At 37.5% G+C, this 72,089-nt stretch overlaps 1 long non-coding RNA gene across 1 annotated transcript; it reads right to left on the bottom strand.

Moving 5' to 3' along the window:
• Positions 1-37,839: 37,839 nt before the first annotated feature.
• On the bottom strand, positions 37,840-63,245 carry LOC135451230 (uncharacterized). Its single transcript, XR_010441243.1, has 4 exons — positions 63,127-63,245; positions 62,719-62,773; positions 62,420-62,470; positions 37,840-37,968 (listed from the first exon to the last, which is right to left on the bottom strand). It is a non-coding gene; the product is annotated as an uncharacterized LOC135451230 (long non-coding RNA).
• Between the last annotated feature and the right edge of the window lie 8,844 nt (positions 63,246-72,089).

Below are 72,089 nucleotides of genomic sequence, written 5' to 3'. Positions count from 1 at the left end.
CTGCAGTGCTGGCCCTTGAGCAGGTGCAGCTGTGGCACTGGTCCCCCAGCCCCCAGAGGGAGGATGCTGGTGCTGGGCAGTGTGAGCAGAGCTCCTCTCTGGGCACCAGCATCGCCCGGAGCTCTGGCTGTGGAACTGCCAGTGCTGGGACAGGACAGTGGCACTGGGGACACTGCTGGGCTGCCTGCATTCCTGCAGCTTTCTCTGGTCTGCCTTTTACCCCCCTTGCAGTGTGAGGGGCTTCTGGTGATACTCAGCCAAACAGGTGGGTGCAGATGCTCTGGCTCCTGATGATGCTCAAGTCCTGCACAGCCCCAGGACACGCCAGCTCCTGCCAGCGCAGCGTGAAGGCAGCTTAGAGCTGCCAAGAGTTTCCAAGGTCCTCTGTCAGTCAGCCTAGATAAAATGGGCCTCTCCAGGAAGGATATAATCAGGCTTCTTATCCTCACTTTGAAAGTAGACAGTAATTTTAGAAATTCTCTAAAACATATCCCAAATTTTTGTATTGACTGCTACATTGCTTTGGAGAAAATAACTTCTCTCAGAGCCAAGAGGGTTTTAACTTTTACTTATGAATGACTTCATACCTGACTTGTGTATTTTTAAATGTATGTGCCTCTAAGGTTGAAGACGTAAAATCTAAAATAATTACAAAGCCTTGTAGCCAAAAGGAAAAAAATATATTAGAATTGGACTTCTGTGCTGGAACTTTAACCTATCAGAATTACATCAGGCTCAGGTTTTCACACTGGCCAGGGACATGCTATAGCATGCTGAATAGGATTCTTTATCTAACAGTGACACCTTAGAGTGTTAAATTACAAAATAATTTTCAAGTCCAACTCCTGGAAAAAATGCCTCCACTTGGGTTAGTCACAGTTCACAAGCAGGAGCAATTTTACCATTTTATACTTTCAGTGACATCTCCTTTTAATATTTTTTTAAAAAACCCCGTCTCCTAGAGTTTTTGTCCTATGCTGTTGCTTGAGGATTTAAACTTTAAATGTCAAAGTCTATCAGGAATGAAAATGTTCCTCTGGAAAGGTGAATCAACTCATGCATTAAGGAAACCATGACACGAATAAAACCTTCATGTTCAGAAAAAACTAAATCTGGGTCTATTGATAAAATAAATGCTTAGTTCCAGTGTTTGGTTTTCAGCCATAATCAACATGATGGGACTGATCATACAGGCAAAGATAAAAGCAAGAATAAATGCTTTTGAGAGGCAATTAGAGGCAAGAAACAATTTTTTGCAAAGTAGACTGATAATAATTAACAAATAATTAATAAATTGAATAAGTATTCTCATATGGGGTGAAATAAGGATTTATTTTAAATAAAGCATATTATTCTTATGACTCATACTGGGGGGGTTTAAAACAATTTAATATTTTAGAAGAGCCACTCAGGGTCTCTCAAGGATGTAGGAACATATGAAGAGAGATCCTGATGGGAAATAATTTAAGTTAAGCAGTACAGTGTCACCAGAGTGAACTTTTTTTCCCTAGAAGTGATGACAATTTTTTCACCTATTTTAATACAAAAATCTACCGTTCTTCATTTCTTCACAAACAGAACCAGAGATGTAACTCTAATCACAGAATTAAGTAATTTTATATTTATAATGGGTAGTTTCACTGCAGTAAATTTTGGAATGTAAATTACTGTCTGACTTCATTATTATATAATTACACTCTAATGGTCTAGATTGGATACAGTGTTTGATTGTACTGCTTACACTACACTTAATAAACATTATTTCATTTAAAAGATTAGATATTTCATATCTATTAAGAAATATTAATGAACGTAAAATAGTATCTCTAATACATAGTGGAGCATCATATTTCACATAACAATGTAATACAGAGAAATATCTTAGCTGATGAAAATTGAAAATTTGCCCAAACACTGACTACTGTTATTAAGTTCTAACTGGTGCTAGTTAGCAAGATGAATCTCACTAAGTTGATGCCAGTTTGCTGTGGCTGTGCCAAGGGGCAATGTCAGCAAGGAAGAGACACACAGTCTGCATTTGAGATGAGGATGCAAAGTGAGAAAGTCAGAGAGCCTCTGGAGCTCCCCTGCATCTCTGCCTCCCTGCTGAGAGGGCCAGGGGAGGATTGCTGCTTCCTGCCTTTGCTCAGCATCAGGCTCCTACCATCCCAAGCTCACAGATGATCAAATGAGCTGTATTCTGCTGCTTAGTGTGTGCAGGGGTTATATCTGTTTATATTTACTGGATGTACCCCTGAAGACTTGGGTCTGAAGTACTGCAAGCATAATAGACATAAAAATAAACATAAATCTAAGATGTTACATAACCATAAAATCTATGAGGCTGCTTACATCTCAGCAAGAACTTGGTGACCTAGTAAAAGTTACATCTGTGTCTGTGTTTGAACATTTCACTGAATGAAGATTGTTCCCCACATCGTGACCTATTAAAAATAATCCAGCCAATGGCTTCAGTCTTTTTTTCAGTTCTACCACTATATTTAGGTATGTATAGGATCCAAGGGGGTAAAAATATCTGGTAATTGCTGTAACTTTATCTACTCCAGCCAGATCTACCAGAGCTTGTTTGCTTAGAGCTTTTGGGCACCAGAGTGACCTCCCTGTCTTCAGTGTCATTCTGGGAACTTTGCCCTTCTGTCACATTCTTTCCATTTTTCATCCTTTGCCTGCACTTTGGACCCTTTCCAACAGGAGTGGACCAGCTGCTTGATGCGCCTTAGCACAGAACAAAGCATGGCCACTTTGCCTATTATTTCAGTTTGTTCTTGTTATTTTCTTTTAAAATTGCTACCTGGGGAGAAGGGAAGAAAAATGCTATTTGGGGACCTGGAATATGCTCTAGGTCACGACTCTAAAGCACAGTAATTCAGCTTTTGCAGTCAATCACAAGTGCATATTGTAACAGAGAAAATGAAGGCAGAAATCTCACTGCATCCCCCAGTGCCTGGGCAATCCCTCTGTGGAAAACCAGCCATAGTACACACTGACACTCGCCAGCTTGGATAAATGCTGTGTTTTGTGATCACATGGACAACCACAAGGATTTCCAGCCTCAGATGTGGGATGTATTAGCAACAGAGAAGTCATTTATGTATAAAATTTGCAGCATGCTGTAGGCTATTCATCTCCCTGCTTCCTTCTCTGACCCTGTGAGGTTTAAAAGGCTGATATACATTTTACATCCTTCTGTCATGCATGAGGTAAAGAGCATAGAAAACCTCAGTATTCTCAGGTCTAGGACTTGTATGACCCTGCAGACCCCAGCACCATTCCCTGGGTTCACAACAAGTTCAAGTCTCCAACTTTTAAAGAGGTTGGGCTCATTGTATTGTACAAAGATGGTTATTTTGATGTTTATGCTTGAGTAACAGAAACACACATTTAAGTGTTTGCCTTAAAACAAAAAAATGAAAACCAAGTTTTCTGACTGAATACTAAGTGTACCTGTGACCTTGACCTAAAAAACCCCTCCCAGGCTGATTAAACATCCAATAATTGGGTGTTTGACAAAATATTTTACTTAGGGTAGTTATGAAAGACCTAGACTAATCCCAACATTTATACCTTAGATAAACAGCACACAACTACGATTATAAATCTCCTCTAGATGCAACAGCTAAAGATCTTACTAGCCCTCTGTTATTTTGAGAAAAGAGAAGGAAGAAAGGAAATCTTAGTCAGTGAGCTTACCTGAAAAATTGCCTCATCCATTGCCTCTAATATGAGCTTACCAAGCAGAATTAATTTCTTTGCCACCATGATCTTTTTTCTAGCCCAGAGATCAAGGTCATGTTACACCCACAGAACATCAACCAGATGTGCATTACTCTTCATGAGACGCCCTAATTCTTATTCTTGAGGCAGTAGCCACTAGTGGCCTATTAGCTATTATATATTATAAAATCTTTCATGTATTTCTGTCATTTACAGCTCCCACAAACTGCCCTTGCACAATACAGTAATACATAAGGCTTAGGGAACTGACCCCTAAAGAATATTAAATAGCTGTGTGGCAGCTAAAAACCAATTATCTCTGCGACTATTTAGATATACCTAAGTAATTTTTAGCATTTAGAGTGTTGGTAATGATCCCTCTTGGTGCTTTGATATCCCAAATCATGGCTAATCTATGCCCACTGCTTTGTGTTACAAATGCAAATGTGTTTGCATTGATATAAATACTAGACAAAATTAAATTAATGCCTTATTATTTTCAAGCTTATACATGCAAAGCTACTTGGAGCTGTCATTTTCTTTTCTATGATCTAATTACAAAGCCTAGAGGGATACAGAGAGGAAACCAAGTATTTGAGGAAATGGGATATGCATGCTCCAAGGGTAGTCACGAGCTCAGCTGTGCAGGAGCAAAGCCCACCAAGCTTAAAACAGGTTAACAGCCAGCAGAATGTGTAGGAACCATAACAAATACCCAAGGATAAATGAAAAAAGCATCCCAGGAGAGCACTGTAACTGCTATGTGTAGGAACCTGTGTAGGAAACAGCTATTTTATGCAATGTTAATAGAATAAGTAAGAAAGCAAAGTTTGTGCACCAAGGCTGTGCTCCCTTGGCTGCACCCAGGCCCAGCAGGACCTAACTTTGCTGCCACACTGACAGAAGGGAGATGATGAGTCCTATTTCTAATGAAACCACCTGTCCTTCATGGTAACAGGTAATTTCTGAGATTTTTTACTCCAAGTTGGTGATTCTCCTGTTCTGTGCAGATTTTTAAGCATGCCTGGAGACAATTCCATCAGAGTAATAAAGATAATCTCAGGTGGTTTCAAGGAGATTGAGGGAAATAGGAATAATGATGTTTCATATGATCAAGCAGAGTAGCATTTTAAAAAAGGAGTATCATGGAAAAGGAAGTAGTTAACTTGTAAAATTTTACCTGGGGTAAAAATGATCCATTATGCAGTAGTTATGTAGCCTGATTCCTCCCAGCAAGGCCCACATCAAGGCCCAAAACTTCCCTACATTTAGATAAAAAGGGAATAAAATTATTCAGGGTTCTGCATTCCAGTACACAACAGAATCATTTTTACCAAAGTTGCCACACAAATATTTAAACTACCTGTGCAATATATAGAGCTCTGCATGATTTAAATGTCTTCCCAACTTCAGAAATTAGCATTGCAACTTTGCAGCTCCTAAGCAAGTTGCTTCTACAATAATAGAACTTTAAAACTCTGTGGAAGTATATGTTAGAAATTGCCTGTTCAAAGAAATTTATGATTTTATTATAGCTGCATATTGACTATTCCTACAATAACCTGAAGGCAGAACCAAACAGTTTATTTATTCAAACTGCAAATGAAATCGGGCAAGAAAAGTAATTAGCAAGCAACAAAAAATAATGGAAAAGCACCATAAAAGCGGTTTTGAATTTATGTGGGTTGTCAGATAGTTAGAAAAATCACAGCTTAAATTTAAAAAGATCAACATTTTTTTTTTACACCCAGCACACAGTATATAAAGATTAACCAGAAGCTGGTTTTGAAAAAGCCCAGAAATCACAGGGTACTCTGCACAGTGCCCAGCCACTGCTGCTTATGAGCAGAAATGCTAACTCAAGAATCAGAGGGGCTCCTACAGGAACCCTGGGGAATAGATTGAAGCAATGCAAATAATATAAACTAAAAGAAACTAATTTTCCACGGTACAGATCCTGTGGAGGGTTCTTCCCTCTGCAGTATTTAATTTTTACATTAATAGGCTACATTTCTTGCCTGTGAAAATGAAAACTTCTTGGAAGTAGGAAGTTTTCTGTGGGGCCAATGATCTGCTCCATTTTCCTGTTAGCTATACCCCCATAGAGCAAATTCTCAGCTGCAGCCCTGCCCCAGCTCAGACACCAGAATGCTCCATAACCAGGCAGGTCAGGCCGTCTGACTTTCTGGAACTTTGGGTTCCACACTGCTGCCTAACCTCCTCACCCTCTGAGGAAGGACTTCAGTTTCCTGAAAAGGCAATAGTTCCTCACATTTCTGAACTGAGTTTATGTCACCAGTTAGCTATTTTGGGGAGAAATCTGAGTGTCACTTCATGCAGCAATGTTGCTCAATCCCATTAAATCCATTTTCCTGTCTACTCTCAATCCTCTGCCTCACCTGTTCAGTCCCTTTCATTCTAGCTCCAAATCTGCCCATTGCAGTTTTGGTTTAATTCTCTCTGAGCTGGTTTCCATTCACATGTGATGCTCTTTCCCAGCTGGGGAGGCCAGGGGCAGGAGGACACAGGACACACAGAACAAGCCCCAGGAACCCAGAACAACACAAACCCAAACTGCCCAGGGCCCTGGCCAGGGCTGTGCCAGCACCAGCAAAACGCACCAGCAGTGCCAAAAAAAGATCATGGTGGTTTTTTCTTTTTTACCTATGCTAAAACCTGCTCAAAATACACTCTTCTTTAATAGGACTCTCTCATTTCCCCAGCCCTACAAATTAATTCATTTATGGTTTTACCCATGCTACCTTCTATTCCCCAATTGCAATGCTACTATTTTTATAAATATTTTCCTAGTGCTTAATGCAGCTATGAATTTCATAAAGCTCAAGGTAAAAGCAGCAACAGCTGGATTATCACTTTGGGGTTCTGTTTTTGCATGGCCACTTTGTTCTCAGTGTGGAACGAGAGTAAATAATGGCTATTACTATTTTGATGAATAAGCCCCCAGTGAGGACATAATCACAATTTCAAAAATAAAAGGGTGAGTTCTTATGCTTATTTTGGATATTTGTATTCCTTTTGACTGAATGGTCTCTTATACTATAGTTTACTGGCAAGGCATATAATTTGTTTCTTTTTTAAATCTGGAGCAGAATGTTCCTGAATAACATAAAATCCAAATTACAACCCCCACCATGTAGCTATGGCTTGTAAAGTCAGCCTCTGCAATAAGCATTAGGGTTTCATGAAAACCACTGTAGGCTTTTGTCTTTGATTTTTACAAAATATACTCTAGCAATCAGATGTGAATCAATGTTCAAAGTCTTGAAGATCTCTAATCATGAGAATTTGAAACAAGAGAATGGAAAGAAAGAATGAAAAAAGTATTACTTCTGATATTTTGTATTATATCAGTAGCTGCAGTTCAGTGACCAGTCATTTGTCTGAGACAAATATCTAAGACACTCCTGCCTGAAAAAAGAGGGGTAAGGAATCAAAATAAATATTTTGGATTTAAAGATGTTCCTAAAACAAATTGAGGAATTAAAAAAAAAAAGCCAAGCAAACAACACATGCAAACGAAAAAAACCAAACCAACAAACCACGAAATCGCAAAAGAAACACATAATGTACAGAAAATAGGAACATTTTGTCTGAACAGAAAAATATCAGTGGCTCTTTTAATATTTTATAGTCTCACAATTCCTTCTCCTTTGAAAAATAAAGACAGAAAAGGCACCCTAACTGGCAACAACAATAAGGTGCATAATCCTTCCACAGACAAACTCTACTTAAAGGCAGAGAAGATTACAGAAGTATTTTAGTACAGAGCAAGACTGCACTTTTGGAAAGGATTGCTTAGTTATCCTCACATCATAATGTTGCTTTTGCATCACAGACTGAGTCTGGAGGAAACAAATGAAATTTATTCTCCTTCCTCTTGAAGCTTAGCCAGATGTGGTCCAGGGAGCAATTCTCTCTGAACAGACAGCCCTGGGTGGAGCCTGAATAACTCCCATGCAGTTGGGATAGTGTGGCCATGGCTTCACCACACAGGTACTGGCCCAAATTACTTCCACATGCAGATGAATTCAGCAAAATTTTTGCTTTCAACCTGCACAAACTGGGAATTCCTTTCCCATGCTCTATTGAGATGATGGCATTATAGATAAAATTATACAGCATTTATATCTGATATATTCTATTTCTTTTCAAATACTTTCATGGGGACTTTCTCAATCTGGGTCAATGGCAGAATAAAAATTATGTACACTGGGTACTCATGTCTGCCAGGTAACTGATTGTTTATTTGAGTATTTAATCTAAAATAATCCTACTTTAATTTCCCAATGTACACATTTTAAGGCAAAAGAAGTAGCAAAGGAATTTAAAAACTCCCTAACATTTTGGATGCACTAATACAAGTTAGTTGCATTTAAGTCCACAATTAAGTTCTTTACTAGAGAGGAGTCCGAAAATATCTCCTGTGTATTATCTCCTAGTTTCTTTCATGAACTGCATTTTATCTCCATTAGCTTAAGGCTACAGCACCTCTGACAGATTACCATTATTTTAAATCTGTTGTACAGGAATAAATCTGTAGTACGAATACTATCAAGTTTCATATTGAAAGTTCTAGCAAAAACAAGTTTATCATACAAGAATCCAGCTCCAAAATCTCTATCCTCAAAGTGTTTCATGGGATATTAAAATCCATGGGTTCTAAATGTATTTCATAACATAGCAGTGTGCAGGCTTATGGCAGATGGTAACAGGTGACTGGGCTCAGACTCTGTATGTTTGTCTTTTTCCCAGCTCCTTAAAAGGCAAAACCCACTCGCTTATCTATGTCCTCTGCAGAAAAGCTCATGGGTCCTGGCCCTGAGAGTTTACCTACAAAGTGAAATCCAATTCCTGCTAAAATTCTTATTGACCCCAATACAGCCATGGCTTCACCCAGTGACTTCACCACAATATCTCCACAAGCAAGCCTGGAAAATGCCCTTACACTGATTCTGCAGCTCCTTGGATGCCAGCACCCAAAACTCTGCTGGTTTTCTCAGGAGCACTCCTGAAAAGAAGGCACAATTAGGTGCTGTATGTTGAGACATACCTGGATAGCTCTGAATGCACCAAGTCTCCAAACACCCACCACTCTAACATAGCAACTTTACACACAGGAATGATTCTAAATGACAGACCTTAATCAAGAATAATACCCAAACGCAGGCATGAATAGGAGACATGTACCAGGTTACTCTCTAATTAAATATGGAGTCGAATATTTAAAATTAATTAACATGTTAAACCCTTGGGGTTTATCTCCAGACAGAGATTCTATAAGAGAATCACTGGATACATAAATTATCTTTCAAGGGAACAACATTGTTTATCAGTTCATTTGTTTTGCAATATTACTCCCAGAAATTACCTCTATATATGTATTGGCCCACATCACATTGATCTGTAATTAAAAGATGATTATTAGAGTTACAGTGTCAAACTATCAGAAATTAGACATATACAGTCCCAGTTCCTCCTTTAGTGCTGACTCCCAGTCTTCCTTTCTTCTACCCATCCCCATTCCCAGTCCTGTTCTGTCTCTCCACCACCCTAACGCAATCAGTGATTGTGCAGATAAATCCCCATTTCACAGATCTGGATCTCAGACCCCACACAGTCCTCAACAAGCAGGAGATCTAATGGCACTAACAGCGTACTTAATGACAGCTCTTCTTAAATTATAATTTGTGGTCTCTGTTTTCCATTTCTACAGAACCTCAGCAAAAATCTCGCCAGTATGCAGTATTACCATCACAGAGTAACAGAAAGTCACTAACAGAAGTCATAATAGAGAGTAATCTCTGCCACAGAGAAACTCATGCAAACAATGAGATGGGATGCAGCAAAAGCACCCTCTTCAAAAGGTACAACACCTTTTCTGCTTAATTCTACCTCAGTTCACCAAAAATATGCATCAAAATAAATTTAAACACTTCTAGAATTTTTTTGTTATAAGCAGGGAGGAAATTGTCAGCAAAGCAATAAGATAATAATGCTGGGGATATCTTCTGGTGAGAACTGAACCTTAAAGGTCCTTTATGTATGTATTTTGATGTTGTTTAGCTATACCAGCAACTCATACTCAGTAAGGAATAAAGGATTCCCTTAACTTTCTTCTGATTGGATTAAGCTTGGATTCACTAAGATCAACTCAAGGTTTATCTGAGGTCACTGAGTATGTTTTTTATGAATGTATTATGGCTTTCTCTAAAACACTTCTGGAAGGTTTCAAAACCTTAGCATGACCAGAGAGGAACTACACCACTTTTCCAGTCAAAAGAAGCACAGTTAATAATCTATAACTGCTTGATAAATGTCATTCTGCAGTGTTATAAAGTAGCTGGTGTTTGTCAAGGATGCCTCAAGGCAAGGGTAAATGATTATTTATTTCAAAATTCAAAGGGTAAACAGAAATTTAACTGGCATTAAATACTCTGGCATTAACTGGCATAGAGATGCTCTGGCTGGAAGAATACCAGCAAATGTATCAGGCAGCTTTTCCCGGTCTATAGTAAAGGGTTAATTTTCATTGCCCCTTGCATGGCCACTGAGAGGTATTTACTGCCACTTTACTTTTCCCTACTAACCTTTAATTTACAGTTCTTCCAGTGAGGTTGTTACAAAGGCCTGAGAAGTCATTAGCCAATTCCTGAAGTGCTGAATCCAGAGATAGGCACTATCCCAGGGCATGCACAGCAGTAAAGCACCTCACAGTCAAATCACAATAAAATTATTTGAGAATGACAGTGATTTAAATAAACTGGTTTCAGATTGGTTTATTGTAATTCTACAAATAAGCTTGTATATTTTTGCTGACACACAGGTTTTCAAAACAAGTTTTGAAAACAAGACAGAAATTAAGTTCAGAAGTGTTTTAAATACACACAGAAAAAAAACCCAACAACAACAAAAAACCAACAAACAAGCAAACAAAAAGCCAAAAAAAACCACCAAAAAAACCCAACCAAAAAAACCTAATCAAACCAAGAAGAAACAAGACCCAGCAGGCTGATTTAGGAGCAAATTCTGACATCTGTACTCCAATTTTTGAATCAGGCTGATAAAAACATTAAGTCGTCTCTAACCGGTGATAATGAAGGCAATCAAGCCATCTCAAGAGAATTATGTTTCTGAATAAATGCCAGTTGCATGATTAGAAGTTACTTATCACTGTTATCACTTTATTCTGAACAAATGTAAGTTTTCTTTTTTCTTTTTTGCAACTTCTAGACATACTGTATATAAAATACACCATTAGAAAATTAAAAATCACACAATGGCCTCAGGATAAGATGCTTAAATTATAACTATTCATTTTGCTTCAAAAATCTCTCTCTGTTTGAGCAGTATTTTAAACATATTTGAATATGCAATCTTGGCAGAATATGGTGTGCAAATATAGCATTGTATGTTATTGTTAGAAAACTAGAAACCATTTCTAGAATGCTTCATTTTCTTGTAACTAAGCTTGTGTGACTTTTGAACCTGTGGAGTTGTCTGCACTCCCTCAATGCATCCCAGCACAGAGGCTGAAGAGTTTCTCTTGTTTTGTTGGCAGAGATCAGTGATATTTCTGACTACAGGAAGATACCACAGGTGTAACCCATAATGCTCCGGAATGAGCAGGTTTTGGAGTTTTCCTGCAGAAGCTTTTTCATGCATAACCCCAAAATAAACTGCAAAAGAGATTACTCCCCTAGAAAACAAAATGGTGAAAGTTCTACTTATTTTGTTTCAATTATTATTTTCTTTTATTTTCATTAGTGGAAAATGCTTCTCAATAAATCTGTCAGGATGTTTTCCTAGAGCCATATTTGAAGGACTCAGACAAAAAGAAATGGAACGATTAAGTAGAAATAATTTTTCTAAAAGCAGAAGGGTAAAACTAACATCTTCACTTCCTATCAATGAATAACAAATCTCCCTTATTTGTAAAAAAGAGAGAGGAAACTTTTCAAAACCTCTATAAATTAAATAGCAGCAACAACCTGAAGCAGTCTAGACAGTAATGACCCACAGGTCAAGAAATGATAAGTATTTTAAGCAGGGATGTTTATTAAATTCAAAGCATTTGAATTCTAATTCACTTTCAAGTAAAAATGGTAATAGCTATGTATCCTTTCATATCACATAAGTAGCAAAGATATCTTACTTTAATTCAAATAGGGGATCCATATGCTCAGGTCTCAGCCATCCTCTGCCTGAAAAGGTCAGAAGCAGTATATCAGGATCTGGAGAGTCAAAATTGAGGAAAAATTTGGATTCAAGACCAGAAACTTTGCCTTATTTCATGTTTAACAAGCTCCTGCAGCAAAACCTACCTGTGCCAAATTGAACAAAATAATCTTGATGCTGCAGAAAGTCCTTACCTGTGGGAGTCATTGTAGGAAAACACAATTTCCAGTAATGTGATATTGCTCATGCAAGCTGAGACACAAATATCAAAACAGCTTCTCCAAATAATATACAATGGGGACTTGAAGGTTTGTAGGCTTTTTGCTGAAATCTTGTGTTATGATTATTATCACATCCAAGCTGGCAGACTAACAACAACAGAGCACAAACAGCAATATCATGCCATGTGAGCAGTAAGTGAATGACAATATTATAGCATTTTCCCTTAAAATAGATCTCTATAGTCTGTTGTCTGCTGTACAAACAAAAACAGGACAAAATTAGGCAGAGAAGTAACTACCATTTGTCATGAGTGACAGGATTAAGGGGGTGTTTCAAATTTCAGGTGTCCTGGAGAATGCTTAAACAAATGTGTTAAATGCCTGCTTATTCTTAAAATACTTACCTAAAGTGATTCTAAGATTAAATCAACCTATGGTAAATTTAGACAAAAAACCTTAAGCATACACTTGTTGAAGTGAATTAAGAGCAACACATTTTGCTCTTGTTTCCTTAATCCTTTCAAAAATACCATTCTCACTTTGCTTTATTTTTGTTGTAGCTCCTAGTGGACCAACAGACATTGAGTTCTTAAAGCACACATCTATGAAAACACTCAGAATATTTATCTTTTATGAGATTTTTGTCTCACCATCTGCAAGAGGGCTCCACATTCCTGTGGGTACACTCAGTGGGACTAATTCCACATTGAACTGGAAGAAATGCAGATTCAACAGAAAGAAATCCACTCAAATACTCAAATATACTGAGACATCCTGTTTTATACCACTGCAATAAAGAGCAATAATCACCACAATAATTTCTTTTGGAACAAAGAATGCCTAACTTAGGATTTAGGATAAAATTCACTCTTTGAAGCAGATGACAGAGTAGGAACTTGTAAACAGGACAGAGGAAGCACCCACCAATTCATGTGCCTGGCAGTGAGAAGGAACTTGTCCTAGGCATTCCAGACACACAGTATGCCATATGGGCCCTTGTAGACTAAGGATGAATTCTACTTCCAAAATGTCTTAACATTTATTAAAACCTCTGTCTTCTTATTTCTTATATAGTTTATTGTAAGTTCAGAGTGGATAGGATGCGTCAGAGAGCAGGAGGTAATCAGGAAAAATAACTTCACTTTCAGATTCTCCAGGAGACATTCTAGCATGCGCTGATAATAATTGTCTGACACACCAAAGCACAAGGAAATAGATTGATTCTCCTGCTTGCCTCTGGCCATTTCACCTGGTCAGGATTATCACATTGAACACCTTGTCACAGGCCAGGGCTGCCACTCTCTGGTTACTCAGTCACAACTAAACCCCCCATACACTTAGCAAAAACATGGATGTGAAGTGTAAAACACAATTGTAATTATTAGAGTTTAAATTCTTGAAGAGGTAAGTAAACAGCCTTTTACAAAAACACATTCATGGATGTTGAAGTTTTTATACAGCTAGGAGATTTTTTTTTTTCCCTCAACAAACCAAGCATACCTGTAATAAAATCTTTTGTAGCTAGAAGCTAAAAAAATAGTCAAGTTCCAAGGTATGAAAATAGTGACACATGAAACAATGAGAAAGTCTCCAAAGCTGAATGAATTTTCAAAGAAAAAAAAAGGAAAGTCATTAAGATAGAATTAAAATCAGTGGAAAAGGAATAGCTTGAATAAAACAGATTTAATCATAAGGTTGATTGAGATGTCTGTGAGAGTTGATAATGGTTTGCAATAAGACTTATAAGTAAATTAGGTATAATAGAAAGGCGTTAATTTTTAATGAGAAGAACTCTCATTAGAGACAAAAAAGAAATCTAGACTTTTAAAGTTTTACATTTCATTTATGATGGTATCGGAATTTGGTCTGAACCCATGACACATTTACCAAGGCTTTTTTGTGATTTCAAGGAGGTTTGCTGGCTGTGTAAGTTTGTAAAGCAGTCATTCCTTATTGTTTTCTGCTTTTAAATATAAAATTAAAAAGAAACATTTGTAATGGCTTCACAAACATAACTTTATTTCCTAAAGATCATCTAGCTATTTATTTCCATATACTTGTACCATAAATTGTTTCTCAGTTGCTGTTCTATTACTGATCCAGAACTAAAAAAGAAAGTTAGCATTTTTTAAAGAAAACAATGAGGAAAAGGGAAGTCAGTACCAAAGCTCCATGCCTGAAACACACTTTTTCATGAGAGCATTCACTGCGGGGAGCTGCAAATCCCCATAGGCACCTTCCTTTTACCTGGTCAGTGCTCTGAGGTTGTGAGAGGGCTGGAAATTAATCCACAATCTTGATGGCACAGATTCTGTAGCACAGGAGAGCATCCTGTCCCAGACCCTGTTTTGCAGGACACTCAGAAGTGCTGCCTGATCTCTCACAGAGCTGGAAGCTGCCATTTCAGATATTGAAACCTGGCAGCAGTGCTTGGACCTGCCAAGAGGGTCTGTCAGTCTCTGCTGCAGACATGGAGAAGTTGCTACTGCTAAAGAAGTTCATATTGAGCTGAGCTCCAGTACTCAACACTAAGCTCATCCTGTTCCCAACCTGCCTTTTTTAAATATCATATTTCAGCTCTTAATGTACACAGCAGCAGAAGTTATCAGAGAGATCAGTACTCACAGCAGTGCTGAACACTTCATGCCTTTAGAATCCATTTGTTCATCTCCTCACTTGGGACAGAGAGGAGCTTGAAGGAACTTTCTTCCCATATTGCAGTAGCAAAGAATACTGCAGGATGGGAGAAAAACCAACAACCCAAAAGCATTGCATTAACATTCTGAAGAGAGATCAAAATGGGATTTACAGAGTAAGCAATTAATGTACATATTAAATCTGACAGAAAAATAAGACTTATTAATGAACTTGGGTCTATTCCTACAGCATCTGTAGTGGTTATGGATATGGCTTTGAAGTCACAGTGTACTAATGAGAATATCAATAGAGCTCAGCACATTGTATCATAGCATGTATCCACTTTATTCTGCCACAGGGTAAAATATCTTGTCAGACAGCAACAAAATCCTGAGAAATTTTACAATTTGTGCTGTAAAAAACCTTGATAACACTTGGTCAGGAAGAATCTTCACCACTTAAGCCAGATTTAAACCCCAGCTTTGCTGATTCTCTTTTACTGTGCTCTACTCTTACCACATGCATCAGCTGTTTTCTCACACGACCATTCAATGCAGTTCCATTACCTGTGACAGTGCAAATATCAGTGCCTGTATTGTGGTGCCAAACAAAGGACTTTCCTCTAAAAAAGCATAAAATATTAGCACAGTTGTTTGATAGGACTGGCCAGTGTTAGTATTAAGGATCTTACATCCAAAGCTACCAAAACCAGCCATCAATCATCTCAAGCTGTGTGTGCAGGCTGGAGCTCCTGTGCAGACACCCACACAGGCCCTGGCACTCCCCTGAGCATGAGGCCAGCTGGGTGCAATGGAAGCACTGGTCACAATGCAGAAATAAAAAGATACAAGTGGTTGTATTTAAACTCCTCAGTTTTGCATATGCCTGTTTTACTTAAGGTAACTAACCACAGGTATATCACATAACCTAGTAGCATCTCTTTTGGGGAGGAAATACAGAATTATAATCTTCCATAAACAGCACAGGATAAAGAATTAATAGATTTTAGAGTTATATTTTTTCATATTTATCAATAAGTCATGCACAATGCTGCACAGGAAAATTATATTCTCAAAATCATCCAAAGCACGCTAAACACAGTTTGGAGATGCTAAAGCCAGGCTAGAAAAGAAGTCATGGGATTCATTTTCTGAATACAATTTGAGAGGGTAAATTTGGGATTTTAGAGCTAAGCCATCTGACTATCATTCTCCATGAAATGCTTTGAAGAGAACAAACACTGCACAGCAAAGGTGACCTTTAATACAACCCCTCAAAGTTTCATCCCACAAGAGGACCTGGTCACAGAGCAAAATCTTAGTAATGCAAAGTATGGCTGCTCTCTTTTCCCTTGTTCTTCTATAGTAAATACTATTGACTTCCATATATTCATCCTATTGATTTTTTTTAATCATATGCACAGAAAAAAGTGATTCCCAAATGTTCACTCTGTCACTGTGACTAATCATTTTCTCTCTTGTCTAGATTTTACACCTTGAGGAAACAGTTGCATCAATGATATTTTCCAATAAAGTGTCCTGCAGATGTAAAGAGTTAAGCATTAATGACCAGATAAACCTTATAAAGAGCAGGATGCTCTTTACGCTATAGTTTAAATACTAAATAAATCCAATAATCAATAAGAAATAAGAAGCAGAGTACAAATTTGCCTAGTTTAAATAATTCCCTTCAGCCATATAAAATGCATTGCTGACTTATTAGTTTCTTTTTCTCTTAAGTTCTTGAGTGAAAACTCTTTATATCTTCCTGCTTCCTTCTCATGGGTTGTTTTAATGTTCATAAAAATGCAGCTGTAGCACAAAATTCACTGAGAAATATTGCAGACTTTAACAATATTAACAAATGCTGGGGTTTTTTTGACATTACTTACTAAAAAGTCACCTGAAATGAAATTTGAAGCGTGGTATAAAAAGTTGTCTACAAGGCAGCTTGTTTCGAGGTTATTGGGATGTTCTCAGTTTTATTGGATGCTTAAAGCACTGGCCAAAGTGGTTTCTGAGTTTTTTATGGTTATCTCACAACGTTGTCAGAAGATGGGAGATGGGACAACAAAGTATCTGTGTTACAAAAAAAAAAAAAAAAAACCACCAAAAAAAAAACCCCCAAAAAAACAAAAACAAAAAAAAAAAAAAAAAAAAAAAAAAAAAAAAAAAAAAAAAAAAAAAAAAAAAAAAAAACCAAAAACACCCAAAAAACAAAGAGTAAAAGTGAAAACTACAGGCCAGGCAGTTACCTTCAGTTCCCCCAAATTTCTGCAATAACTTTTCCACCTCCTTGTAACCGTCTGGAAGGCAGTACAGGAAACTCTGCAGACTGTATAGATGTCCCAGCACCAAAGTTTCTTTTTCAACAGGCTAGAGGACCTTCTGTGCTGAAGAATTCCAAATTACCTTTTCAAACTCCAGGTTTGAATAAATTGAAGTAAAAAATTAGGATAAGTAAAATTTGATACCTGAGTAGGAGCATCAGCTGACCAAAAAACAAACACACAAAAAACCCCAACACTGCTTAGGGGTCCTTAAAGAGTCTGTAAGGGGAAAATAATCATTGGTAAAGGTGAGCACTCGCTTTCAAAATTTATCTTACTTTCAGTAGAGTTCTGTCCTAAACTCCTCAAAACCCACTATGTTTCACTCTATAAAAAACTGGTGAATAGTCCATAAATTATGAATTACTCTGTGATATATGTTATTTCATACTTTTAATTCCTACAGTTTTTAGTTTCTTATAATTGAACTAAGTGACAAATCCTATGTACAGACCTTGTGGGCTTATATTGGAAGTCTAAAGAAATATTTTCAGAGCAGCTACACTGCATGTGAGAAAAAGGATGAGGGCGAAAAGTTACCTGTGAGAAAAGATAAAACAGAATCAGTGTACAGAGTCAAGTAATGCATGTGAGAAAATAAAACCAAACCTGAAAAAATGAAAAATAACTCAGGCAAGAGACACACAAGAAATTAAGGACAAAAAGCTAGATCTCAACTTTACTGAAGTAATTTAGTCATACACTTTATGGTTTCTAAAGTTATTTGAAAGCCCAGTTAAACACAAAAGCTCACTTTTGCTCCTTTCTCAATTTAAATCCCTTTCCTGGGGAGCTACTGGTTTTAAGGAAGAGCTGGTCCCTAACGGGGTTCTCACATGGAGATTTAACTGCAAATCACTTCTCAATGCAGTTCCATTGCAAATATAACTATTTACTGTGAATATTCTACCACACTTTAATGAGTCAAATGGGCCACGTATTTATGTTTGTGCTCTCAGATCTAATTGAACTAAATAACATAAGTAATATTAATAATTATGATTATAATTATAATTGTAATTATAATTTTACAAATGCCATTATGGATATTTAAGGCTGGTATAATTGTTAATCATTTAATCCAGCTTTGCTGTGCACAGTCTCAAGACCACATTGCAGGCAGATCTCTAAACTAATGCATCTCTGGCTTATTTCTAAAGGCAATTTCTAAAGCAATTGAAATCTCTCATGAAAGGTGTTTTGGTTCGGGAGAAACAGTCATACACTGAGAAAAAATCCCATTCAGGTTTGATGGTAAGATTCTCACATAAAGGTTTGGAACACCATTCTTGTTGTTAACCGTCAGGGTTTTTATTATCCACAGTCCACAAATGATTATTATTTCTTTAAATTATTTTCCTACTTACCTTATGAACTACACCATGGTTATGTTTATAAATGAGAATTTGTCACCAGAAATTGAGAAACTAGGGGCAAAACATAATCTATTCTTGAGCTATGTGGGACTAAGCAGGAACCTTTTACCCCTGCTTAGAAAGCTCACAGAAACCATTTTTTACAGGTCCTGTAAGTTGTTTTTTTTTCTTTACCTCAATGTAGATTTTTCTGGGATTTTAATTGGTTTGTTAACATGTGTTCACTCATTAACTGGTTCACTAAGGTTAACTAAAGACAAATGTCTTATTTAAAAATATTCTGTCATTACCCTGCACCCACATATTTCAGCTCAAGAGCAACAGAAGGTGTTTGGCTTCCTGCAGTGTTATTTAAAGACTTATAGAAATAGACATAATTTTAACCTACGTCTTTATTCACTACTTTAATGTGGGCTTACAGCCTTTTTTTAAGAATGTATTGAAATTAAATAACTCATCCACGTAAAGTAAAGATTATTACCAGACTTATTTAGGTGTAACAAATCTGACCTTTTTATGTTTTCATTTTGAAAATAACATGAAAAATTTTTGGACTTAGTTAAAAAAAAATTCAAGTCCATATATCTGTATATCTAAAAATATCTCACAAGAAAAAATGTCAGTCAAAGAATCAGAAGGGAATAGGATCCTCATTAAGATTATTTTCTTAACTCACTTTTCCACTATTTTTGACTTTTTCATAATACTTTTTCCTTTCCCTCTTTTTGTTTCAATATTGTAATGTTGAATTAGAATACCCAGTCTAACGCTGTGCTTGTAACCGTAGAGAAAACTACAAAATTTTCTAATGGTATTTTCTCCTTTAATTACTACATAGATAATTATAGTTCTAGATTTAGATCTCTGCATGTAATAATTTTTCATTCCAGTCTCAATAACAATGAGTAACAGAAATGCATAAGGATTAGAATAGATCCTTACAGATAATGAATCAATTTCCAATTTTTGGTTTACTTTGACATAGGCAAACCAAAGGGCAAGACACATTTACATGAAAACAATTAACAATGCTACATCAGTAAAAAATATTTTCTGTGTTTTAAACAATCTGCATCAAGGAAAAATTACACCAAATTTTTTTGTTAAGTAATCTGCTAAGGGAATCAATAAAGGGTTGTGGAAGGCAGGACACTAAGTTTCATAGCTGCACAAAAAATCCTCTGGTAGACACTACAAACAGCAAGTAAAACCACCCAAAAACACAAGGGTGGGAGATGCACTGAAAGTAGAGACATGAAAAAACAGTTCATTCATATCATTTAGGAACTGCACCACATTGACAGCCTTTTTTAAAAATTCCAGGAGCTCCACTTTCCTCCACTCCTGCCCATGTTGCTGTACCAACAGCATCAGATCCCCAAGGATCAGGGCGGGAGCTGCCCTGGCTGTGGAGGAGTGGCTCATTATGGACCAGGCACAGGCTCCCTTGCAAAGACATTCTAATTCCAGCACTGCTGCATAAACCCCTGCTGCAAACACCTGGATCTCTCATTCACAATCTCTTCTAATGTGCAATGAGACACAATAAGACATCTTTTGTGCCCTGGAACGACGCACGCTGAAATATGCTGAGCATCTAGGACGTGCTCTCTCCTGGGGAGGAGAGTGCAGGACTTTTTTTCCTGAAAAAAAGATAAATATTCCTTTTTGCTCCACAATTCACATCTCCTTAGTAAATAGTTTGGAAAACTGACTAGCTGAGCATAAAGGAAAGAGGGTTCACATGTTTCTAAAGCTATAACTTAAAGTGAAAAGAACATTTTTCTAAATAAACAAAGAAAGACATGTGAAAGTAGGACATGACTGGTTTATGCATCAAAATGAATTATAATAGTATCACTGTGCAACAGTTTGTCACTGTTTCAGATGCTGTATTTTTACTTCATTGCTTTGGCATCCCCTTTTACCGTGTGAGACAAATGTAGGAATTGTTTCCCTGATGGTCAATACTGCACACACCAAACAACTGCCAGTGACATTTCATAGTCACAGTGTGGAATGGTGTGATACTGACTCTAGATGGAACATGACTGGAAAATCCTTTACTGGCACCCTTGGCTGGAATTCATACCTCAATAGTAACAATTTATGTCCAATTTTCATTTTTATAGCACAATCACATATACTGCAGGACATCAGTTACTCGCAACTTCTGAAATGATCAGCTTATGAAATCACACAGGGTTGAAGAGGGGTAGTCTCTCACTGGTTTTGTTAACAGTGGATAACTTCTGTTCCAGAAGTATTGAAAGTTCAATAATTGCAGTAATTTTTCGTTAATGGGGTTTTAGTTAGTCAGTTGGTCAGGGTTTTTTAGGAGGTTTATTTTTTTTTTATTTAGAATTTCCAATCTTAAATCTTCAATCTGTTGAATGAAAGCTAAACAGGTGAGACTGAAAGCAGGCTGTGTCTGCTGATTCACTTGGTTTAGAAACCACGGGAAATTGTGTTTATCTCTTACCTATAAGCCATTACTCCTGATGTCTAAACTATTTGCTGGGAGTACAAGACTAACATGTGTATCTGTCAACAAAATGGGTCACCTCTATACTCCTCTATATTTTCTTTAGTTGAAATCAATAAAGAAGAAATCAGAAGCATCAGACACTGGAGGGCAGGAATGACGAAGTGCTTAACATTTCTCCCTGATGTCTGTATCACAAGACACATGGCTGCTTCCCAACTATTTTATCAGTTGCCACATTTTACCTGTTTGTGCATCCTCTGGCCCTTCTGATTCTTTTGCCTGCTAAGACTTTTTTGTCCCTGTCACAAGCTTATGAACGTATTATAAATTTAATTTTTCATGCTTTGCATAAAATTAATATGCAAAACACACAGCTACAGATTACATCTCCCTCAGTATCACACATACAGAAATCACAGTGCAGGAAAAAAACATGTAAACAATGCAGTGTTAATCCTATTGTAACTAATGCGTATTGTTTTCATTGATACATAAATGAGGGATGGGTAATAATTACTTTGCTTTGAAACTAATAATTATAAATAATTTCTTTTATAAATAAAAGAGATTGCTTTGTGACCTAGAGCGAAAGCCAGCATCAGCATCATATCACATACAGAGGAGTGAAACATAAATCAGTATCAATGCAAAGTATACACAGCAGCACCAAATCACAAAAACAGTAAAGGAGACAAATTTCCACCCTTTCAGAATGCATCTCCTGAGTACACCTTGGCTGCAAGGTCATCAACTCCAGATATAAAACCTGGAACTATTCCTCATTGGCAGCGATGTCACTACAGATGATTAGCTTGGTAACTGATTATGACACCTAGCAAGGCACAGAGGAAGGTTTCAAATTTTCTAGGTGATTAAAATAGAATATTTTGGGAGCTCATCAGAAATCCAGCAGAAAACTAAAGACATCTATTAAGATGCTTTATTAAAATGAGAACAGTGGAATGTATACAGAGAGCATGTTCTGGCTTACTACCAATTTTGTCCTGGGTTTTTCCCATAGGAGAAAACCCACATGGAAGTAACAGGACAGTCCTGCCAGAGAGGCAAGTTCATATTATATCCAAATTCTATCTATCAAGTACATGTCAAAATATATATTTTGAAAAATACATATTCAGGATCAAAATTTCATAATTCCAAAATATGGACCTGGATTTCAAGCCAGTTCAAACATCAGAGGGATTGAGATATACATTTTGATTTAGAGTCATCTCAATGAATGCTGGAAGCACTCTTGGATGGCCTGGAGAGGTTGTGGATGTCCCATCCCTGGCAGTGCTCAAGGCCAGGCTGGATGAGGCTCTGAGCAGCCTGGCCTAGGGAAGTGTCCCTGTCCCTGGCATGGGGATTGCAACCACACCAATTTAAGGTCCCAACCCATTCTATGATCCAATTACATGCACACACCTCATTTTTTCTCCAATAAATTAACACACGGACAGGATCCACAGCATCCATCAGAACCACTCAAAAATATTGCTGAAACGTTTGTTCATTTGAGACAGAAATAAAGAATCATGGTGTAAGATGTTTTCTTCAATATCTGTGTCTATACAGGGCTTTGGAGAGCAGAAGAGCATTGCTGGGCTACCCTGAACTTTCAATAAAATATATGCAAACTCTGTCAAAAATTGTATTTAACTGTTGAATCTTTGTTTCTAATACCTCAATATCAGTCTGAATTATAAATATCCATAACAAACCCTTTCTGTTTCTTAACAATTTCTCACTTTTGATAGAAATTTTCATATGTAAAAGGAAACAATTCCTTTAGCAGATCCATATTGGTACTGCTCATCACCAGTTACCAGGAGATCCAAGTAGGAAACACAGAGAGCACCAAGGGAGAGTGTTTAATAGCTTTACAATTTGTTTAGTCTAGTGGGATTTTTGAAACTGAAGCACAGAATTCCCAACTGCTCAGATTTATTGAAAATCCTTACAAGGGTTTAGAACTAAGAACTTACAGGGCTTTAAATAGTTCAGTTGAAGCCCTGGAAACCTCAGCACGCTGAACCTTCCCCTCATGGCTGGAAACATATCGCAGTGCACTTCTCATCTGACAAGAAAAGTGGCTAAAATATCTCCAAAAGATGCAGATGTCAAACATTAATCATAACCAATGCACGCTGCTATGGCCCAGTACCTGCTGGTACTTAATTTCAACAAAATCACAGTACTCTCTCAACCTTTCCTATGCGCTGTGTAAACATGACAGCAACTTTAAATCTTGTTGACAGTGACTTCCCTACCTGTCAGCAGGCAGGCAGCTGCAGTTCAAACAGTGCTGCACACAAAAGCACCTCTGAATTCCCCCCCTGAGCTCCAAGCTCAACAATGTACTCTGGGACATGGCTGAACGCTAAGTCAAAAGTGTCCCTGCTTTACAAGCAATTAAACAATTAAAAAGTATGTGTACGACGCAGGGAGCAAAGGTTAATTAGAAAGGAAAATCAACCAGAATTTGCAACAGGACAGAAAACTTTTTCAGGGATAATTAAATCAAACCTGTAAAACCACAAATATAAGGAAATTCTATCTTCAGCAGTATACCCAGAATATCAAAATAATTAGGGACATGATAGACAGGTAAGTACTTTTATGTAGATTATTACATCTACCTGCCTACATACATAAAAGTTGCTGTCTAAAACCCCCATTAGTAAGTAAACTAGAATTGAACCATGATTTTCACTCTTTTACTAACAGATTGATTTGAGAATCAAATCAATCTGTTAGTAAAGGAGTGGAAATCAAAGGAGTCAAAGAGTAGAAATAAACTCATTAGCCATCCTACAAAATTCTGTTGCTTGATTATTTCCTTTAATGACATATCTTAGATTGTTTCTCTGAGTATGTGTTTCTTTTATTTAGTAACATTCTGTTGATTCAAATAACTCCAAACAGCAACACACACACACACTAGGGGGTTCAAATATAGAATGACTTGAATGACTTCTGGATTGTCTGTAGGCAGAACATGATTATCTGATAAAAGATTTTAGGAGAAATGCCAGATAAAGAGGATATGTCTTTTAAGCTGGTCTAAACAACATATTTAAGCTTACATTCTCTGTATATTTTTGTGCTTGGGTTTTTAATATCTATCCATATGAATAACAGGAAAGATCAAACTGAAGTTGTAGTTGGGCTGTTTGTCTTTAATATCTCAAATCTGCTGTATTTTAAGATATTTGTCCCTAGAACAATTTTAGTCACCAAAAGCACCAGTGCCTGCACATTTCTGGTTTACAGAATTTTTGTTGCAAATAACTAGTATATTTCTAATTATTTTCCAGTCCTCTGCAAAGAATCCCTGTATTGTAAATGCAGCCTGACATTACAGAGTGCAGCTTCTTGAACTAAATAGAGAAAGCATTACCAATTTGCTCAGTCGAACCTAACTGCTTTCCCTTTCTCATTTACAGTTTGTTAAATGAGAATCTGCATAAAACAAATAAATGAAGCAGGTGCATGTCAGGTTCTGGTTTGGAGGGCTGCCAGCTGATCAACTCCACCAAGGTTTTATTATCTAACCGGAAACATTTTGTTGGTGCTCAGATTTTTCCCTCAAGAATAACCTCTGCCAACTGGAAACAGCTCAATGAACAGAATGCTGCAACTGTTGAGGATTCAGGTAAATGCTCTGTAGCAATCATTGTGCCCAACAGGCTCTTATCCCTCTGTATATGCATATTGACACACATATATGCAGGCTAGTCTGAAAATATATTCCAAATTTTATGTCAGAAACCCACAGAAATAACAGCAGGCCATCAAAAAGAGAGACCATGTTTTTCCACAGACTTTGTGATAAACATTAAAACAATGATTGAACAGAAAATCTCATATTTGGTAATTTGGAGGGCATATTTTCCAGCTGGAGAGCTTCCTTTGGACCCCAGTAAACAGCTGGAGGGGATGGATAGAATATTTGGTAATACTGTCCATTTGGCCTATCTTCTGCCTTCATCAAACTTTTAAATGGTTTGCAGTGGAAAGCAGGACTGTAGCATGTTGTATTGGTGCCCAGTGCATGCAGTTTGGAGCAATGTCAGACAGAGTGATCTGCCACACCATGAATGCTAGCAGCTGTAGCCCAGGCTTTAGTGCCACCCCCAGCTCTCGTTCAGTACGTGTTGCAGCATTGCTGAAGTCTACATTTATACTGAATTTCAGCCCCTGGGCACTGTTTTTAGCCCTCCTCCCAGCTTAGATGGGAAGATGTAAATCCTGCAGCTAACACAGATGCTCAAGAATTTTCTATCCTAACAGGAGCTGCAGATTTATAGAGGAGTGTAATTTTAAAGCATCAGAATTGCTACTTTCAGAAGTATTTAAATCAGTTCAGACACTAAGGTATTTCTTCCACTCTGCATTATAAAACATTTCAACCTATTTATTGCTCCTCTTCTCAGCTCAAGGATAGTACTCATAGCATGGGAACACATAATAGCCTGCTTTCCCTTGGGAAAATGTTCTATGAATAATGTTTCAAGTTATTTACTTTGCATACTTTTTAATATATATATATATATATATATCACTAAAGGGAAAATTTTAAAAAGCATGTTTATGTAGAAGTCTAAATTGAATTGTTCTTCAGCAGGTACATATACTTTTGCAAACTGTAAGTCAAATTTAAAAGTAGAACCCATGTATTTTTAATATTGCAAAACAGTTTATAAAAAAGAAATCTATAACCTTTCAGAGAAAAAAAACACTTAGTCCTGATTAGTTTTTGAATATGTGGATAATGCATGTAGAAAATAATAGAAAAAATAGTTGGAAGAGACGTCAAGCAGTCCTCTACTCTCAGACTCTTATCACAACAAAGGATTAAAAATATCTAACCTATATTTGGCAGATGGTTGTACATCCTGTTCATAAAATCCCTTGGTGATGGAGATTTCATTGTATTCTATGAAACTTGTGTGAGAGAATATCTCCCACTGTCCTTACTTTGGGAAGGTTTTATTAAAGCTATATATAAATCTCACTTTCTGCAACAGAAGCTCAACTTCCTTGGAGGCTGGGAGAGCTTTTTGGATTTTTCTTCAGTTTTCTTTCAATCACTTGAAGACCTGCTATGCCTCAAGTCTTGTCTTCTCCATTCTTAATACCAACAATAACCTATTTCTTTTTTAGAAGTTACATTTGCTACACTTTGGATCCTTCCTCTCTGCGTCACTCAATCCTCCCCAATTTGTCCTCACATTTCTTGAAGTTTATGTCAAAAAATAGAAAAAAGACTCCAACAGAGGCTTTATTCACACTGAGTGGAGCAGAATTATTATTTCCTATTTTTGAATACACTCACACCTTCACATCCCAGAATGAGGGCTGCCTGCCTGTTTCCACAATAGAAAAACAACACTGATTCATGTTCAGTTTATGATTTGCAAAGGGGCATTTCTAAATCACTAGGCTTATGACCAAGTTACTGCTATCTAATGGGCCAGTCTCTAACTTTTATACATAAATTTCCTTCTTTAAGAGTAGTACTTTGAACTCTCCTTAATCAACTATAGCTTTTCACATTAGACCAACTTTTTCAATTCTTCAAAATGGTTTGATTTGCAATTCTGTCCTACAAAGGGCATGGGTCCCCTCCCAGCTTGGCGCCATCTGGAAGTGATCCTCTGTGCCATGAAAGCCATCTATAAAAAACACTTTGAATATCCATGGGATGACAATCCCTTTCCATCTACATTTATATCTATATTTATCTATATCTATCTCTAGCTATATCTACCTATCTGATGACAGAACTGAAACGCCCACAGTGACAGAATATTCCCTAATCTAACAGAACCAAGGTTTTCTTGTTTTGCAGAATTCCAGTTTGATGCTTCTGTACTGATGGCCCTCTCTGCCCACTGTGCCACAGCTCTACCCACAGTCTGCATCAACACAAGAGTCACTGTCAGAAATGCCAGTGACTGTGTTGTACCCCAGATATCCCTTAGCTGGGAAGATTTGTTCATGATATTTACTGTAGGGTGGGGGAAGAAATCCTACCATTTTCTCACTTTCTGAAGCACTAAATTAATAAGAAGGGAAATTCTTACAGAGACAACGTCCTGGGGTGTCCGTCTGAAAACTGTCCTAGAAAATCAGCCCCAGTAGCCTGGACTGCTGAAACAGCATGAGGCCTTGAGCAGCTGCCTTTTCTCTGTCACATCATTTGCTGGCTGGCAGCCTGTTTTAAAAATGCAAGAAATGCAGTCAACACCCACTGCTAAAATTTTAAAGCTACTGCCTAAAATAATGCTTTCACAAGGAGCCAATGCTGAAACACCTCTGCATAAATGGTGTCTGCCCTCCTCAGCTCACTCCCCTACACAGCTTGAAAGGAGCTTGCTCACCCAAACTTTGTGCACTTGAAATCAAGCAAGATGCTTTCACTTTAAACTGAAAACTAATTTTCAAAAAGGATGGCACAAATTGTACCTTCAGCTACAAGGTAGGGCTTGTGGCTTTGGATGTGGCTTTGTTCCAAAGTCTTCTCCATTTCCGCTCAAAATGAAGGGAGAGACCCATGCAACAAGTGTATGACTCAAAGTGAACTGGCAGGTGAAGAATGTGGTGTATGAGTGAGCTCAACAGGGAAGTGAGGAAAGATCCACAACAAAGGATAACTTCTTTGTGGGACTCGGATTTCCCTGTTACAACTTGGGTATTCATTCAGGGCTCCTGAATGCTCCTTATTTTATTGCTATAAGGAGAGGGAAAGAAAACATAGGGAAAGAAAATCTCTAACTGAGATTTATTATGAAAGGACTTTAAAACTTCACTTTCTAGATCAGGACAGAGAATTTCTGTGAGGCTTTCTGAAACTAATATTTTCAAACTGTTGGAAAGAGAAATTCTACTGAGAACTAATTTCCTTTGGCTTAATAGAAACAAATTCACAGTTTTGGAACAGAAGAACACTGCGGACACATGGTGTGGACTCGAATAGCAACTCATGTGTTTCTGGTGTGACCCCTGACCAGACAGGCCAAGCAAAAGGAATTTAGAGTTCACAATTTGTCTAAACTCTACAGGATCAAGGATTCATCTCCAACAAAAGTCATGACAGTTTGAATGAAGGGCACACAAACTTTTGCGTGCACAAAAATGTAAAAGATCAAAGGCATGAGAGGCAAAAACTATTAAAAAATAAAGAGATAGTTTCTAATTATCTATTACAAAACTACAGTAAAGATAAAATTGGCTTTTTCAAAAACATTTTCTTTCAATATTCTGGCTAACAGTTTCCTCAACATGAATCTGATTCAGGACATGCATATCTTGTTTGGAACCTTTGTAACGATCTACTGGCTGCTAGCCTTATCTTAGTCAGAGGTACTCCAAACTCAGTTTTTGATAAAACTTCTTCTATATGGGATGAAATCTACTAGCTGATAGACAACAAAACCAAGTGTGCCCTTCTTCATCCTCTTCTTCTCCACAGGCCATCAGCAGGGTATAGGACACTACCTGAGAGACCCTTTCTGTAAGGCCCCAATGAGTAATGAAATCAAGCCAGTCATGAATCCCACAGGAAGTCACAGAGCATCAACGGGGCTCAGCCTGAAGGTTTGCCTGGTTCTGAGATGTCAGATGGAATTCTGAACTGCCTCCTTCCATCCCTCCAATTCATCTTCCCTTGCACCCCCAGAGAACACAACTGACTGTGATCTGCAGTTGCTCCATGTGGTCCATGCCACAACACCTTTGCCATTCGAAACACAAAATTGGGTGAGGCCACTGGTTCTGTGCTGCCTCTGGAAGGATGAATCAAACCCCAGTTTTCTGTAGGAAGAATAGCAAAAGTCACAGACATTGCTGCTTCTCCTCTCTTTTCTATTTATGGCACTGACAATATGACATTATCCATTTTGCATAATCAAACAATTTATGCTTGAGTGGCCCCATTGTAGCAAAAAAAAAGCTAACAAAAAAGGGACCGGGGCTTGTGAAGATAGCGCTCTGTTTAGTAACCTGCTTAGCTGTGGTTCATTTTAAGACACATTAAAGCACCTAGAAAGGGTTGCTTTTCAAAATAGAGCTTATTCCCAGAGTGCATTCATAATGCATGGTTTTATTTGGGATTTTATCCCCCAGAGTGGGTTAAGCCAAGAAAGGTAGAGGGACAACTCAGAGACATGCATCTATTAAGCAGCAAAAATTGCAGTGAAGAGAAACATCTTTATACAGATTACAAGAAAATCTATTGCTCAGAACACAAACAAATCTCTGAAGATAAGGATATTGTGATGCTCAAGGGAGAAGAGCTTGACAATGAACCTAACTGGCAAACAGGACAAACACACTGGTCCTCTCACAGAAATTCAGAAGAAAAGATGTTTTTTATGCTTTACAATCACAATGAAGCAGATCAGGACTGGGATGATATTCTAAAGAAGGACTGCCCACTGTTTCTGTCACAAAGCACATGCATTAACCCATGAATCCACAGACAGCAATACAAGTGTGTTTCTGATGGTTTTGTATTTACAAAGACACTTTTATCAATGAAACATTTACAATTGAAAACTGTTAGCACCATAAAAGTAATAACTTGGCCAATATGCAGGGCTGGTTTAATTCATGAGCAAAAAAATGGCAAGCCTTGCTGCTCCTCCTCTAGTAGAACCAAAAGCAAGAAAAATTGAAAGAAACCAGGCGGCTGACTGAGAGGAAGGAAAGGAAGTAATCTACTTTTTGTATTAGAGGCACATATCCTTATCCTAAAAATGGAAATCTGATACACATTTTAACATCAAACTGAGATCTCCTGAGTCACTTCTGCCCCAGTTTCTTGCAGATACTACATCATACAAGGCATTGAAAAAGCTTCTGTAAACTTTTGCTAAAACCACATGATCTGCATCATTTGTTTAGATAGCTAAGTTTTAACTTCTAAATTACATAACTCATGCCTCGTGTAATCTTGGGAGTGAGAGATGTTAATTGCAGGGAATGAAATGAGCAATGTAGCTATTTTTAAAATTACTGACCAGGGGCTTTGCTGTGGCACTAAAAATTGCTTGTTGATAAAAGAACTGGATAAATATACTTACAAACAGATTATCATGATTTGTGCATGTACAGAAAACCTGCCTTCTGAAGCAAAAAAAACCCCTCATAACTGTTGAGACTTAAACAAATCAGACCCCTCCTCAAAAATTTACAGTAAGAACATCAAAAGCTGAGAGAAACAAATTAGAAGCTCACAATTAGCTACATATAAGAATGTGCAAACCTTTGCCTATTCAAGCAACACCATCTTCTAGTACAGAAATATTAGGCAAGAATATCTGTTTTGCAAACATAAGCTGAATCTTTCTAAAATGAACTTGCTATAAACAACATACACCACAGCAGAGTCAGAACATACATAAACAGTTTCTAAATTCCGTGTAGCTCTCAAAAGGAAAAAATACATAACCTCCTGTAAAGTGAACAACCATATTCCATCTATCCACACTGACTCTGCTTTTCTCATATGAAGACTCTGTTGCATTTTATAAAGAGTCAAAATGCCTCTGGAGCTGTTCCACTTGTACCAGTTTTGTTAACAGGAGGCAGGACAGAAAGGTGGAAAGGAGGGACAGGAACTGAACTTGTTTGTCAGATCCAGAGCAGATCCTCCTTCCCACCTTGTCGTTTGGTCAGCACAGAAATGTTTGGCTGCTGCCAAACCCCTGCACTTATTGCCAGTCCCTCTTTCCAGACTTGGTGCAGCACAGCTCTGCCAGCTTGAAGCAAGATAAAAACACACAAAAACCAGGCTCCCCAAAACTGTAAGAATATACAAACCAGTGACTTTTCATCTAGGCTTCTTTTTGTTTCTAAGCATGAAGAGAAAGCTCTGATTTCTGAGTATAAAAAGAATTCTTGGTTTACTCTAGACCATGTTTTTATGTATAAATGTATTCACATGGCAACAGAAACCTGATGTCTTTTTACAATCATGTCCTGTCATTCAAAACCAAGTAAATTCACCAATAGTGAGAACTGGGAATTTTCAAACACTTCCAAGTTTGCAAGTTTTGATTAAAAACACTGTCCCTCCTGAAGGTAAAGAAGCTTCAGTTGATTCAATTACTACTTAGCTTATCCAAGGGGGAGCAAAAAGAAGAAATGAACAAAAAACAATTTCATTTTCTCATTTCTAATCATGTAATTTAAAAAGCAATGTTCAGGGGATGAGATCTAACAGTTCTATAGCTCTGATCTGAGTAGCTCTGTAACTCTGCTATAAAACTCCTGCAAAACAAATCAGTTTTAGCATGAATTTGTTAAATTTTATCAAACTAAACTCTACATACACATCTAGACTTGTTTAACAAATAAGACAAAGCACAAAATAATTCTATACTTCCATCTTAATTTCCATTCAAATACCATTAAAAGGGTAATTAAAGAAGATTTCCATGAACAGCAAACAGCAGGAAATTAAAACATATATAAAGGAAAAATTGCTTTAAAGGATGAAAACCAAAGAATTTAACCTCCTGAGAAGGAAAAAAAACTTCTGTTTTCTGCAAATATATACCAAACATTTATGTATTGGGAAGTTCTCACCAATGAGAACCTAAGATTACTTCAGAGAAAAGAAAAATAAAGCAAGCTGCCATCAAAGAAAAAGGTCAAGTGAATTATTAAAAACCAAATTCCACACCATGGCTGTAATAAATGACTAGATCTGATGATTTTAAATAATCCACAGTTTACTACATACTGACTGCTTTTAAAGGACAATTAGTAGACAACAGAACTTTCAAGGATTACTAAACACTTCTGTATATGAGGAGAAACAGACATTTGAATGCTGTGACATAATATTTAAACTTTCAGTACCAAAGGCGAAACAATGCCAACCTGAAGATTCAATGCATAATCTAGAAAGCAATTAAGCATACAACAGAGATTTATAGTGTGCTGTACAATTCAGCAATAGCCATTCTTTTCTTGAAACTGTAAGAACTAAAAAAACTGCATTAATTGCCTTATTAGACCAAGAAACTTCAGAGGGCTGCAAGACTGGATGCATGGTGAGTGACTGGATGCATGACTGGTCAATGTTTCCACTAGAACTGAAGACATTTGTATTACAATTCTACAAAACAAACAAACAAACAAACAACAACAAAACCACAAAACAAATGAAGCCCAAGCCAGACACCCAAACACAAGAAGTTCTGCCAACAGAAAACCAAACCAAACCAAATAAAAAACCAAACTAAAACGCAAAACCCCAATCCAGCCACTATAAGGATCATTTGCACTTTCTGCATTTTCAGATTTGGGAATTTCTAACCAATGAGAACCTAAAATTACTTCAGAGAAGGGAAAAATAAAGGTGGGCCCTCGTGTCCCCATGCACAAAGGGTTCACAAAGCAGCAATGTGCTCCCTGAGTTTGGTGACACTACAGCACTGCAGCTCCAGGGGCTGATCATAAACAGGTTTGTACACAATCAATATAAAGATGAGCAAATCCTTCCTCAGCTAGACCAGGTTTGAACTTTAAAAACATCAATTAAATCAGAAAAATTATAAAAGCTTCATATGACCTGCTTCCCTACTGGCTTTAACATTGAAAATAATTTATGTCTGCTCCAAATGAGTTCAGGATACTACCATCCTCATGGGGTAATGATTTATGAAGTGCTAGCACGCAGGTGAATGTGCGCAGTGCAAGAACTTGCAGATTCAAACCCTCTGTTTCCCTTTGTTGTTATTTAATTATGAGTGAAGGGGAAGCAAAGAGTTTAAATAAAGCCAGTCAAGTGCATACTGCCAAAGAAACACCAGGGGATTCAACAACTTAGTAGAACTTTCCATGTGTTTAGACTTTATTGCTTTTTACATTTGGGTACAGCCCAAATCATGCAACCTTCCCCACGCTCATTTCACTTTGCTCTTTTCTCTGTCAGATTATTCTCTATTTATTTTGCAGTTCTACTTCCCCGCTCCCCCCAGGATTAATTTCTTGCTCACACATTTCTGAAGACAGGCTCTGAATCTAAGGGCTTTTGTCTCCCTTGCAAAAAATGCTGCCCAGCCTTGGTTTTCAGCCTTCACTGCAAACCTCATGAAGAGCATTCAGTGAGGAATCAAGAAGCCAAACAATCTGAAGACAACTTTTGTCTTGTCTAGCTCCTGTTGGTCTCTAAATTAATAAAACTGCTGCCTTATCCTGTTGAAATAATGGGACATGCACTACTGCTCTGCTAAGCTAATAGTCAAATTTCACAGTTATTTGTCTTATAACTAACCAATAATAGATATCTCAAACTTTCAGTAAGATTTTCATATATGTCAAAATAATCCATTGTGAAAACCATAGAGAGAGAACAGATTCTAATAAAAAAAGAATTGAACATGACAAATAACATGGGTGGTGTCATTTCATGCTTTATTCCTACAAGCTAAAGGGTTTGCATTTTAGATGATCTGTCTTTAAAATGTTAGGGTGAAAAATAAACCTAAATCACATTTTCTTTAAAAAGAATAAATTAATTGTTACCATCAGTATAGAAAATCATATCAATGAATCAATCCAAATTCTCTATTCCATTGCATTATCTAGGATATAAAACTGTTTTCATCTTAGCCCATAATTTTATATTCCAACAAATGTTATTTGGGAACTAAGATTGAAAGATGAAGCATGGAAGAAAATGACATTTTGTGTACCATCTAATTACCAATTATCTGCCAGTGGAGCTAATCAAATTGTATAAATTTAGACTGCAGATTCATCAACCAATTACCTTAGAGAACATGTTATACCCCTCATCAGTGATTCAACCAACAGTCCAAGTATCAAACAACTTACTATGGATATTATAGGGACCTACTTTATTCTGAGAAACACATCCCCAAGCACAGTAATTAAAAGCTGCAGCAAGTTATAATATTGCTAAAATACTACCACTGATGTAAATGTATTTAAAATGTGTCTAATATTTATTTAAGCTTGTAACTTAAAAAGAAAAGGAGTTATTTACTATACTGGATTAAAGCAGATTGAATTTGAGTACTATATGATACAAAATCACACCTTCCATAACCTCTGCTTTTTACACAGTCAATAAAATGATGAAATACAGGTCTGGCTTCTAAATAACCATTCATACATTAATTGAGGTGCTTCATTTAGATTTAGAAGAAATACAGCATGCCAGCTCTTATCTGTGAATTACTTTTCTTAACATATGAAAATTATCAATTAAGTGTAATTCTATTTTCATACTCCCAAAATTTAACTTGAATTATCTGCACATTAATATGAGAAGACACCAGCTGCTGGTGAATGTCTTTCAGGATATATTTCAAAAGAAGGAACAGAGCAGTATTTTTTCTTTCTTTTCATCAAAACAGAGTATACTCAAGTACATAAAGATACTCTGGTTAAAAGCACTAGGACACCTACTTATGCTAACAAAATCTGATCTTTCTATTATTTTGCCTGAGCATTCTTCTGGAATTAATTTCTAATTATGTTTACAGCATTATCCCCAACTTTGCTAGGAATTACTATTTCAACATCAATGAAAATATTAATACCCTCTTGAGACTCAAACAAACAACTAGAAATTTGGCTCAAAAAATAAGGTTTTAAGTCACACTTCCTTCCCCTCACAAGCAAGGTGACTAATTAAAAAAATTTCTTATTTGATAATTTATATAATACTTTGAGCAATTTGATAATTGCACAAAGTATTTTTAAAAAATAGCTCATGTTCAGGCCTTATATCATTTTTGTTTTAAAAGCTTCAGGTGTTTCCCAGTTGCTGCCCTGCAGATTGCAGTATGGTAGGGAAGAAAATCCCACACGTTCAGATCCCAGCTTCCCCCAGGGAGGACCCTTCCCTTGAAATTCACCTACAGGCCCAGGACTATCAACAGTGGCAGACGAAAATTACTCAGATCTGTTATAGGGACAAGAGAAAGGACATGGAACAGCTACTGGGCACCCACAAAAAGTGTCCCAAAGCAGCTCAAGGGTGAGGCTGCAGCCCCATGAAGAGCAAGGTGTAGAAGTCTTCATAAAACACAGAAATGACCAAGCCTTGGGAGAGGAGCATGAACATCGGCATGATTGTCCCAGCAAAGGGGACAAAGAAACCTCCATCAGCAACACGGAATTCTTTGCAGACCCCTGTGAGCTCCTGGCAATGCACTGCAATCCCAGGATTGGGACTGCAATCCCAATATCTGCGCCTGGAAGGGCAGCAGCAGGTTGAGAATAACACCAAAGACCTGAAAGGTTCAACATTCAAGAGTTCTTTTAATTTTTAAATGTAGCTAAACTGTCTAACTACAATGCTGTAAATAGGAGTACCATTGTAACTGAACCAGTAATCACCATTGTATTTTGATGCTACTCCTAATTAAGCCAACAATAAATTCTGGGCTTTGTGTACCTGATGCATTCCCCTTCTTGCACGAAACAAGTTTTTGAGCATAGGAATATATAGAGGTGGAAAGGATATTTGTCCTGTCCCATTTTCATGTACTAAATTTCACTCTGCTGCATATAAATAAGTCCATATGTTCCCAGAATCCATTTGGAAATCATTGCTTCCTCAGAGTGCTCATTATACCCAGACAGACTGCTTCCTACAAGCATCCTAATCAGGCAGTGGTTATTCAGCTCCCTGATGCCTCCCAAAATACCACTCCTATTTCCAGCAGACCAGCTGAACTACAGCAAAGTTAGGTCTAATTTTCCTAAATCTAGGGATACAATCAAGGAATTATATTTCTAAATATTTGTTTTGCTTTCAGTGGAAAATCTCACTTTTTAAAATATTTTTTCTCTTTTTCCTTTAGAAAAATGTGGGCTGTTTGTGGTAACAAGCAGCGTTATGTACCTACTCAGCATATAATATTGGCCCCCATGGCCTCAGACTGAAGGTTGCACCTGTGTTTCCACAGAGCTGATTTAGAGAAGGCTTGGTGCCACTAAGAAATCAGATGAAATTAACACCTACTGTCATTTCTTTTACCCAAAAGAAGAATTGAGCTCTGATTCCTGCTTTCTGAATGGGAATGGCATGCACATTAGAAGTCAGCTTTGGGAATTCCTTTTCTGTTATTACCATGAACATAATATCTTCACATCTCTCTTCAGACAATATTGTCAGTAATACTTTGCCTAGCTATAATTCTCCCTTTGGGAGCCAAGTACACAAAGACAACAGCTTTACAACTTAATTAAAGGCAAGAATGGAAAAAATGTAATAATAAAGTGAGCAAAACATTTCATGGGAGTCAGATACAAAGGAAGAGATTGTTGAGCATCTCATTGATAAAGTACTGAAAACATTTTACATTTAATAAATGAGAGTAGCAGTCCCAGGAGTTCATGCTGAAACGTTGAAGGACCCAGCTGGTAGGGTGCCTTGACAGACTCAAACTGTATTTAGAGAGAGAGGAAAAGGACACAAAACCAATGCTTTTACAGCTAAAAAGAGCATGAGATAAATCCTATTGTAGATAAGTATTAGAGATAAGAACAGGGTCTATCTATATGAGGAATTTCTAATAACATCTGTCTACTAAGAGTTTCTGAAGTTTGACTGCAATGCCACCCAGATTTCAAGGAAAGGCGCTTGGTCTTTATGTATATACTCTAATTTTACAGCTTTGTTGTAGTTAAAGGATATTATATATAGTCATATGTACATTCTTGGTACAACTACTGCTGAGAGACATTGAGCTGTGCACATTGTTCCTTTAAAAATTCCTCAGGATGCCATTTCCCTGCCATAGGTCTAGTTTGAGTGGGAGGCTTGGCAAAGTGAGATGTGCAAAAAAGAGCAACAAGACATGTTCAAAGGACAACAGACAACTTAGGCTGGGGCGTTCTACAGGGAAAGGCAGTCTAGGTCTGAGATGCAGCCATCAACAGTTTAGTGATTTTTTAAATAAAACAAACAAGGACAGGTTAGAGAAGGTGATTGTACCACGGGCTTTCTCACAAGTAAGCAGGCAGAGCATTTTCCTGCCATGCAATTGGCCTTTCCTACCTCCTTCTCCATGTGGGCACTCCATGCAGAGCCTTCAGTTTGTTTCAATGTCTTGAGAATGCTGTCACAATAGACTGATTTATGTTTACTGGATTCTCTATTATTCCTCTCCTGATCACTTCTTTGCACAAATCTCCCCCTCTGTCTCTTGGTCTTGGAGGCAGAAAGAGAACTCTCTACTTTTTCTTTTCATAGGGAAGAGGCAGTTTAGTGTCTTCTTCCAAGGCAAATTATCTCACTAAATAGAGTTTTTTAGCTCCTCCTTGTCAGGTGAGCAAGGACCCAGAGAGGGTCCAGCATCATCTGTGACCCTGTATGAGCAGGACAGAGGATCTCACAGGGCACTTTGGGTGGGGAACACTGAGATGGGCAATGCAGGAGCAGCACGAACCCACACAGCCTCACTGTGGGCTTGGAGACACTCAGAGTGCCAGAGCCAAGATTTAGAGAGAGGAGATCTCTTTCAAGAACTAGAATTTCTACAAGAGTCAAGTTTTTCACTGTAAATAGCAAGAAGGTAAACAGAGTGTCCATAATTCATTTTATAATGCCTTATGATGCCTTTTATCTCTCACTACAGGCACTTACACCATCTGTGCATAAGACACATGACCACATCAAAAAGTTCATCCAACATTATCTCCATCACTGCCACTATGACACTGATCATGGCAATAACAGCAGCTGAGGAAAGCATCTCCAGGATATAAATAGTGTCTTAATTCTGTTTGTTTAGGGTTTATTCTTTAATCTTTGGATAATATCTGCCTGAGATCCCAGGAAATATGGTAATCAATTAAAAATTACACAAATACGTGTGATTGAAATGAATATTTGCCAAATCCAGTATTTTCACACACCTGTTCTTTCCCAGATATGAGATGTAGCAGTTGGCAGCAAAAGCAAGTAGAGGGAGGGAAAAAATCCTCCTGTGTAATAGAAAGAATGTCCATTAGCTAAATAGAAAAAAACCCCAGATGACAAAGGGGAAATAACAGACTAGAAAGTTCAAGAATCCAAATTAGTGTTAACAGTTCAATTTATCTTGCATAATATTACAGTAATTGGATTGTGTCTATCATACTGCTGTTGTGACACACTTGGTTTGCTCTCTTTGTTCCCACAGTTTCCCACAGAGACTGCTGCTAGATGAGATCGCTTTGGCAAACTCCAGCATCTCTATTCTCCCTGCTACCAGTGCTGAAATGCTCGTGGCAGGCTGGGCTTCCAGCACCCACAAGTCCTGCAGACCCCTGTGACCTGCGCTGCTCCTCTTCACTGCAGCAACAAGACATACACAAGGTGAAAAAGTTCCCATATATTAATACTTTAGGACTAACTTAATGTGGGTATTGAGAATGTCAAAGCATATTTCTTGTCTTGGTGGTTTAGTCATCAGCAGTGAAAGGTAAAGGAGTAATTTTCATCAGCCACAGAAGACTGAATATAGGTCATGGTGAGTTCAAAGACAAATAATTTAAGAATCAAAGTCTCAGCGGAATGCATCAGTGGTAATGCCAAGTAAATCACTGTGTCAGTATGACTGATTAAATATTAGAAAAGAATGTGAATTGATCTTTAAAAAGAAGAAAAAAAGAGCTTTGTATCTATTATGCTGTAAATATGTTTTCTTCAATGCCACCATTACATTTTCCATTTTATTGTATTGACCTATGATAAAACTATAATCTTTGCCTCAATAAGGTTAAGCATTTTAATTTAAAATCTGTAAAGGTGAATCTCAACTAGAAACAATGCAAAAGTAGTCAACATTGTGTAATACTCATTCAGAACACTAGTATTTTCGCATAACTCTCACAGAATAAATGTTGCAATTAATCTTAAATCTCAAAAATAAGCACTGAATTGCATGAGACAAATGTTCAAGCAAATTTTCATATTTCATGTGTAACAACAAAATCTTCAATCTCAGTGTTGCAATATTACAGACCAGCTAAAAAAAAAAAATTAAGAATGTGTCCTGAAAAAAAGTGAACAGAGAATGGTGATATAGTCAAAAATCCTAAACAAAATCATCTCTTAGAACATAATGCACCTTTGGATTAATAAATTTTTTTAAAATTCTAAAACACCCATTCTACACATTAAATCTCAGTAAGGAATGTCTTTGAAATTTATCAACTTAAATGGTAAACGTATTGAGTTTTATAAGAAATGTCATCTTGTAACAGGATGATAAGAGAAACAGCCCAAGTTGTAACTATGATAACAGCACCAGTCATCCCAGAAACTGGTTAAAGGGGAAAAAATTAAATGAAAAACACTAAAATGCTTTTGGGATGTACTCTATTTGGAAAATAAGATGTTTCTAAGCATGTTGTGCATACATAAGATAATAAGAGGGGAAAAGCAGGGCAGCAGTGGACAGGCTTTGTGAGATTTGTTCATCAGGCATTTCAGACTCTTCAGGAGGGGGGTTGCTTCTCATCATGCATGCACAGCAGTCTTGGCTTTTTCTTGAAAGAACAGACAGGCTGGCCATTTAAAAGCTATGACCTGTCCATCTATATAAAATTGCTTTTTCTTTACTTGCATCTTCATAGTTAAACAAATAATTCAAAGGGGATATTTACAGAGGACATCCTTTTGTGAATTTCTATAGGTTACAAAATAAGATGTTTAGACACACTCCTCTTCCTAAAGAAACCAAAAGACAATAATAAGCTCATCAGCTACAGAAGAAGCCATTTTACTGTCCATGTAAACGTGGAGTCCTTTTGTTCAGTGCTGGTAAAGCATCAAAATTCCTCTCACTCTTTGGACATCTCATGAGATTTCTCCAGCCTCAGGGCTGCAGAAACTAACTCTGTGCTTGAAGGTGGAGGTGCACATTAAAAACTCAAACCGAACAATAAGAGACCTGGAAAGCTCACCTGAGCTGCTCTCAAAACTGTTCTGGAACTCCCACATCTCTATTCATGGTTTATTTATAGGGACTGACCCGATTGGTTACAGCAAGTAAAATGTCCTCTGGACATTCATCAATATACCCAGGCTGAACTATTAACCTCAGTTATCCTGACAAACCAAACTTCTAAAATCTAGTTCAATATACAATGTTTTAGTAATGAGAGAATCACAAATTTCACTAAGACTTCATTCAGTATCAACCCATGTCGTAGGTTACATAAATCATATAAATATAACTCGCAAAGATTTCACCTTCTAGTGTTATGCTTTCTGGCATTAAAATTAAAATACATTCAGTTACAATATTTGTACTGCAATTATTTGACCTTGGATAACTGAAAATTCTGAGCTCTTAATTTAATTGCACATATTAGTCCTCTAGATCTCATAAATAGTACGAAGACATCCTTTTTTTTATATTCTAATATTTTTTCCCTGTGCTATGTTTAATCTCTGTTTCCTGTTTTTCTTCTCTTTTTCATTTAAAACACTGCACCATTTGATAGCTTTGTGTCCTGGGGAAAGGAAAAAAGTATATACAAAGGAATATTTTTATCTAACCATAAAATGGTGCCAGAAACCCAACAGGGACCAAACACCATGTTGGAACAAAAATAGTCCAGAGATACACTTTCAAAGTTGAGCACCTGCTGTAAAATAACCATCTGTGTTTAACTGTAATTTAATTATAGGTTCATTCCTTTTCCATACACTGGGAGGATCTCATAGGTCTTCCCTAGTTGGTCTGCAATCAATTTCTGGCATTCTGCAAAAGCAACAGACACGTTCTCTTAATAACACCTGCTAACTTTTTACATTCCTGTTGCAGCAAAAGTCTTGTGGGATTTTACAATGCTGTTGAGAAACAAAATAAAAATTATTACTACATCTGAAATAAAAACCTGCATTAATTAATCACCTGCCCTAGAAAGCCAATATTATTGGCTATCAGATTACCATTTCCCTTTCTACAGAAGTAAATCAAGAATCACAGAGGTAGAAGATTTTTTTAAAATTATTTTTGAGGGGAAAAGAAAATCAGTATTCTCCAAAGATCTCCAAGCTACCATGGCAATCTATATTAATTGAAAACTGCAGCGTTCTGTGCAATACCTCAAAGCAAAATAAAGTTTATAGACATTAATACTTGCTGAAACTAAGCCAGTTTATTCGAATTTATTGGAATTACAACAAAAAACAACACAACAACTTCTCACAGGTAGAAGGATCGAGTCAGAAACCCCAAATTTCATTTTAGTATGACCAAGTCATTAGGACAAATGATTCAAATATTAATGGCCAAAGTTAGCCATATAATAAAAAGCTTGATGTCAGAATCATTTTTTCTAAGACTATTTAATTGACTACTTAATTAATTACAAGATAGAGGATTGAAATGTCTTACACTTTCAGTGTACCTTTATATATTACTTATATATACACAAATAAATTGTTAGCTGCTGAATATAAGTCCTGTGGATGAAACTGCCAAAAGCAGTGTTAAAGCCCTGAAGCTCTGAAGCCTTGTAATAAAAGTTCTAATAATGCAAACTAGCAACTTGAGAAAAAAGTGGAATTAGAGCTGAATTCAGCATGGGCTCATAGTAGACGAAATCTTGAAATATGTGTATATGTGTGGGTATATATATACATATATATATATACACACCAAGCATTTATATAGATAATAATAATTATAAGGGTTTTCTTATGAACAGTGGCTGAGAAATACCAACATTAGCAGGATATAGAAACTTCCACACAAACTTAACTATTAAAAACTACAACAAAATCAGCAATGAAGATGCCTACTCAGACTTAGATAAAGCAGTACTCTCCCCAAGACCCTAAATCATATATCTCTACTTCTCTGCCATTATTGTTGTTTTTTAATATCTTTGCAAATCCCTAGGTACTTTAAGCTCATACACCCATTAAGCAAACTCCTGCAAGGGACAACGTATTTGTAGTTAACCTAACAGTGCCAGTCACTACTCAAAGTAAGACCCACATTCTTTCCTGACAGCAAATCAATGCAATCTTCTAATCCTGAAGTAGATTTGAGGTAGTGAGCAAGAGTGGCCAAACCCAAATCATCTGTAAACCAAGGCGTCATTAAAAGCTCCTGCACTTGGCTCACTGAGTTGGAGCACAATTCTTGAATTCTATCGGATTCTGTGTGAAGCAAAAACATTTCATCAATTGGTATTCTTTCTTTTGGTGAACTACCTTCAAAGAAAACTAATGGAAATTGCACTGAAATTAAAGTATTCAACAAGTTCTGTTCTGTCAGACTTTCTCAGTGCCACACTGATGTAAAACAAGCACAAAACACCTCTGACCTCACCCAGATCCATAGCCATCTTTCAAACATCCATCAGGAAATGCCATTCCAGTAGTACGCACCTCCAGGCAGACAGGGTTTGCCTGCTTGGATTGGAGGCAACAGCGGAGGCCATTCCATGCAGTGTAAGCACAGACAGGATGCTCACAGAGAAAATGGGCACCTTGAACTCAGATTCTGGCATGTGATGGACAAAGCAAGCACGTAGGTGCACCCTTGCAAGTGGACAACCTTTCTTCCTTCTTTTTTTTCTTTCAACAGCTGTGAACAGCTCTAGACTCACTCAATAGGAATTCCCCACCCATAAGCAGCTGTATGCATGACAGATTTAGTCCAGCTGTTAAACTAAATATAAAACAGGTGTTTCATTGCAAGTCTGACTGAATGATCAAGTAAAAATTTCTCCAAATAATCACCATTTTTTAAAAAATTCAAAAACCCGAAAAAACCCTCACAAGTTTATGAAAGGTGTAAGTTCAGTAATGCCATCAGCAAACCAGGAAAAACCATGAGCAATTCCCATGGTGTTACCACATTCTTGTAGCACCCTTTCACCCACAGCTGCACAGCTCTGAGCTGTGGATCCTCAGGCTTGAGACCTGCAGCTGCTCCAGGGTGGCGCTGCCTGACGGAGCCCTAAGCTGAATAAACTGGGCAAAGCCTCTTTGGGAAACGTCACAGCAATGGGCAGCCCTGCTGCCTTCCCTCACCTCTGATCACACAGGTTTCCAAGCCAATCCCTAAATTCCCCAATGCCATTCCCTCATTTCAGCAGGCAGGGTGGGGATTTCAGGGACTCAGGTCATTTCTCCCAGGAGGAAGAAATTTTGCCTCTCTCTATTACAGAACGTGATGGCAGATCAGTTAAAGGTCTGCTACTGCAGGTTTAAAGGAAGAAGCATAAAATCAGAGTCCAAATGACTGCAGAGAGACAACAGCATATACAGGGATGGGAGGAATGCCGCATGAGTAATAAATTGAGAAGACGTTAAAGGAGTGCACAGGAGAACATCCACTGCTCTGCAGAGGTGGCTGAAAAGCTGGGTTTGACCCTAATCCCAGTTCCTTCCCAAGGAAGGAATCCTAAATTCCTTCCTAAGGAGCCTTTCTTGCTCTGTTGAGGTTTAATAATGCTGAATAGTGTGAAGAAAAGTTGCAGGGGAAAATTCATTCACAACTTTACAACTTGTGCAGTAAATGAGAAACTGAAATTACAGTTTTATGCCTGCAGTGCCCTAAATAGTACCCAAAAAATATAGTTACAGAATTTTACAAAGCAGAGGTGACACTTAAACCATTTTTCCTCTCCTAATTAATAATTACAGTCTCTTCATATTCTGGATGCCCAGCAAACACCACCTGGGCTAAACGGACAGTCATTCTAGATGGAGTGCGTAGCTTCATAATGTAATTTTCAATTTTTCTATTCAATTAAAGGGCTGGAGGTCTTTTTGTCTCTAAAAAAATATTGCCCATAAATCGTTACTTCCTGCTTCCTTCTCAACTCCAGAAAGAGAACTTTCTTCAGACCTCCTAAAAGCTCAGTAATTTGTAAATCTCTCTTTTTGCCTTTAAGAAAGAGCTGAGTTTTCTTCTGTTTACACTGTTCCCTTAATTTGCTTGCAGCTAGGATTGATTAAACACATAATAACTAAACCTTCTCTTGAAAGGCAATTTGCAATGGCCCTGCTGCCGTGCATTTTAGATTATATTTTTAAAATAACTGTTTCCTCAAGGGTATTACCTAACCTCTAATACCACTACACATTTAAAGGTTTGCATTTAAGAATCCAATTTCATATACAAAAATAACGCTGTTTACCACAAACCCAGCCTTCCCATCTCAGTCAAACCTGCCCAAACTCTGCCTCTAACATAAATTCTTTACTCTCTGTGAAGTTATTTTTTAACATCAGGGGCTTTGATGAACTATCAGATTGAATAAGAACTCCTGATGTCTTTTAAAGACCATTTCTAAACCTTTTATCAAAACTTTTTAATACTGTTCATTGACCACAGGTGAAATTCTCATTACTGATAACTAATCACATTGCTTCCATGGATATAATCTGTCATTTATTGCACATGCTACTCTTGCTTCCAGTGACAGCCTCAGTTAAATTAGTTTTCTTTACATTTTACCTGAATGTTCAAACATATAATTTCTTAATTTTAAAAAAGGGTAAAAAGCTGATACAGTAGAATGAAAATAAATAAATCCCTGTAACAACACAGATGACTAAGCAGCTGAATTGATAATTTAAAAAATACATGTATTTTGTTAAATGCAATACATGCATTAGGAATGTATTATTAGTTTGGCTTTTGCACAGTTTCTGGTGAATATTAATTACTAGAGCAATTAACAACATAGAGAATACTTAATAATGAGTTGAAGTCATATGCTTTACTGTCACCCAGGAGTTTTAAAGCACCTGCCATATGTTCTCCTAATAATTGCTACTTTTGCTTTCTGAATACAGAAAGGGAATTTATTAACTAGTGAAGCTTCTGAGATATATACACTTGTGACTGGAAGTGGGGAAAAAATGCCAAAATGTTAGTTCATTCTTATGTAGTCTGATTTAATATCAGGTTAGACCTAAGGACTAAGGCTACATTGATGTATTTTCATGGAAAAGCAAATGGCCAATGAAAATTATCCTTTTGAAAGCATATGAAAAATTAGGGAAACTCTTCTGAGTTTAGCAGTCAAGGGGATTCTCAGATCAAGTCTGTCTGATTAAGTTGCATTCCACCTGTAATGCGCTTCTCAGCTGTGTTTTGTTTATTACTATTTTATTTATATCCATTTTCATTATTAACATGCCGTGCATGCAGTCCCCCAGTATTCACTCATTAAACAATAAAGTGTTAGCTATGCTTGACATTTGCTTGTTGTAACAAGCTGTACACAAATACATGGAAATTGATACTATTTGTGAGCAGAATTTCTATCAATTTGATACCTGATGTTTAAAACATCTCCAACTCTAACCAGCAAACATAAAAAATTAATATAGCTTACAAAGCAGACCTTCACAAAAAAGACCCCTGCATTTTATATATGCTAAAATTCTTCTGTTAAAGAAAAAAAGGAGAAATGGAGTCATATTGCAAATAAAGGAACTCTAGCACCCTTATGAAGGAAGGAGTTGATTATTTAAAACTACCCTATGCAACTCTCATTCACCACATGGAAGAGCTTTATTGTTTTGTATAATTAAATATGTAATTTACTGCAAGTCCTGTCATCCAAAATTAAAACCTTAGAGAGACTGGTCCTAAATTAATTGCTAATATAGCAATTTCCTTTTACTTCATTGTCAATAAATGCAGCAAACAAAGGTTTTAATTCATCACCTCTTGATATTTTGGAGTTGAAAATGGCATTAGCTATTCATTTGAAAGCCATGATAATATATTTCAGCAAAACTACATGCTTTTTCTTGTGCTGAAATCTAGGTTGTATTGAAGCAAATGAAGGATTCACTATTTACTTCAGTGGAGCTGAAATCTCATACTAACATTCAAAGAAAAGAAACCATCAATCATAAAAAAGACATATTAAAAAGATAAGTCAAATTTATCAACATTTTTCTCATCAGAGGCTTCATACTAGAGTTGGTTGATGAAATTGGCTTTAAATGGTTTTAAATCCTGCTCTTCTTCAGGAGCTACCCTGACTAAAAACATTCAGAATACCTTAGTATTACTGGAAAAACACCAGGCACAGCTGCCCTTGATAAATACAAAACAGGGGTTAACAACAGATCACCCATGGATCTATATCTCTAATCTGCATTTTTATGTATACCTATTTATCTTTGTGTCTCTTTATGCAGGAATCTATGAGGCCAACAACAGAAGATAATTCCTTTGTTGAAAGTTTAAAGTTTTCTTCAGTGAAAATTGCTAGAGCCCATTCCTTCTGAAAAACACCCGAATATTAAACAGGACATTTCCTTCAGCAAGGCACAAGTGTTCCACCCCACCCACACCAAAACTTCACAGAAGCAGCATTTCTGGCATCTTCATATTGCTATGTTTAAAATATTATTTTAGCTTGATGTTATAATAGACAGTCCAATTCCCAGGGCTTCGATACCTGCACTCTTAGCAAACCTTTGCCCAATGTTTTTATTAACTCAATTTAATGGAACCTTTTTTATGGTGACCTTAAGAATTTAATAACTCTGCAATGCAAGGACAATACCACCTGCAGGCTCTTCTGGGATTAAACTGTGGTAGTTCAATATGTCTGCAGGAACACATAAAAGAAAAGCAGAAAAAAATGTCGGGAACTGCACAAATCAGTCACTCATTGCTGAAGTTGGGAATTATGCCTGGTTATGGTGTCCTGCTCTGAGATGTGACATAAAGCTCTGTATCTGATACATGCTGCAGCCTACTTAATGCTGCTTAATGGTATTAATCTTGCTTTGATCATGTCAGATATGCTGGCAATTTTCAATTCCAGAGTGGCTTCCTTTCTGACAGACACTCTGCATATCTTACAGATACAATCAATACATTATTAGTCAACAACCTGAGAAGAGGCACATAAATTAATCCTTTTCTGTCAACCCAGCAGTTTGTAGCTGAGTGAAACCTCACCCTTGCAGTATGCGTGAGACTGATCTTAATCCAATTAGGGTAAAATGAACTTTTTTTTCTATTGCACTCTCCATCTATGTTAACTCAACCCCTGAAGACAGCTGCTCTGAGGAAATAACTTTATGCTTGACCTTTTATGGGGAAGGTTAAAATCAGTATAGATACATATATATGCAAGGAAAGTCAATAAGTTTGCTCTCTCTCAATTCCTCCTTTAACCTCCCCTAGCACCTGTAAAATCACGCCAGGGAACGCTGCTGATTTCAAAGTGACAGGGATGTATTTATTTTACTTGCATAAAGGACTCTGTCACTTCAGCTTTACACTGAGTACAGCATGTACCTTTGTTTTGCTGAGGGGCAAATTAATACAGAGTGACAGCCCTGTCTGTAGTACCATAGAATTTGACAAGTAGAGGATGTTAACAGTCTAAAATATGCAAAACAAATCATTTCTTCTCTTTGTGATAGTTATCAGATGTAATGACAACAACCATTAAGGAAACAAGCCTTGCTTGGTGCTACTATTTCTCTAGTAGAGAGAGAGGATGGAGCTAGAGTGGATTTGAGCCCATTTTGATGGTGGTGGAACAGGTGCAATTCTGCGCTAATGATGCAGGGCATGCTGGATGGGGTCCTTAGTAAGGCAGCATTTAACTGACTCCTTTTCCTCACAACAATATGATAACTCTTCTTTCACTAAACTTCCTGTAAATATCTCCCTGGACCACACCTATACTTCCCTCTGTTAAAATCAGCTGACAAACCGCACCCCACCCTGCTGACTAGGCAGGGCAGGGAGTACCTGGGAGCAGGCTGCAAGGACAGTGTTGCACCCCTGTGGCAGGACTGCTGTGCTGCTCCCCCAGCCTGAGCTCCTGATTGCAGCCAGGAACAGAAAATAACACAGAACAAAGGCTGCTGCACACTGCAGCACACAACAGCCTTCTCCTGGGAGTCCCTGTGTGTCCCTTTCCCTCGCTGGCCATTCCCACTGCTGTCCATGCACGCCTTGAGACAGGGAGCAGCTGTGGAACACTGTCTGTGTCCTCAGCCCTGCCAACATCACCTGGGCTATGCACAGGAGGTGTCAGCATGGCAGAAAACAGCTAAAGAAAAAAGAATATAAACCTTTACTTGGTGAAGTGCAATTTTTCCAGTCTGGATTCCTTACTTATAACATTATGCCACTAACAGGAAAAAAAAAAAACCCAAAACAAAAAACGAAGACAAAACTAAAACCCCAAAAAAAAAAAAAAAAAAAAACCCACAAAAAATCCCCCCAAAAAACCCCAAAAAACAAAAACACCACCCCAAAAATCAAAACAAAAAACAAATCCTAAAATCTTGGTCTCTGAAAACTTTCCAAGGCAAAGAAGATGAAGTGAAGACTGCTATTTCGCAACGTAGTAACATGTCATTTTTAATGTCATTAATGGGCACTACAGTAGAGAGTTTACAGACTAAAAATCCACCCAACTTGTTTCTGAACCACTGCTGTTAGCCTCTGCTTAGCCATATGTAATTCCAACAATCATTTTTCCTTGCTTAGACTTCAGCATTTTTATTCCAACTGAGAGTTTAGTGCTGAGATTGGTTCTACTTGATTTTTTTTGTTGCTATCTAAAACAAGTAGCTTAATTGAATCAGGAAAGCCTTATTTTCCAGCATAATTAGAAATGATAAAATAATTTTATCAAACTCTCAAAAGTAAAAATAGCTCTGAATAAGACAAAGAAATCTGTAGGGCTAAAGTCCTGAGGAGTTATGGATGAATAACATACACATAATAGTGGAAACTCACATTCCATCACAGCATCTTGGTGCCCATTTACAAACTTTTAAATCATCGTAGCATGCCTGTGCTGTGATAGGATAAGAACAGCGTTCCAGGTTTGAGCATACTATTTGTCCAGCTAACAAGTATTTTCATTTCCTCATTAACAGTATACCTACATGTATAACTATGTCGAATGCTGTCTGCACAGCTCCTTCTCTAAACAAAACTCTGTTGTCAAATCCAGTTCTCAAAAACACCTACCTGAAAAAGACTCACATCCCCCTGGCGCTAAGTGTCACACCATGAAGGACAGGAAAACACACAGAGGAGATGAAAGCAAGTGTCTTTGAAGAAATATTTCCTAAAGGTAAAATTGCATGCCTCTCTTTTTCCTGAACTTCCTAATCCCAATAAACTTCTTGGCAAGTTGCTCTGTGGATGGTCTCAGGCAAGAAGAAGCAAGTTCACCATCAAAGCAAAGTTCTACTTATCTCCAATGTCAAAAGGCTTTCCATACCCAAAAACTACAACTTCAAGGAAGAAATTATTGTTTGGCAATGTTCTAGACAGCTTAAAAGGAGAGAGGAGCTGCATAACTAAAAGCTTTGTGTATAACAAACTGTCAGAAGTGCTGCTGAATATCTGATTCTAATCAATGGTGGCAGTGATCCCTGCCCGACTTGGTGAATTTTTCAGTTCCTGACATTATTGATCATATTCACAAATATCTCCTGCCACCATGGAACTAAACCACTGTTTCCAAGTGTCTTTCATGGCACAAAAATACTACCTGCATGTAGATTTTCACATACAGATTGATATTAATGGGACTAACATTTGATTTGGCACATAAACACACCTATGGCCACAGTTAAGGATCATGCTGCAAGGTGTAAAGTTTGGTTACAAGATCATTTTTTTTTTATTGCAATGGTCTCTGGCTTTTTGTTTCAAGAAAGACTGGCCTTGGTATTTTGGTACAACAGAGGTTCTCAATCTCTCATCACCAAAATGCTGTGCTCCTGTCATAGCAGGAAACTCACTGAAATATTTGTTTAGTATCAAAAAGCTCTTTGCGTTTTTTATTTTTCTACAATATATTTTCCCCTTTTATCTTTAAGTGCACCTCAGACTTGAATTTGGAGTGTTTTGTAACTGGAATAAAGACTCTGAGAATACTATCATGCACTGAAGAAAACCAAGAATCTGAAGTACTTTAAAGTCAAAAGCAAGTTTTAATAACATATAAATTAAAATACCGGACAAGCAATAACAGGGAATTAAAAGATGGAGGGCAAAGAGTAGTCATGAAATGAAATTCAGATATTGGTTATTTCCTACCTAATAAATGGAATGACAAGTAACACAGTAAGAAATGTATTGTAACAGTTTCATAGTTGTATTTTTAAAAGCACTATTCACAATGGCAGAACTGTTGCAAATCTTAAAAGATTTCAGCAATCCTGGGTTTCTCCCCAGATACTTTTTTCTGTCTCACAGATGAAAAAGTTAAGTATTCCAAATCTCAGAAAAGGCAATTTTTGTCCATTTACACTTGAGAACTATTAAATACAACACTTCACAGAGGGAAAAGAAGACACACACAACCATGGCTACATCTCCTTGGAGATAGCCAGGGCACAATGGACTGGGTCTCAGGAAGGGCAACTATCACATTATTGCTTCAAAACTCAACAATGACTTTTTTATTAATAATTTCAAACCTTGTCTTAGGCTTTTCATCAAGAATGAAGAACAATTAAACTCTATATTTTCCCTAATGGCATTTGGAACTTTTACTGAAAATTTCTGATTTTGTTGCGTGCCCAGTAAAAAAAAAAAAAAGGCAACAAAGAAATGTGTTTAAACTTTTCTTTCATTTCAGTTCACAGCTTCTCTAACAAGGTTACTGGAAGCATTCTAATATCTGACCCTATGCCTCTGACAAGCAATAATGAACTATTTTGTTTATATACTACTTGAACCCAAGTAGCTGCATAAAAGAAATCACAATTCAGCCAGATCCTCTACTTTCTTATATTTTGTTTAGTTTGACTAAATACTCATGAAACTTCTGACTCCTCCAATGGGGCAGCATTGGGTAGATGTAATCTGAAGATTACCACACTGATTTTTACAGGGATTGATAATTGCAGTTGCAAGGAATGACTTGGTCTTAATTCTTAAGGTGTTTTTACTTCACTGAGAAGAAATACCATTTGAACTGTGGTTCTCTTTCTCATTTCCTCCTGTCTCTCATTTAAAAGAGACTGATAGAAAATATAATGGAATATTGACAAGAAAGTAAAACAAAAAAGGTAGAAGGGAGGTGGGGGGTGAAAGAAAACACACAGGGCTCAAGAAAAGCAAATTATTTAACATGGGAAATCTTACTTTTATATTTGCTTTGGTTGTGTGCATGGCTTTTGCTTTCCCTATAAAACCATCTTTATAGCAACACATGGGTATTCTCACTTTTCCCCTTCTGATTCTCCTCCCCATCCCACTGGCAGGGCAGGGATGAGCAGCTCTGGGTTTTTAGCTGGGCTTAAACCATGAGACCTACTCAGGATCTAACCAAAACCACACTTATTGCAAAGGCACTGCTCACACTGAAACAAAGCCTAGCTGCCAACAAATAAAATGAGCAGCCTCACACTGCACAATGAAGAAAAAAGCCCCAAATCCAAGTATTAGTATATGTCTCTCTCCCACTCAGTACTAATTAAATATAATCTTAATAAAGAAAAAAATTTGAATCACAGAATATAGCATTTCAGAAAACAATATTATTGTTTCATATAAAATGCAGTGACACTGCCTCAAGCAAAAGTAAAATCTATTTCCAATCAGAAGTCTAAAGGAGAAGATAATCACTCTATGTCAGCAGCACTCAATTAATTCCTCCTCAATAGTAGCACTTCAAGAAGCTTAAGTGAACTATTTGCTAAAGAATAACAAACTGAAACATGGTATCTACCCTTCCTCATGAGTTGTGCTAACTGCATTAAAAAGGAATAAATAAACCCTGGAAACCTTGAAGAATGAAACAAAATCATGTCAAGAAATTTAATAACCAGCAATTAACCCAGTTTTCAATCTTGTTGAAAACTTTAATGTTTTTCCATCGCGTGCTCTGAAAGGGTAATACCAACTTTTTTGTTGGTAATAAAAATTCTTCAAAAAAGCCCAGAGAACCAACAGATCAGTTTCTCATATACGAGTTGCAAGTGAGAGCATATTCTGGACGGTTTAGAGCTCATCTGCCAGGAGCACACTCTGGAAAGGTGCTGAGGTCCTGCCTTCCTCAGCGTTGGAGTGCTCATGTAACAAAGTCTCAACAGCGGTGCTGGATGAAGCCTTGCCACTGAAATAGTTCTTCATCCTTCATTCTGCCTTCAGAGGTTATTTTCCCTTTATAAAGACCAGCTGAAATATCATCAGTACCTTAGAAATTGCTGTGAGTATTGCTAGAACATTCTGTAATGGAAAACCAGTTTGTTGTCTGGGACACTGGGGCAGAGTTCGTGTCACAGCACTGTTCAACTCGGACAGAAACACAGACCTGCATGGGCTCAGGGCTTCCAAACGGAGTCTGAGCATGTAAAACAACTTGTTGTGTCTTGGGATCCTGTTTTAACCCCAAGGCAATATTTCAAAAACATTTTAGCTTAATTTAGAGTCAGGTTTTTGCTTATCCAGATGAGTTATTTGCATGAGCATTCTCTTAGTTGCCTATCTGTAAAGGGCAGGAGAAGGATCTGCCTCACCTGACTTCTGAGCACTGAGTGCTGATCATTCCCTGGCAGCTCATGGAGAGACTAGGCAGCTGATCTGTGTCAGACTTCAATTTTGAATAAAATGGATAACTGCATGGGAGACTAAAACCCAAAGTTGCTGATGTACAGATGCCTTTGCTTAGACTGATGGGTCCTACCTTGCTCACTCAAATAAACCTGAGATTTTGGGAATACAGCACTAAGGTACCGAAGGCCACCTGAGGTGCAGTTTGAATAAAGAAGCTTTGTTTTCTTTTGCTGTAACTCTACCTCTCATTATAATTATTCAGATTACTAAAATTACTTGAAAGTCAAGAGACGAACTAATGGCAAATATCCAAAGTTAAATCACAATAAAACACTTGCTAGAAACTGAAGTGCAAGAAGATGCAGATCAATCCAAAATGGATGGCAGAGGGAAAGAAAGAAGGCTCAGTGGTCTTCTCCATCTGTTTTGACAGCATAAGGTCAAGAAGGTCAGAAAACAGGCAAGAACAAACAATTTTTCTCTTTCTCTTCCACTCATCTTTCTCCCTTCTACTACACAGGTTCGTACTTCATCATCTTCTGAGGCTAACAAAATTTCAGTTTTTGTGTACTCCTAATGAATTTAACATGACATCATCACATCAGAACTCCAACACTTTCTGCTGTGGTGTGCACTTTTCCCAGGAGTGATTCTCAAGGATAGGTCAAACCCACAAGATTTCATCAAGTTCTCTCAGCAGAAATGTCAGCATATTATTACTGACCAGGAAAATTTATAGCAAAATAAATATCTCAAGGGTAATTTCTTGTTCTATTAAGCAAGAGAATATTATTTTCAACAAGAAGGCTGATGTGACAAAATACAGTTACAGAATTACAAAATGAATGTTATGAAGTCTCCAAAAAGATGTTTAAAGAAGTGACCCAACTCTCAGTGTTCTTGACATGCCAGAGAACATTCCAGAGCAAGCATTTGATATGCTAACATGTTTAAAACAAATTTTTTTATGGTTTATGCTATTATTGAAAATTTGAAGCCAATTAGCAGTGAATAAAATGAGAAACAAAATTCCATCTTCCTGGTAAAAGAAACTGATTACTTTTCTACATTCCTTTGTAGGAAGAAAAATGATTTTTGAATTAAAAAGTGCAGTCCAGAGCATTCTGCAACAAACTGTACTACAAGATGTCTTTTATAAATAAAAGTTTATATTCCTTCCTTATACATTTAAATCATGCTAATATACGCCTGGCAGGGGAAAAAAAAGAAAAAAGTATTATTTTATATGTAATACAGGCTTATCATAAAGATTTCCCACAGTGTTTTCTAGATGCTATCAAGAGACACAGAAATCAGCATCCTTTGATCACAGTACTCAGGCATCTGCTTTACTGCCACGTGCAGCAACAGCTCAAACACTGCCCCGCTCCTCAGATTGCCCTTTCCTTCCACAAAGGCATCTGCACATGAGAAACCCAGAAAGGAAGCATTGCTCAAAATGCTTATGCCAGATTTGATGTTTCAAGTGAATGGAGGAGTTGGAAGGCACATCTGAAGGCCTGCAAAGACCAGCTTCAAAGTGTGATCAGGTTACTCAAGACCTTGCTCAGGCGAGATTTTTACAACTGCAGGGTTGGAGTTTCCACATCCTCTCTGGGCAACCTGTTCCAGGGCATGATCTATTGGCATCTTACCTTACAGTTTAAAAAATTCTAATTTCCAATGATTGTCTTTTATTTCTACCTACGCATTTTACAATTTTCTAGCACTACTAAAAAAGACAATGAAAAAAATGGTGATAAAAATTGTCATGACACCATAGATAAGAGTGAAACGTGTAAGTATAAAATACACATCAGAACACCCATGTTTATTAATTTCATTTCAACATGCTATTATATCAGTGGCCTACACTGATCTTTACCTTGCCTTTTACTTGCTTCAAATGTGAGATAGTACACTGCAAGGAATTTGGTTTATTTGGTTGGACAGATACCGGAAAAAGACTCCGCAAATGGACAGCTGACTATTTGCAAAGACTAAGAAAGCCTCCCAGCTTTATCTGATTGAAAGTTTCTCCGATGACCAAAATTTAGGAGGGTAATACAAAGAATTTCTCTGGCAGTCACCTAGTAACACAAGTCTGCTGTGAGATATTGCTCCATATAATGTGGTCAGCATACAACTTGAAATGTTCTTTCAGTAGCCACATGTCCAGATGCCAAAGCAGTTTTTATACTCTGGGTGCTCTTAGAGCTGTCCCTCTGGGAATTATCCTGCTCAATCCAAAAATCATAAGGACACTAAAGAGATGGGAATACGTTGTAAGTCCCTAAAAATGGGCAGTGCAAAGAGCTGGGAGCTGACAATGACACAAACCAACTTGGGCAGAGCAGTGGGTGTCTCATCTCCTGCACAGTAAAGCATCTTGAAGAGAAGCAGATGTACATTCTTCCTGGTTGCTACAGAGAAGGGCAAGAAAATGGCCTCATCTCCCGCCCTTAGGAGACTCTGGCATGAGATTAGCAGCCCTTAAAATTAAAGGAAAGCATTTGATGTATGGTGGATCATTTTCTGAAAGTGAGAATATACCTAAAATTCTTATTTCTTTTGAATTGTCCAAAACTAATAGCTGCTTTCCAATTTTTGTTTAGAATTTGTTCCTTTTCCCTTCAGCTTCATTTTATTTTTGAAATGGTGGATTCTTTGGTGAGCTACAATGTGTACAAGGTAAAGAAATTCAAATCTTGATTAGAATAGCAGAGCATCTACCCTACTAGCTAGTCACAAATACTTCTGAATAAATCATAACAAATGCTCAATTTCCCCACAGCGAGCATATACTCCTGTTTCCTACTTCTTTCATCAATTTCAGATGATAATTCTTAAAACCATCCAATGTTGATTTATATGATCTTTCAGGTTTCTTCCGACCCCCTCGAGTCCGAACCATTATAGGATTCTATGAAGGTCTCTTCCAACCTAACGATTCTGTCATCTTCTAACTGCTTCTGTGCTATTGGCAATGCAAATTGGCTGCCAAAGCCCACTTGAACATTCTCACTCTTTTCCCCTGTCTCTTCTTTAAGAGTTTCATATTATTACTTTATTTTACACTGATTTTTCAGGAGCCTTTAGCTCATTCCCTTGGCAATAATACTCATATTTGGCCAACAGTCAACAAACATTGACACAGAACTGCTTTCAAACCAGAAAAGGCTTACCAGGCTGAAGGAATGGCTATGTGGCTGTATTTCCTGGCTTTACAGCCAATTTCCATGACTAGAATATTGCAAACTGGGTGCTTCTCCTCCTGCTTGCCCTCCTCCGTATCGAAGATAAGAGCACACATCATTTTCTCCTGATAATAGCAAGATTATTGTTTCTCTGGGGGTTAAATACTTGAGTACTTTGGATTTCTTTATTCAGAAAATGAAAATTTCATTCCTTTAGAGCTCGTGGATAGGTAAGATTTTCTGACTATAAATCTGTCAGGTGCAGACTTATCCAGACAGGAGTGACTAAGAAGCTGCTCTTTATTCTCTTCTACCTGCTGTATTACTTAGCACAAATAAAAAGACAAGTGACCACACAGTAGGTCTGCAAGCTGAACTAATGTGTTTCACTGCCTCTAATCTCCCCAATTACTGCTGAATTTTCAGTCAAGAACCATGACTGATTTTATAACTCAAATACCATTTTATTTTCTTTAGTTCTTATATAACTGTGGTTATTTATTCTTTGGTACTTGAGAGTCATTTTTCAGTAAAATCAAAAGAGCAAACTGAACATATTGCCAGTAATCCATTGCAAAAAAATCATAGCATTAATTTAATGAGGGCCCTGCTATTCATTTGGCAAATGAGAGAGTGGAGTGGCAGTGACATTATGTAGAGCAGGGACCAGTCTGAGATGAAGTGGCAAAGAGCAGCTTAATGTAACTCACTGATAAAACTGTCACTGATCTTGCTCTCAATCTGGGATTCCAAGAGAAAATGATGGGAAAGACATTCTGTGCCATTAATGATAACTGAGTAAAATGTGCCAATGAGAGATAATAATATACCTACATGACACAGACCATTAAGCAGCCAGTTACAACAGTCTCAAATAACACAAACAAATGGAAATAACACTTACGGTCAAACCCTTGTCTTATTAAGCTGTTGAATGGTTTTCAGAATAATTAATATGACTTGGAACTTATAATTCAGAAATTTAAACCATTGCTATGTTTCCCCTCAGTTAATAATTATTTAATACAGCAATGTCAAGATGTGCAGCAGTAATGAGCAGAACTGTGCTGAAAGAAAGGCTTTTGGCTGTAATTCCATCTGCAGAAATAAACAGAAAGGACTTCCATCCCATGAAAAGCCATTGCCAGTGTGTTCTCCCAGGTATGCAAGTAAAATTTGCTTTGAGATTAAAAGCAAAGATGAATAAAATTGAAAAGCATAAGAGTGAGAAATATCCAGAGCATTCTATTCATCTTCTTCCCACTGCACTGGAGAGGGGTATGAATATATTTTGCTCTATTTTTGATTTCTTCTCTAAATAACAAGTACACCACACTGTGAAATATGGAGTACACTTGTCCTTTCTGCACACATAGGGTTGATGCAAGAGCTTTCTGAAAGAATTTAGAGGTACCACTCCCATGGTACTGTCACCTTTCTTGTGTCCTTATGGGAACGTCAGGTTCAATCACAGGAAGGGAAAACATGAAGAGTTCTTGAAGATATCCTGGAGGGCAAGTGATGGCCACTTCCATATGCAAACCCACATGCGAGCTGTGTGCACCACAAGTATTGCACCCTCACATATTACACCCTTTATGGACACTCAGATGAGAGTGTTGGCAGGACCACAGGAGCCCTCTGGGAGGACAGGAGGACAGTGTCTTCTTCCTTCTCCTCCCCCAGCCCTGCCTTGGCCACGCAAAGGAGGACCCTGCTGCTCCTGCACCCAGTGAAAGGTTACCACCTCCTGCTGGTCTCATTCCAGGGCTGGGAACACCAGGTTGGTTTCCCTGGATCAGCTTCAGCATCCAGAGAAATGAAGGCAATACACAGCTGACACCACTGAAACAATATGGATTCAATAACTCTGGAATGCTGGGGACTGAAGAGAGCTGGATCACAAATGTTACACCAGATACGAGACCCAAGCTAATACTGCAACAAAACAAGGAAAACCCCCTGACTAAATGAAATTATATTCTTTCAAGGATTTTAAACATCATTGCAAATATGTTCAATCTTGCCCTATAATAATTTTAGATTTCTTTTTGCATAACTCTGTTCATACTGATTAATATCCAAAATCTTGTCACAGCAGACACAATTTCTAAACCAAAAGTATGGATAACTAAATGCCCAATTTAAATATATCCTGCACTGCAATTTAGTGCCCCAGTTTTAAACACAGTTTAATTTCAACACTTCTTAGTATTTTTTTGTGAGTAAGGATAAAAGGTTTTTATTAGGAAAACCTAGATCTTTTTTCACACCAAAGCAGATCAAGCACTGTAATGCAATGTTGTTTCTTTAAGTATAAAGTAAAAAATTTATAAGTCTTTAAAAAAGCACCTTACTGGTTACTTTTTAATTAGGAAAAAAAGTTTCAATCAGAGCTATATAAATTTCTGCATTAATTTCTGAATAAGAATAGTAGTTTTGCTTCTTATTGAAGCAAGCTTGTTTGGTGAGTGTCTAGATTCTGGAACAAAGCAACCAGAGAACAAATCGTGTACCCATTCCCTAAAACAAGGAGATAAAATTCAGATATCTTTTACTGTGCAGATTCCTACAAAACATAACCTACTAGCTTCCCACTTTTCCCTTTTTCACAATTATCAAAGTAATCTGTTAAGTGAGAGGCACTCTAAACAACTATCTTCTTCCACTGTGATGTCATCTACTTAACTTGTTTTAGCTCATGTATCTTTGTCATTCTACTCAAATGCAGTTGCCTTGGTTTTTCCCTTGACTTGCTGGGTTTTTTTGGTTTTGTCAGTCTGGTTGCAGATTCTCTCGGGCAAAGACCAGCTGTTAATATGCACAGCATCTCCCTCTGTAATCAGGACTTTTGAAAGGTTGTTACTAATGTTCTTGGAGAACTACCACTGACCATGAATAAACAGCATGCTTACACCTTGGCTATTAGATCACATCCTTTTGTTTCCTCTCTTTGCACATCACCTCATAGACTAGTGACAAAATAAAACCTTGGGCATATATATGCCATTTAACCCAAAAGGATGTTCTGTCCTTTGATTCAAATGGGTATCTTTTTCTGAGTGTTGTGCTCAAATCACTGCATTCTGTAACAAAAAAATGAACTCATCTTGCTTCCCACTTGTCCCCTTCAGGGACACATCTCATCAGAAGCCTTTTTGGTGCAGTGTACCCTTTCACAATCCCTCCAAGAAAATGTAAAAATGATCTGATACTGCAGCTTTTGCATTGTCTCAAAAATCAGTACCAGGATTCCTGATATTACCTGACACGGAAGTAAATTCTTTTATTGTGCCAAGTATTTTATGAATTATTAATTGGTCCATTAAACTTTTGCATGCAATAGGAATAAATTTAAAACAGGACAAAAGTACTTTGAAAGGTGAAACTTCAAGAAACTTCAAGTCCTGCCTGCTAAGCCAAATTCCTAGAGCTGCATTTGTTTTTGCAATAAAACCTCTCTGCTAGTTTCAGGTTTGAAAGTTTATGGTATCACCACAATGCATAGCTCAGTGAGGGGATTCAAACAGCAAGAGGAAGAAGAGGGTAGACACATTTTGATGAAGCATAGTTGCAGTGTCTAAAGATATCTCTGCATAATGCTGTTAATGGCTTACTGAATTGATCTGTTCAATTTGTGCTATTTAATGAAGCAGGGCACCTGACACTTCATCATAAGCTTGTGTTGGTTAAAAGTATTTAGCTAAATGTCTGTATTGCTAATGGTGTTTCCATGCCATATTTCACTTTGAAGATTTGCAAAAATAATAGTCTGGATAAATTCTAGGTATTTCAGACTTTGGAAAGCACACTTTGGGAGGCAAAAGGCAAACTAGTAAAGAAAAGATCAAGCAGCTACTCACAAAGAGTGAGTAGCAAATAATTGTGCCATAATTAAAGAAAATAAAACATGCCATCATACCTCTAGGTGGAAAAACCTGCAAACCAATCACGTCTGGCTTTAATAGTTCCAGTGCTCTTGTGTAGTATAAATCTAGCTGAGTAAAAATAAAGGCTACAGTTGCAGAAAGAAAACATTTATGTGTTCACATTGAGACATTGCTTCATTCTACTCATCGGTTTTTAAAATTTAGATAGACCTTTAACGGTCTTGTAAAAAATGCATTTATCAGTTCAGTGTTCTCTAGATTGTATTCATCTTTAATAAGATCCATACATTATGTTCATAACAAGAAAATTAACTTTCCAAGTTCTTGGTGGCAATGAATAAAAACAACTGTATGAACAGAACACATTTTGTGCAATAATCTGAAGTTGGCATTAGACACCATTAGAAAGATATCTCAAAACTGTCAGAAACTTGTTTGCCCAGCTGTATTCTGGGTCCTCTGGAGTTCAAAGTAGTTTAATTTGCAAATGAATCAAGAAGGCCAAGATCAAAATCACATTTCACTAAACATAAGACATATATTCACATATGTTTGTGAAACATATATTCATCAGGTGGGCTGGTTCTTGGTTTATCTCTTCTGTATAAAACGTACCTTGAGACTGTCATTCTGGTTTCAGTCTGGTTTGTTTTTATTTAATAATAATTTAAAGTTCTGGATGAACTTTGAATTATTTTTAGCAAAATAGACACAGTCAAAAAATTCAGGGTTAGCCTAGTATATGATCCCACTCAGATGGTAAAGAAGTAATTCAGAAAAAAGCATTAAGTAAAGCATATTTATCAATGAGAGATTAAGCCTTACAAATAGCAGCAATGACTAATGCTACAGAAATTCATGGTTTAAATTATTCTTTTTCACTAGTGTACCATACTGCCTTTCAAATATGTCTAAAAGTCTGGGAGTAGAGAAGCGCTTGATAGCAATGTGATCACAATAAGCTATTCCTTGGTGTTAGAATTTCTGAATATTTTCTGAAATGTTCGGTTCTGGTTTGCTGGTTCCATCAGAACTGACTCTATTTGCATCAAGGCCCATTTTTAGCTCAACAGCTCAAGAATGCTGCCTTAAGCCTTTAGCCTTCCATGGGCTTTATCATGGAAAAGCATGTAATGAACACCAATAATCAATCCCTGTACCACATAGCTCAGTTCATATTATATGGGGACCAATGGTTACACGTTACACATATTTATGTAATATTTATATATTACCTTTATACAGTACCTTACCCAGGGAAACCTTCTATTGCAGCTTTTTCAGCTGCTCTCAGAAATGACTGAAGACAACACTAACAGAAGAAAGAAACCCACTCATTGTCTAAATCTCTGTGGTCCCCCCTTTCAGACCTGTAGAACCTCGTGTACACTGAGAGAAACATCCCAGGACACAAAGAGCTGCTCTGGCAGAGAAGTTGCACCTTATCACCTCCCAGAGCAAAGCAGCACCACAGACTCAAGGGCAAGGGAAAGATAACCTTAGAATTCAAATTTCTGGCCAAAAATTGAGCCAGTTAGGATTCAGAGCTGAGCTTGTCCACAAAGTACACCTTCAATGTAATCCAAAACCAATAGATTCAGGTCCAAATTTTGGCACTGTCCCATTAAACTGTCTCCTAACCAATTATGCAACAATTCTTGAACCTCAATAAAAGATTTCTATAGACAAAAATTAGGAAAAGAACAACAACTCCATCTCTAATTTAAATGGGGATTAAACCATTACCTAAATACCAGACTTGCCTCATCCAGATGAGGGTAGGATAATTATTATTGTAGGGATGGGAGATACTCAATACGATAGAAGTTCTAATTTTTGTTAAGAGGCTGCATGTACTCTTTTAATAGATATAAAATTAAAAGGTTCAAAGGAAAAAAATGCTGAAGCACAGAAAATCCAAAATAAAAACCTACACCAACAATTTCTAAGTACCCTGCATAAACAAAATATTACCTTTTCTAGCTCCACTGCCCAGCCCTAGTATAGACTATGTAGTTAGGAACTAGCATATATCAAGGATTGTATTATGTAGTTTGAAAAAGAAATTGTATTTGTTAACAAAGACAGTAATATAACTTGTGAAATGTTAGGTCCAAACTAATTTTACCAAAGCCCTCACAATTATAATTTCCTGGAAAATTTTAGGCTCCTTTTTTCTGCAGTAGGTAAAGAGAACTGAAGTACGTGATGTCTGTTCTAGGTTTGTAATTCCAGGGATGCCATAGCCATAACCACACCTTGTGCCTGCTTTCCTTTGAAACCCCACCTCATGTGTGGGCTGGGTCTCCAGCCCCCCACATTAAAGCTCTCAGTCCTCACTTTCTGTCTCTTGCTGCTGCTGAAAATTGTAGGTTGTTATTCCCTTAGCATATGAAAGTGAAGTGTTCCTAAAGCAATAATCCTGTATGTTTATTGCTCCGAGCAGGTGTAGCAGCGCTTGCTGTTATCCAAAGGACAGCAACAAAAACATGCAGCCTGGCTCAGCATATTGGGGTTTTTCTGCTCATGGAATGTGCCCAGAATTATTCTGGTTTCCTGAGTTCTACGTCAGCAGCTTTCTTTACAGAGCAACCTTGACAATTCACCGCGTTTAAGGAATTTTACTTCAGGAAGTCTGCTATTTTTGGTGTCTTAATAATTCACCCACAGGTACAATTCAGTATTATCATCTTCATGTTAAAATACACCTTAGATATTGCAGCAATCAACATCTAACATGAATTTATATTTTACGTGGTCAGCCAGGCTGATCACAGCCAGACTGAAAAGATTTTCAGTGGGAACATTCCCTCACCTGTCAAGTAGGTTGGTTTTCTTGTGGTTGAGGAATTTTAGAATCTGCAGTCTGGAGTAAGAAAAGGACAGGAAAAAGTTATTTCCTTAGCTAGAAAGGGCATCATGCTTAAACCACTAATTCCTGACATGTTCAGTTCCCAAGATGCCCATCTTGAGGAGCTGAAGCACTTGCACAGAATGATACACTGTAAGAGTGGCATTACTTAGCCCAAGTTAAACAGAGAAGTAACCCTATTTCTTCCCTTAAGCACCAAACAAGGGAAAACCACCACTTAATCTTTGGCATTTGCTATTTACCTTGTAAATCATGGCTCAGCAGGGACACTGGCTGCTTTTCCCCTGTAAATGTAACCTGGTTGGAAAAGAATGGGCTCATGGTTATCCTCTCTAAAAAACTGGTATAAAAAGACTAAAAAATTGTGATTTTTAAAAAATACATAAAGATGAAGGACATGGACTAAAAAGAATGCAATTTAAAAACCACGACAATTTCAAATATTCTCCCTTTGAAGTAATTGATAAAGTTGTTGCCCTTCTATTTCTCATGGAGTAGACTTCAAAACTAAAAAAGCTTTTGCAAACTATTTCACTTTCTCTGCCTCTTGTATGAAAGAAATACTCAATATAGTCCTGCCCCTATCTAAGTACTATGTAGCTATTTCTTAGCCATTTTGTATGCACTCACCAAACCAACATGTATCTTACATTTTACAGTTACTGCCATTCCTAATCCATAATCCCATGTTGTTGCCAAGGGCAGCCAAAATTCTCTTTTCTCAATGAGCAGCTTTTGCAAATTTTTACAGGATCCAGTAGCCTTTTTCTCCCACTAGAAATAATAAAAAAAAAGGAAAAAAACATTCAACAAGTATTGGAAGAGAACTAAGCAGGAAACGGCAAGCACAGTTACATTCATACATATTTTCAAATAGTTCACTTAAAGTGAGTTTAAAATATTCCCAGTTGTTTCTGTGGTGGTGTGACAACATTTCAAAATCTGGGTTCAACTGTTTTCTGCTTTTGTTTTTCAGTCAGGCACCAGATTTTCAACCAAAGTGTGTATGCCAAAACATTACAGCCAAAACCCCAAAAGATATCAACTTAGAAACACTGCCTCACCACATCAACATCATTTCATTAACCATTTTTTCCTAGTGGAAGAATCCAGTACTTTTTAAAGGATGCAGCTGAGGAGGCAACCTGATAGGAGATGAAGCTACTGAGCTGCAGTGATTGGGAAATAGGAAAAAGTGAAATGTAGTCTTTTTCAGAAACATCTTTGACCAATTCATTTTTATATGGCAAACTATTCAAAATTAATCACAAAGAGCTTATTCTAGGTTTATTTTAAGACAAAGATTTTTAGTTGTGTTCAGAGCATCTTTGTTATTATTCTTTAAAAAACTGCAGTTGGTGCTGAAGATAAATTATATTTTAACAATTACTAACATGTTGAATGAAAATCTGTCTAGGAGCCACAAACTAACTAGTTAAGCTTTCAGTCAGCTGCACTTATGTAACTCTAAATAAATCTTTAGATTAACTGGAAATAATCTCCTGTACATCTTTCTTACCCATGCCATGCAGAGAGGTCTGGGTTGGCAGAGCTGAGGGGTTCAGTACAGAGGCAGTGACAGTGACACTGTGAATGCACCAGTGGCACTTGAGTGAGCTCTCTGAGCTACCCTCAGAGCCCAGCAAGGAGCATCAGTCAAGGCAGGCTCTGGCAACCCAGCTATAAAAAGTGCTGCTGCTGGGACCAGCCTATGCCTAAACTGCATTGGCAGTTCTATTACAACTAATAAAACTTTTATTAGCTTTATTTCCCTAATTTACTTCCCATGATTTAAACCATTGGTCTATGCTAGGACTCTGGAAGAGATCACTGCAGTTCATCAGAAGAGCCTTCCCCCTTGCAATACCACAGTAGTCCCCAAATACCCAAGACAGCATTCTAAAAACTCAGCACAAAGAACTTACATGCCTTTGAGTCTCTCTTTTAAAATTTACCATTAGAGAAAATTTCTTTTGAAAAATTTTGACTTTTGAGCATAAACAATTTAGGATATTCTAGGTAAGCATTCTAGCAAATATTGCAAAGCCAGGTTTTACCAAAAAAAAAAAAAAAAAAAAAAAAAGATTGTCACTCCTTCTCCCTTTGGTACCATTTCATGCATCTCTTAATTCCCTGACAGGGAGAAAGTTAGTTACTGGCATGGATGAATCAGTTATATCAGAAGATACAAAGATATTATTACACCATTTAGCATTAACTCAGCTGTTATGCAGTCATTAGGGAGACAACGCCCTTAACAGAATTAGCTCATTTTCACAAACTACAGCACATAAAGCAGATTGCAACTTTTCTTAAACTCTGCAATAAAATAAACTGAATTCAGACACAGGATTATTTTCTTCTGGATCTGGCCATTAGGGGCTGTACCTATAATTTAGATGCTTGTTCTTATAAGAAATGCTTTAATATTGAGAGATATAAGGGACTTGAAAAATTATTATTATCTTATTGATTTACTTTTAAAGACTTTTCAAGAAGTTGCACTCACTGCCTAAAGCAATAAATAAGATAATTTTATTAGCATCTCTAAGTTGTTTTGGTGGTTTTTTTTTATGATATCTTTCTCAAGATAGGACCTCATAGATCTGGAGGAGCAAGATTTGAGATTTCTCTATCTCTGAAGTACATTAAGGGTTTTTTTTCCCCCATTTAAATTTATACCCCCTTTTCATTTAAATTCTAAATGGAAAATGGCTACAAAAACATAAAAAATTAATGAAAATTAATAAGTTGTCTTTGCAATTACTTGAGAACGCTCCAAGTCAGAAAGTTACATTAAATAATGTAATCAATTTGCATGTAATTTAATCTAATTAAATTAATGTAATTAAAAATGTTAGCACTTAAGTAAAGAGCGACATATCACAAATTTACTTATAAGTGCAATAATTACTCTCACTTATAAAACAAGCAGCAGTTCATTTGGGGGTGCCTGCAATTGTAAAGTCAAGAGACTGAAAGCAGAAATTCAGCCTTGGATTCTCGCCTCTTGCACACAAGGAAAACACTTGAGGACTCATTTTCCCTCAGCCCTCTTCTGTTCCCAAGCAGATTATCATTCAGCAGAAATGCTGAGCTGCTTTAGGTCACACATTTTACCGAGAGAAATCTCAGTAAAAGAGCCATACATTCTGTTTGGGAAGGGTAAGAACCAAGGTCACCCTGCTCACAGATGGCAGAAGTTAAGAACTGCAAGTACTTGACTAGCACATCAACTACCAGTGTGCATCTTTTTACAGCGCTAGCAAATCACCATGAGCCCATAGCACCTTTGATTCTGAAGAACCTTCAGAACTTCAGCTAAAACCTCGCCTTGGAATAACAGGAAAACAATCTCTTCTCATTTATGCATCCTCTGTTAGTGCACAAATATATTCATGGACTTCAGCAAGCAACTGACTTTGCACCTGGGCCTGGTGCTTACCTGTGGCAAATGAGAACAATTTTCCCACTGGGGCCAGAGCTAGGGAATTTGTAAATCCTTTTGTTACAGCTGTATAACTGGATGTCAGAGCAGTGCCTGGGTGCCTGCTCTGTTCCCTGGATGGCCCAGGAGCTCCCCAGTGGTACCTGCACAGGTGGGAATGGACCAGCAGGAGAGCAGAGTGAGCTCCCAGCTATGCCCAGGGCACAGGATAAACAACCCTGCAGGGACTCTGCACGAGGGACCTCTGATATGGGCTCATTATGGTCCCTTATGCAAACCCCCCAACAATTAGGGGTTTCTTTAAACAATCTCTCTGCCCACAGGCATCTAATATGATCCAGAAGGGCAAACTGAGTGGTTTCCATGTCTGTGTGTCTGCAGCAAAGGAAAATAGAATAAAACCTTCTCATTGAGGTGAAACGAAAAGCTTTCAATGTCCTCCAAAATACCTTGCCAGTTCTTTCAATATCAGTTTGCCAGGAAACACAGTAAGGCTCTGAACAAGGGCTATGAAGGGTTTGCATGTAAAAAAATGTTTAGATATTGACAACATGTTTCCTAAGGAATAATGGCCAAAAATGTACTTTGATCAATTCTTCTCTTTATGTAAGGCTAGAACATACTAAGTAAATATCTATTTGAGATGATACTATTTGATATTAGAATGAACTACAGGGGAAAAAAGTATTTCTAGAACTTTAACTTGTCTTAAAATAAAAAAAAAAAATCCACAAAGTGAAACAAAACAAAAATACCCACCTATTCCCTCTTCATTTTACAAATAGATGTCAAATGCTGTTAGTCTTCATTAAACTCATCTGAAAAATATTGAGTGTAAATAAAGGTTAGCAAAAAAAATCCACAGAAGGGAACACAAGCATTAGCACACTAGAAGTAAAAAAGAGAAGCAGGGACTGAATAAACCAAAAGTTAGTACCTCATTAGACTCTTTTTTATTTCTATTCTATTTCCATTCTACTTAAAAACAACATAAAGAAATTTTAATATAAAACTTATGAAGCAAAATTACATAATTTAGGTTTCAGGGATAGGACTTGAATGATTTTTTTTAAATCCATCAATCTGAAAAAAGTGAAAAATAAACTTAATTAGCGCTTGAAAACTCTCTTTTTCTACAGATCCTTGTAGTCCTTTACAAAGCAGAAATGTTATTTTTATGTAATGGTAAGAGACCACATTCTTGGAAGGTAATTTTCCAAAGTTACAATATGATATTACTAGAAGAGTAAATTTACTGTGCTGAATACTTGGAGGAAAAAACAATACCTTGGTTTCAGATTTAGTGAGCATCTTGCTCCAGTAGTTCTTATTTGCAATTCCCACATGAATCAAAACAATCATATTTCCAAAAGTCTAATTGGAACACAAATCCTGATACCTGACTTATTGTCCTATGCATCTTCCACTCCTTTGATAAAACTCTGGAAAACACTTTTACAACTTGCTAATATCTATTTAAAGCCACCTTAAGAACTGTCACACTGAATTTAAATTTCCTGGGCGTGCTGCTGCAGCTGTAGCATACCAAATGCCAGGGCTACCAGCACAGCAGGATTAAGCTCCTTCAGGATTATCTCAGCCAGAAACCACCATGCCTTTCTGTATCCATCACATTTGCCAGAACTATTTTCTTATCTTTCTCAGTCCAAACTGGACTTCTGAACACCAACACACCTTTTCAAAACCAATACTCTTAGTTCTAACTGTCCTACAAGGTCAGGCTCAGATTAATATTTCTAAGAAACATTAATCTTCCTCCACAACTATATTTTCATGAAATTGAGTGCTTTACATCAGATGCATATATCCTCTATAGAACAAATGCACTGTCATTTGTCCCCTGATTTCAGGAAGGGACAAAGAAGTTAAGCATTAGGTGTAATAAAAGTGCCTACAAAACAAAGAATTAAATAAAGATATGAAAATAAAATCTGGAGCCTTGAACATGGTGCTGAGGGTCTCAGCACAGTGCAATGTAAGAATATGGCAAAATTCACTCTGGATTGCCCTGCAGATGCTGAGCTGCCTAAACACTGTATTTTCTTCAACAAGTAGCAAAAAAATGACAGAGTGCTGCCAAATGTCCTACCCCTGAGGAGGAACAGCTCTTAGTTCTTCATGGCCACATTTCCTCTAACATGAGGTGCCTACTTGCTTCTTGTCTTTTGAAAAACTGAAGGAAGTTCAGTCTGCCTTGTGTTTGTCTCTTTCCAGGTGACAGTACCAAATCTAATGTCAGAACACCCATGCAGGAAATAGGAGCATGAGGACTCATTTCCTTTGTTTTTCTAAAAAAATACAGTAGCAAATATCTCCTGTCATCTAGCATAGCTTGGGTGAGGGAGATAGTTTTTTCTGCTGAACTGAAAAGCAGATGACAAGTAAATGTAAAATTGTTTTCATATCCAGAAATGCATTCATTCTCATATGCAGGGTTGGTTTGTTCTTGTAGTATTGCCTGATTATAGAAAAATAGGAAAAGGACAAAAGAATGCCTTTTTCCACAAAGTCTCTGCCACAGCAAGCATAAAAATATTACCTACTGAGTCTCCTGCTTTAGCCAAAAACCAGATCAAATCTTCTCTGAAGCTGAGTGGTCCTAAAGGAACACAATCAAACAGAGTATGTCATATTTAGTTCCTTAATACTGGATCTGAGGTAAGAGTGGTTGAAGGAAGCACCCAGGTTCTCACACTTAGGCTGCCAGACAGGACAGTTTGTTTCATTTTCAATGTGTCCTTGCTGATGCCAACACTTCTCCCATAGCCAGCACAGATGTGACAGGAGTGGCCCTGTCCATACGCCCTCTGCCACTGCCAGCAGGAGGACACAGCTTTGCCCTGTGCTGGGAGCAGATGATGGGACTTGTCCCACCTCTGGTGGCCCTGTGCCCTGCCTGGCTGTGGCTCTGCCTGGGCTGGGAGGCAGCTGTGGCTACTGAGTGACAACCCACAGCCCACTGTCAGCTCAGCCTGGGACCCACTGGGAAGGCAGATTGAGATAAAAACAAGGAAAAACACATAGCCATGACTGAAAGGGATCTCCACCCTTACCAAGGTACATGATGCATTTTAACAGAATAATCCTTTTGAATATGTACATTTTTGTATTGGGAAACCTGTGAAAGTGAGTAAAGAAATTTTTGTTTTGATTTTCCCATGTCTCCTGGGAACAGAAAGGAGGAAAAGAGGAGAGTGTGTTTAAATGTCAGATCTGTGTTCAGATTCTATTTTCTGTTCAAGAATATGAACTACAAGAAGTGAGGGGAAGATCTACAAAATGCCTTTGCATCAACTTGGTTTGCATTGAAAACTTACTGGAGAGGAAAACTTAAATTCCCTATTGCCAATGCCATTATTGTTAAAACGGGCCATCCCCCTACCTAACACACTAGAGCAACTTCAAGCTTCTAGGTTGGTCTTTTAAAAGTTTCTGCAGTAAAACACTGCAGTGGCTTGAAAGAGATGCTGCTCAAATTGACAAAAGGCTGGTCAGAGCTGGTGTTGCCTGGACTTTGGGGCAGGAGTTCACCCTTTGAACCCAAGGAGTGCCATGCAGAGCTGCTGTCTTCCCATCACTGCATCGGGTGCTAAGCTACATCTGACACAGCAATTTCTGGGTCTCTAGGGGATTGTTGGGTAATAAAAGTAAGAATTATGGTATGTCATGTATTCTAATGGTAGGTTAAAATGACACAAAAGTCTTCTTTTTCATAAGATGTGACAATCATATTTACCACATACTATGAACACAACAGCATTTCTGTCAATTTGATAACAAGGTGCCTTATTACTACTCAGTGTTGAAAAACTCTGGTAACACTGCAGAAAAGCTTTAAACAAGGAATTTTCATCCAAATTAAACTGTCTTCCTAAGCTTTTGAAAGCTGCACTGTATGACTCTGCAAAGACAGTTAATTGTGAGATGCTCTTAACCATAAAATATGCCAGCTGAATTTTGCTAATGTGACATAATTATTCTACACTCCTGCAACTCTTCTGACAATTTAATGGTTTGTCAGATTTTAACCTGAGAGCACAAGCTGCCTTTGGATAGGTAGGACAGAGGAGATAATGTTCTATATTTTAATGGCCCTGGCAGCCTCCAGGCCCTTCCTGAAGGAGCTGCCTTGCAGCCAGGGGGAAGAAGTGTTGTAGCTGTCTCTTCATGCATGAGAGCTGCTCATGTAGCTGGCAACCATGAGCTGTGCTGCTAAATCAAGTATTTAGGATGTGGAATTAAGTTGTCACTCTAATGACTTATGTGCAATGTTATCTTTAATGTAATAGCTTTTAAATTCCTTATGAACAGAAAATACAGTGTACCTCAAATTACTCAAAAGCCTGTTCTGCTAATTAAGAGCTACAGACCAATATAATGTGCTAACTTAGGGTTGGACAATTAGCTTTACATTATTATACAAATGGAATGGTGTTAAATGAGCGAGAACAGCCCAGCATTTTGTGGTACATTGACACCCCAATATATTTTCAGTGATCCTGCTGCAATATTTTGTTCAGTGAATTTACTGTAGATTTACATTGGTATTAATTAAGATCAGAATTTGGACTTTGAGATTTAATCTACCTTGGTTCGTGTGCATGTCTCATTACAACTGAGAATAAACGGTTACTAAGTTATTTCTATTTTACAGCACTGGTTAAAGTGCTTGCAGTTTAGGTACAGATTTTCACTGTGCTGCATTCCTCTGAATGTATTAAAGGATGATTGAATATTTTATTCTTGCTCACACTTGGAAAAAAATGTCTAAAAAGAGAAGGAACACTTAGAGAGGAGTAATTTCTCACTGTAAGGTACTTGGTTTCATTTCCTTGAGCTCAATCCTATCCCTATTAACACAAACTGAGCATCCTTGAAAGTAGAACTAATGGCATCTTTTCAATGTTTAAAACTGTTACACAAATATTTCACTCTTTTTTTCCCAGTGAAAATAAAAATCAAGTTGTGTCATGACTTTTAAGCGAATTGAAACTTAGAAAAACAAATAAGATTTAGTATTATACACTAATTTGGCATGCTAGTTTGAACTTGTCAGCTGCAAGATCAAGCTTTTAAAATCACATTAGTGTAATTTTATAAGCTTTCAGCTATCACTAAGAAAAAGATCTTTATGCTACACAATAAGTTTAAATAGTTTCCAACCATGAGTTGGGACTTTTACGGAAGTAAAAAGCTCATCTTCTGAGGAAGCAGAGACAAGGCATATTTCATTTCACAACATTGCAAGTCTATGGCAAGTACTTCTGACCTAAAATACGGTGGCTTAGATAAAAATACAGACAGTAAGCAACACTTCTATCCACTTGCAACCTTTAGGAAAGTAGTTGTCATGACTGCTCTGGCAGATTCTTAGTTGGTTTCACGTCTCAGAACTCAGGATCCAGCCCAAGGCTGGAAAGTGATGGTCTGGGGGCAGCACTGCAGCTTGGCTTCCCGAGCAAGATCCCTGTTCCCACATTCTCACTTGGCCTCAAACTGTTCACAGCATAGATTGAATTTCCTTACAAAAGAGTAAATAGAAGGAAGAACTAACACCTAAGGTTTAACTTAGTATTGGCCACATAAGCAAACTAGCAGGTGCTGCAAAGCTGAGATCCAGCATGCTCAGGGTCTCCTTTCCTTGCTGTGCTGATGGTCCCCAAGGCCACACTCCTGCCTCTCCCACAGCCCTGCCCAGCACAGAGTCCCTGGCTGGCAGCACCCTGCCACACACACAGCCAGAGATGCACTCACACCCTGCCAAGGGCTGGAGCTTGCTTTAGCAGGGAGCTGGGGAGGGAATTGTTAGCACTGAGGAAAGGCTAAACCTGCAATCCCTGGGATATTTTTGGTCCCTGCTCTTGGTTCTCTTTAACACTTTATCAAATTATTCGGTATCAGGAAACACTGAGCTACTCACAAAGCATTCAAACAGGACATGATCATCCTTGCAGTGCTGTACCCAGGAAGGGAGCAGGGTCCAATCTGCACCCAGCACATTATTCATGCAACATTGCTGAAACTGGAAGAAAAGGATTTAATTTCTTTCCTTAGATAAAGGCAAGCACACAACATAGATACAGTCAGAAGCATCAACAAGAATATGTACTCACAATTCTTTTTAAGCTGAGTTTAGAAAAAAGG

Source organism: Zonotrichia leucophrys, chromosome 8 (assembly GCF_028769735.1).
Source record: "Zonotrichia leucophrys gambelii isolate GWCS_2022_RI chromosome 8, RI_Zleu_2.0, whole genome shotgun sequence".
NCBI lineage: Eukaryota > Metazoa > Chordata > Aves > Passeriformes > Passerellidae > Zonotrichia > Zonotrichia leucophrys.
The sequence above is the reverse complement of the archived record's forward strand: the minus strand, read 5'-3'. Positions and strand labels throughout refer to the sequence as shown.